General features: G+C 36.8%; 2 long non-coding RNA genes across 2 annotated transcripts in view; both read left to right on the top strand.

Moving 5' to 3' along the window:
* Positions 1-11,569, top strand: part of LOC141350212 (uncharacterized) — an 11,896-nt gene extending 327 nt beyond the window's left edge. Inside the window, exons 2-3 of the long non-coding RNA XR_012358207.1 lie at positions 10,852-10,953; positions 11,043-11,569. This is a non-coding gene — a long non-coding RNA (uncharacterized lncRNA). The remainder of the gene's footprint in view (positions 1-10,851; positions 10,954-11,042) is intronic.
* Positions 11,570-13,422: 1,853 nt separating this feature from the next.
* LOC129452340 (uncharacterized) lies at positions 13,423-52,851 on the top strand. Its single transcript, XR_008647086.2, has 5 exons — positions 13,423-13,869; positions 16,509-16,621; positions 18,200-18,257; positions 33,028-33,099; positions 51,709-52,851. It is a non-coding gene; the product is annotated as an uncharacterized lncRNA (long non-coding RNA).
* Positions 52,852-72,089: the final 19,238 nt, after the last annotated feature.

Below are 72,089 nucleotides of genomic sequence, written 5' to 3'. Positions count from 1 at the left end.
AACAGGTTAAATAATTACGTGCCAAATGAACTCCTGCGTCACGACACAAGATGGCGCCCGCAACGCTTTCGCCTCTAAATATTTTATCACCATTACTGACAAAAAGCCACTATTTGTACTGTTTAATGCTATTTTACGCATACAGTCATGCTAGTGAAATACTTAAAAAGCAAAGATACACATTGGGTAGCTTACCTGCTGTACAGGTACTGTGACATGTTTGCCATCTGCCGAGTGCCACCTTGCTGTGAAGACATGCAACACTGTAGAGATCAGACATCACATGCATCATTCATATGACATAAAACATGTCATGTATGTGATATTTAACTGGATTTATTCCCAGATGTGAACCTCAACACAGCATCTCTCCTCCCACCTCGAGCATATCTCTCTCGCTCCAAACACTTTCAACGCTCAGATCTGGAGGATATAAATGCACTGATGTCTTAAACACACTCCAGTCTTCCAAGGTCTGCTGATAAAAGCTCCTGTGGATGTATTTCTCCATTGATCTGTGTTTGACTGCAGGCTTTACAGGGAGAGCAGCTGTCTGCGAGTATCACCGGAGAGAAACCGCTCCTTAATGAATTCATCCTGTTAAATGGAGCCCAAAGTGCCTGTGGATAACTGTGATCTGTTTAGTGAAGACCTCTGTTTATAGCCTTTGCCTTTAACTACAGTATGTAGAGCCGGCCAATATGAGCTCAAGTCTTGTAAATCCATCAGCCAAACAGACACTGATGCCAAGTCAAATGTGTAATGTTGGGGATTGCCACCAATTTGCCGATTCAATTCTTGTTTCGATTCAATATCAATTATTATCAATATTTCATACAAATTAGTTAGTTTTGCAGAAACAGAATCTATATTACAATATAAATGCTGGTAGCGATATCACTGAAAAACACATTTGCATTAACAATAGACCCCTACAATTGTTTAATGACTTTTTACTTTTAACATTGTAACAAGAAATCATAAATATGATGTGCATAGAATGCAAACAAGGTGCACACTAGAACAATTCACATACTGAAAAAAAAACCACTATAAATTTGCAACAGCGAAATTTTAAATATAACATGTTAAAAACTGGCCCATAATGCCTTTGTTTGTACTTTAAATATATACATTTTTTTTTTGACTTTATGTTAGCAACACAAAGATGATGAGTTAAATTTCCAGGGAACACACATGGGTGGTTCTAACGAAAACTTGGTTTTAAAAATGTCAAGCATGAAAATTTAAAAATTGCTTAAATTTACTTTTTTTCCCACCAGACATTGAAAAACAAAGTCTGGAGTAAAGGGGAACATTAATTTAAAAACTTTTACTTATCATTTAACACTTTTTGTAACATGATTTAAAAAATTTGTCCTAAAAAATCTCAGAAAACATCAACATTGACATATTTTCAAAATGACATGACAAACCTGAAAGAACATAATTTGGAGATTCAGCACATGCATTTAAAATCAACGTATTATGCTTCTATTAATTAAATAAACATTTAATAAGCATCTGTTGCGGTAATGATAATCAAAATGTCGTGTAAGCATTCTGACAAGACAATATTTCAAATTAACTGAAAAAAAAAGATCTTACCTGGTAGCCATCTTGAAGTAACTGGTCCATGTGCTTGGTCACTCAAAATCAAACTTTATTAAAATTCTTTATGTGTGCTTAAACTGTTCTCAAAAAGTGTTGCGGAGGATGAGAACATCAGGCATGGACACATCATTTTCCTAATTTTTCTTCATTATTATTATACATGAATATTCAGTAAATATTTTTTCTGTCATCTAAAGTAGTCTAGCAAAACATCCATTTATTTTTTTCTTAATATTTTTGTGTTAATTTGATTAAATTACAACATAACGCATGTTCAAACACAGCTGGACACATTGCGGTAATGAGCATTTCAGCAGAAAATGAGATAAAATTTACAATTATAAATTCTTATGTTGAAATCACACATTGTGCAAGGTAGAACACAGTATTGTGTTAATTCTGATGCTTTTTAATGTTACTATATTACACATTTTAAAGCTAAAATCATTAGTGCCGTGGTGTTTCAATGGTTTCGTGACATATTGATAGAAATGTATAGATTGAAAGTATCTGCCATATGCATATTGAAATTTATTTATATTGCCGGCAGAATCATCCTTCCTCATTCACACAGCACTTTGGTCCCAGAAAATTTCTGTAAAATTGGCAGAAACAATGCCATAAGGGGTGTGCCATAGTGAGGACACGCGTGTCATCGCAACAAGAAGTTATGGTTCAGCTCTTTGTCCCAGGGTTTAAACATAGATAACCATTATGACGAGAAATGTTGGCAAACTGGACTGAAGCAGAGATCGGGGAGCTCGGCACTATCCACCCTGAAGCTGAGATCATTTACCAGCATGACAAAAATGGCACATCACGCGCTCCTTATGGTCTTGTTGTCATAAACAAAAATGCACACGCGGAGTTTCTCGAGAGCGAAATCACGGATAATTAGCAAACTTCAGGTGCTGTTGAAAAAACCTACCAAGTGCAGGACTTTAAATATGTCACGTGTCTTTACGGAATGTGTGAATTATTGTCAATGTAGCAAAAATCAAATAATCCCGGACAAGTCCTGGGTGCATTTTCCGTCTATTTTCCGTAATCTCTGTGTGAAAAGCAGTGGCGACCGTTGACTTCTCATCCAAAGGGTGCGAATTCAAAATATGTGTTCATAGTAGGGGCGGGTTAAACCAGTAGACATGATTAACCAGTAGAAATTTGTCAACCGGTAGAGATATTCATCTATATATCATCTCTATCGAGGTTACGCGCCCACGTCATGCTCCTCTTACTGCTCTTGACTAAATCACCTTTCTATGTTAAATAAAAAATATATACATACATACATACATAATTATTTATTATCATCCCTTTATTATACTGTTTATCTTCAATGAGCTTGATTTTTGTTAGTTTTTATCTTCTTTTTATGCTTGTATAAGGTTTTTGTGATGAAAATGTATATGATATTATAGATTTTAATAACAGAAAAACCTTATTAAAACATAAAAAAACTTTACAGTGATACATCGTTATTATCATGATATAAAATGAATCCTATCGTGATAGAAGATTTTGGTCATATCGCCCACCCCTAGAACAAATAAATAAATGACTAAGCTATTGCCCCCCTTATGTTATCGTGTATCAGCGATCTCACAGGCTGACGATAGGACAATCTCACTATGGGGCATAAAGCCCAACACTAGTCTTAACTTAGCGGCTCGATTATGCAACCAGCCACAGGTGAATACATCAAACACGCCAGCCTTTCAAAAACTTTAATGACTGAATTAAAAATCTCTACACAGCAGATACCGAAGATCATCTCTATAGTGCCTTCTCATCACCCTCTGTTTCTATGTGTGTGTGTGTATTTTAAAGGGGGGGCAAGTATTGTTTACACTAAAGTCTCTCGCTCCTGTAATCTTTGTATACTTCGCTGGAAGTTCACTACCTCTGGGGCTTCTGTGACATTAGCACTTGCATTAATGCCAAACACAGTCATTCGTACCTTTAGGCGCAGCTTGACCCCCTTCGAGGAACACTTCCTGTGACACATTCTGTTTATGTACCCTAACATCCAGGTGCATTTGAAGACACTAGAGCCCTTTGCACCACTGGCGGACGGTGACTTTTTCTTCTAGGGCGCACGATGCAAAGCTCGTCACAACATGTATTTAGCCCATAATGTGTGTGGCATTTCAAAATTTGTGTTCGACGTGTCATGTAAACTTATGTGCATCACACATCATGTCAACATACATGTCTGCTCCAGATGCTTCAAAGGGGTTTATGATAAAAAAGATGCTCAGATTTGCCAGATACTCGCTTAATCTCATGTGTAATCAGAGTTAAGTATTAAGTTAGTGTCTTGTGAGTATTTTGTGAACACGAGCTGCTCTTTTATCATAAACCCTTTCAAAGCATGTGCAGTAGACACGTATTTTGACATGATCCATCCATGCACATAGATTAACATGACGCACCAAACACATATTTTGGCATGACGAGCAACACACATGACACTCTGAACTAGGGGTAGGCGATATGACCAAAATCTTCTATCACGATAGGATTCATTTTATATCATGATAACGATATGTATCACGGTTTTAAACGTCTGCGTGCCTAACAACCTCTTTAGTGCAAGGAAATGTCAGACTCAGAGCCTCGCGTATTACAAGCTCAGGTGTGAGGAAGAGTCCGAGTCATGCGCATTACAAGTTCAGGTGCGAGAAGGAGTCCGTCCCGTGCGCATTACAAACCCACAAGCCCTCTCATGCGAGGAAAGCAATGCGCATGTTAATGTGAAACTATGTTGATGCTAATAACAATTTAAAATTATAATAAAGGCCAAACATGCCAACTATCGTCATAAGGGCTCGGTATCAGCCATATGACTATCGACAATCAGCGCATTCCTACATAAGACATTTTTTTAATAACTGGGTGATTCTCACGAAATCCAGATTTAGAAGGTGTCCAGCATCAGAATTTTTAAAAAGCCATTGAAGCCAATTTTTTTGCACATATAAGATTAAGGTCTGAACTTAACCATTATTTTAAGAGGATTTAAAAATATCTCCTGTAGAATTATTTACATTTTTAAGATGATCATTACCAAAATTATCATTACCACAACATGATATTAGATTACATATATGCATTAACAAACTCCTGTTTCGGTAATGAGAACTAAAAGTTGTCTAGGTACTATGACAAACAAAATTTTAACTCTAATTTGGAGAGAAAAAATAAGAACTGCTTACCATCTTGAGTGTCAATTATGTCCCTTCCAACAATTTTTGTTTTGAACATGTTAGTTCCTTGAGGGCTTAAATAATGATTGAAAATTGTTGGGGAGGATGAGAAAATTGGTCTTGGACACATTTATATTCCTTATTAAAAGTGGTTCTTTGCTCGTAATCATAGAAGAACCGTTTTTAGTGGCATATAGCACCAGTGAAGCACCTGTGTAGAACCACATAGTGCTTTTTGGAACCATATGTGGTGCTATATGGCCCCTATTTGGTTCTACACAGGTGCTTCACTGGTGCTTCACCAGTGCTATATGGCACTAAAAATGGTTCTTCTATGATTACGAGCAAAGAACAACTTTTGGTGCTATATAGCACAGTTTGTTTTTAGAGTGTTGTCTCTACATTAACCAATGATCACCAAATACCACATGTTTCTTTACTGTGAATGTTTATAGTATAACATGCATTGAAGCTTTTTATTATTTAGATTTTTTAATTATAAATATTTCCATGTCAAAGAACCCAAATCCAGTCATGGACACGTTGCGGTAATGAAGTTTTCCCGTTAAATATGGAAAAAACTACAAAATTGGTTTGTATGTTTCATTTAAATCATGTGCAAAATAGTACATGAAAAGATGTTTGTAACTGTATGCTTCTTATTTTGATAGCATTTTTTTATCAAAATGTTTCATGACACCTCATAAGTCTAATTTTGCGAGAATCCCCCAACTAGGCTGTGTCTGAAAATGCTCCCTATACCCTTAAATAGTGCATTATTTGAGGGGACAACCATTTTATAGTTACCATTGAGAATAAAAAGAATGAATTTAGGGAATGAAGTTTTCCACTCAGGTTTCAGACATCCCTACAAAATGGTGGATGCGCAATATACTGTAGCGCATTATATAGAAGATATGAAGCGTTTCAGACACACAACATATAAAATGTTTAAGAGCTGTATAAAGCCTATTCTGCCAATGAAACAATACAATTGCAATATGAAAATTGACTCCTTTCTTTCTTTCTTTCTTTCTTTCTTTCTTTAAAAGAACTGACAGAGACTGTTGTGGCGATGAGGTGTGTGTGTTTTATTTCTCTGTGTGTGTTTCTCGCTCTGATAGATTGTAGCTGAAGCTAATTGCAGTGTTACAGCGTGGACTCTCTGGTCTGTTTAACCCCAGGATTTCTGTCCTGTTTTTTTTTTTCGTTTCTTTTTTTCTTTCCGGAGGTCTCTGTGTTGGAAGGACCGAGAGTGTTCTGCTTTGTTAATTACGAGGATAACACATTCACTCACGAAATAATGGATGTGCTTTGCAATTTCAAGTTTTAATAATCAATTACTGCGAGCGATTCTCTGTGGAGTTGCAAAAGAGTCATTAAGTCTCAAAAGGCAAAAGAAAAAGAGCTCTATTTTTAAATATGCCTGAGGGGAATTGGCTCAGAGTCGTTCTGATGCTTTTTCCAGTGTAATTCTTATAGATAAAGGCTGGAAGAAAAACGATGATGATGTTTAGGACATACAGTGGCACAGGTTTAAAAAGTCTGTAGTCTTTTGAATATGTACAAGGTTGTTAAATAAAAAAAATAGCAAATTTAACTGCACGTTTTTGACGCATTGTGACAAAAACGGTCTAGTGCAGTGGTTTTCAAACTGGGGGCCGCGAGATGGTGCCAGGGGGGCCCCAGTTTTATGACATTTTATGAAATACATTAATTTATCAAGAATTCTGTGTAATTAAACCTCACTACTTTTTTGTATAATTTAATGTTTTTTTTATTAAAATGTTGAGTTTTAGAACTTTGGGGTGCCAGCGAAGGAATGCACCGTACACAAGGGGGGCCAAACCCTGAAAAAGTTTGGGAACCACTGGTCTAGAGTATTAAAAGGAGATTGTGACCACCTTCTCAACTGTGTTTAATTAAAATTAAGTTAATATTCAGTTATTCAAATCAGCAAGTACATAAAAAAATTTCAAAACTGTCTCCTTGGACTTCATTTGACTTCAAACCACATGGTGAAAATAACTCTGAAAGTTACTTACAATTTTATGCTACAAGCAGAGATGGAGATAGAGAGGCAACCATTACTGATTGCACCTTTAAAGTCAATATGAAATCGAGATCGAACATTTAAAAAAATACATTTTAGATAATTTGGTGCAAAACGACATCGATTCACAATCCGATTAAAATATTTGAAGTAGAACCAACACGTTCGATCACAACACATTCAAGGACCAATTGTTAGTCTGCGTGGTATAGATTTTCAGTCCCGCAAAAAAGATATGATGTTGTCCCACTCCTGCCCCCAAAATGTACAATTAATCACGCTCCCCACCTGCAAAATCCTGCAGGTAAAAGTATACATTCTGCTTTAGTCCACTCAAATTGTATTATGAAATGTTTTGTCCATTTGTTCCCTATTGAATAAAATATAAAAAATAAACAAAATGTTTTCTATTAGCTGCTTTGTCAATGAGTGGCTTTCGATAAAAGCATTTTCTAAATGAAAAATGTAATTTAAAGAAACCATGGCCAAAGATTAAATATAATTATTATTTATAGAGCTACAGAAGTGATTATTTCTTTGTTTTGGGTTGTTTGATTAACATTAGTGACACAGACTTACAGTAAGTAAAATCTCTTCTCCTGTTTTCTGATTCTAATCTATACATAAACTTAAGACATAAACAAATGTTGTTATTAGAAAAAGAATACTGTGGAGATAATTTTGTTTGTATGTGCCCTGTCAAGAACAGGAAGATTTTATGTTTGCTTGCTTTTTGAAACGCATCTCTCCGTGTGTGCACTATTGAGTGCACTTAATCGCGCACTGGCCCACACAGGGATACAGAAAGCTGCTCACTTTAGCACCTTTTGTGATTAAATTGTTTAAAATCACTTGAATGTTAAAAGAATAGTCTACTCATTTTCAATATTAAAATATGTTATTACCTTAAAGCGTAACTAAACCTCTGGTCAGAGCCTGACTCCACCCACTGGCAATATTTGAAAAATGCAAGAAAAGTGGGCAGATCCCAACGGAGATAGAGGGGACGAACTAAGATCGTACCAAGTGTGTGGTGAGATCGTAACAAGGGCGTGGTAAGTTTGAACCTGCTTACGTCACAAGTCATTTTTTGGACCCAACATCCAATAGGAAAATTCAACTGCAGTAGCCACCGTTCAACCTGAAGCACTCAGATGTTTTTACACCATATATTGTAGTATTAAAACACTTTATATCCAAATGTCAAAAAACTTACTAAAATCAATGAACAGCACTAATAAACAATCATTCTTACAGATCATTAACTAAAAAAAGTTGGATTAGGGTTTAGTTACTCTTTAACTAAGAATTGTTGATACATCCCTCTATCATCTGTGTGCGTGCACGTAAGCGCTGGAGCGCGCTGCGACGCTTCGATAGCATTTAGCTTAGCCCCATTCATTCAATGCTACCATTTAGAGATAAAGTTAGAAGTGACCAAACACATCAACGTTTTTCCTATTTAAGACGAGTAGTTATACGAGCAAGTTTGGTGGTACAAAATAAAATGTAGCGCTTTTCTAAGCGGATTTAAAAGAGGAACTATATTTTATGGCGTAATAGCACTTTTGTGAGTACTTCGACTCGGCGCAGTAACACCCTCCCTCTCCCATTATGAGAGTGAGAAGGGGAGCGGACTTTTCAGGCGAGTCCAAGTGCTCCCAAAAGTGCTGTTGCGCCACAAAATGTAGTTCCTCTTTTAAACCCGCTCAGAAAAGCGCCACGTTCCACTCTGCACCACCAAACTTGCCCGCACAACCACTCGTCTAAATAGGAAAAACGCTGATGTGCTTGGTCACTTCCAACCTCATCTCCAAATGGTACAATTGAATGTATGGGGCTAAGCTAAATGCTATCGAAGCGTCGCAGCGCGCTCCAGCGCTTATGTGCACGCACACAGATGATAGAGGGATGTATCAACAATTCTTAGTTAAGGTAATAACATAGTTTAATATTGAAAATGAGTAGACTATTCCTTTAACATTTGCAAGCTTTTGAAACAAACTTCCCTATTTAAATTTGTGTATTAGTCCGCAAATCGCATGCAATCCGTCCCACCACTGGACACAGCGCTTTTCAGATCGATGAGGATCTGTTTTCTGTTTTCAGGAAGACAGGATATCTGGAGCTACAAAATTTACTGTATGTGTAAAATAATGTGTTTTTTGAACCATAAACCACGCAAACACATTGTATTATACCAAATATACAAAATAACGTTGTTTTTAGCAAGGAAATAGGTGCTCTTTAAAGCTCCTTTCTACTCTTTTTGTTTCTTGTGAGTGCACGTGTCATGCAGCTTTACTCCTGGGTCATAAAGTTCTCCTAACTTCTCACAACATACGCAGACAGATGACTTGTTGATTTGCCCTTATATGAAAATTTGATTTACTCACTTGTGTTTTATCTGAACTAGATGAACATTTATCCCACAACCCCAAATGTGCCATGATTAATGCTATTTATTTGATGTTTATGCGAACAAAAGTACATTTAAATGTAAAATCAATTTTAAATTTGGTTTGCATCAGTAGGGGTGAGCGGGGCACAAACTAACGCAGGGTTAATTGTAACATGGCTACTTTACATATTTATACAGGGCAGAGCAATCTGTGCTTTTGGTCTTTTTCTTTTACTGTCAGAAGATCTGTGAATTTGTGGAAAGATTTGATGTGTTTTGTTAAGATATTATACATCTTAAGTTGTGTGTGTAAGTCACCAAATCCAACCTTATATTATTTTGATCACTGTCTTGTTACCTAAAACAGCATTTTGAAACATGTCAGTAACTCCTAGTAATTTTTACACAGCGGGGTTAGTTGTCACACAGTTTTACAATAAAGCCTCAGATATATACAATGATAATGAAATGAAAACAATGTCAATACTATTCATCAAAATGATAACTGTTAATACAATATCAGGAGAAATAACTCACAATTATGATTTTTTGTCTTTCAAAAAAAAAAAAACTATTTATATGCATCGCTGCATAATTTAAAGATGGTTACATGAAGGATGATGGATGGATGAATGTGTAGATCTCTATCTATTATAGGCAGATATACTGTATAAACAATTTCCACCTTTAGTATATAGACAGAATTTGATTGAATTATTTTTGTTCAAACTGAATTTTCTAGCTTGTGTTACAACAAATCCTCTGTTTGTTACAATGAACCCCACCTATGGGGTAACGTTTACACTCCTGTCACTTTAGGTGTAATTGTATGATAATGGTAGGACCCACAAACAAACTTTAAGTGTGAAGCCAAAGTCAAAAACCTTTAGGTTGTGCCCCGCTCTCGCCTACTTTTTTACTCTTCTAGAAATTGTTCACAAAACCATGATAATCTTGATAATCGTGGTGATTTTGGTCACTGAAACTGCGATGTAAAATGTTCAAATCATTTCATCTCTATACTATAAAGTATGGAAGTACTGTAGATGAATTTGGACAAGGAGAGGGCCTTGGCAGATTGGCCTTTTCCTTTATTTGTTTTGCCTTTGTATCTTACACCAGTGGTTTTCAAACTGAGGGGCCACGAGATGGTGCCAGGGGGGGCTCAGTTTTATGACATTTTATGAAATACATTAATTTATCATGAATTCTGTGTAATTAAACCTAAAAAATAAGGCTACTAACCAAAAGCACTACTTTTTTGTATAATTTAATGTTTTTTTATTAAAATGTTGAGTTTTAGAAGTTTTCTTTGGGGGCCACGAAGGAATGCACGGTACACAAGGGGTGCCGATGCTGAAAAAGTTTGGGAACCAAGTTAGTCTTACACTAAACCAAATGTGTGTCATTTTTATTAGTTTGGACCAGGTCTATGCCTTAAAGAGTTTATAATCTCAAGAGACCGACCTGTTAAAATCATGCTTTTAGTAATTGTGTTCTCTGAACTCAACGCATTAATTCAACACGCAAGCTTTATTTTTACAACTCACGAATTCACTGCTTTGCACCCGTAGGGCAGAACTCACCACCTGAACCGCTGTACCTCCGTCATGACCCCAGCAGCACGCGGTGGGCGGTAAAAGAAGAGAGAGGTTTTTCGGTCAATAATATTACTGGTCAGTATTCAATGTCTGTGCATTTTCATTATTGGATAAAACTGACAGCTTTCAGCTGTGCTGATCTTGAATCGAGTCTCTTCTTTCAGTCTGTCCGGCCCATAGATGCTGCGTCTGAGACAGAGACTTGCAGTGATGAGAAAGATTTCTCTTTACTCTTCGAAAGATTGCAGACAGTTTTTTAGAGTTTCAAAAGAGTTTTAGTGAAAGCATAAAGTGCATTGAACAAGCAGGCATGAAGCAGAGATGGGCAGCTGTACAAGCCATCAAAAGCAGAAACGCAAAAAGAAATGAAACAGCAGGATGAGGAGGGTGTGGAAGGCAAAAACATATTTGTACAGAAAATAATAAAAAGAGTCTCTTAAGAACAAACATAAAGATTTCTGACAGCGGCGCACTGCGCCAAAGAACCAAAATACAAACATGCTTTTAGATTCGATCTTCTGACACGGCTGACAAATGAAGCGGTCTGTCTCGCGTTAGCGTTTCATCATCAGATCATAGACTGATAATAAAATGATTTCTTAATGTGACACATCAGCCACACAGACTGAAGAAATGCTTGGCATATGTTTTGTTAGCACAAAAACACAAAGATCTTGGTTCCTTCGAATGAGCTTGCGTGTGTAGTTAAGAGGGTGATAGAGATACTTTCAAATAATAAGATGTGCTATTTGGCAAATATAATAATATGTCGACAGTTTAACTTGCCAGATGCTAGTCCTCCAAACGATGCTTTGTCGTGTCAGTATTTGACCTGAAAGAGAAGATTAAGCATAGAGAAAGTATTTATGCAAATGTCTGCTACAGCGCCTGCTGGACATTCAAAACGCACCTGCATTGAACAATGCAGGGTTTCCCAAACTGAGATCTGTAATAATAACAATAACCATATAAAATACTACTGATAAAACTTTAAAGCAAATGAAAAATAAATGTTTTTGAACATGCAAATGTGCTAATACATGATTGAAATATCTTTCCCTGCCAGCGTTTTTAAAAAAGTTGGACGAGGATCAATATTGGGCCAGCATTCACTTGCTGGCGTGAACTAAAGGAGGAGGGGTTCCTTACCGATGCCGACTTGGCCGTCATGCTTTTGGACTATATTGCTTGCATATATTAAGTTCTGTCTGGCCCCCAAACACTATTTTTTATTTAACGTGAATTTTACGGGAGGCTACTTGGAGAGTGGAGAGAGTGACTCATGTCATGTGACTCTGTGGCGCTGTTATAGCGTCACGGACCTACGACACAGGTGATCCGGGTTCGATTTCCAGTTAAGGCAATTTTTATATAAACTTTAACCAAGCGACCACCGTTACAGTGCATTCACATGGGGCGTAAGCATTAATGCCTCGCATTCACTTTGAATGCGGCATGTGTTGACGAACTGAATTGTGGATCCGTTGGCGCCGCGTCAGTGCCATTGCTCGCGGCAGAAGTTGAACATTTCTCAACTTTTCAAGCGCCAACACGTGCGTCAGCCAATCAGATTGCCTTATGCAAATAACCTAGGCAGAGCAAGCCAATTACATTTATGGAAGGCCGGAGCATAGGTTGGGGCCACTGTAATTGGCTGTTGGCCATGCTTCAGACATACCTTTCGCCCCGTGTGAATGTACCGTTACAACTGGCTTGTAAACATGAGCTACGCAATCTTTTGGGGTTTGAAAAAAATAAAACCCATGAAATTATATTCATATGACATGCTGGAAGGTGTGACCTAAAGAGTTGTCTTCTTTTTCCTTGCGACAGTGCAGCCGCGCTTGTGGCCTTTAGGGGCACTAGACCTTAAAAATACATGTCTAGCACCCCCTAGTGGCCAAAACGTTCTGCGGTGTACCTTTAAATATATAAACATACAATATATCAAATTAAAAAACGTCTGTTTTTTAAAAAAAAAGTTTTCATCCTATCTTGGGTAGGTTTCTTTACAAATAAAAATTTTGTACAAAAAGCTGAGATAATTGACTTTTGTTAGAGATCAGATTCAGAGCAATTGTCAAAACATACACAGAGTTTTTACTGTTTTTGGATCAGTGGATGCGTCAGTGGTTTATAAGTTGGGTAAGCGCACCACCTAGTGGGTAATAGCGGAAATATGGATTGCCGTGAAAACTCGTCATTGGTAAGGATGCGTTTTCTCTTAATTGATGAGATAACTCTTTAATGGCAGGAAATAGTTAAAATGTCAGGGGGTAATTTAAGTTAAATAAATTGTCAGTGTGGTTCAGCTGACAAAAAAGTTTGAAATCCCCTGGTGTAATGAATTGTGTTCATGCCAATATTTTGTCTTGCAAAGATGTAGAAAATTAAGTTTGTGTAAATTTAAAACATTTCTATTAACTTACTTGCGTAAAGTTTGTTTCAGGCCTAATATGCAGCTGAAAAAAACTGTCTCTGCAGCATTTCGTTTACATAGAAAACTAAACTTACCTTAAAGTTTACCACTAACTATGCTGTTGCCTGCGAGCGCTGATGTTTCCTGCAGGAATTGTTAATGTAGTCGAAATTGTTATTGAAAGAAAGAAAAACAAAATGCAGAAACATGGTGGGCTGACAGACTCACGGATGAGGTCTTTAACTTCACAGACTGCCCACACACACCCCACATGTGTTTAGGAAGCATTCGTTTGGCTTGTATCTCTCTATGATTTACATTGCGAGCAGCGGACGGGGTGCTGCAGAAGAGACCGCAGTGAGGAAATGGTCCATTTCTCCTGATGTTTGGGAATGGAAACAGAGGAGCATATGTTGGGATTTGAAGAGTCAATCCATGAATAACCTAAAGCAATCTTTCTTCTCTGTCTTTCTCTCTTTCTGGGCAGCCTAGAAGAGCAGCAGAGCCGTGCGGGGAGATCTGACTTCCCTAAAGTATCGGGCTATAGTCAAAAATATTTACACTGCCAGGAGGTATTGTGTGAAATATTCGCAAAAATTCAATATTGTGCTGACCTCTTACTGCCTCTCTACTATCTCTGTTTCTCTGGATTTCGCTGTCTCTTACAGTAACTGATCGCTTTATGAGCCGTCTTAGATTATAGATGGATGGATTTCACATGAATATGTTTTGTTTCTTTAATTATCACGCAGGGCTTGTGAGGAAGGGCTCACCATGTCTTGTGTTTATTGATCATAGTTGCGGCTTGCAAGCATAAATGTTGCTGTTGTAAATTTTAAAGTTCATCAGGGTATCAGATGAGGTTTTGTGGGAATTTGCGAGACTGACTTGACATGTTTGTGGTAGAAAATGCCTTAAAATGATGAATCAGAAGTGTGTTTTACTTATTTATATAGCACTTTTCACAATTGTTCATTTTTATATGAATTTTGTTTGCAAATTGTTTACAAATTCACAGGTGTCATAGATATTACAGCTTAATAATTTCATACTATTGAAAACAAAATTATTATTATTATTATATTATGATATATTTTTCTGATAAACACATTAATGTTGCTATAATAAAAATATTGTACTATTTCGGGCCAGTAAAAAATATCATATTATAAAGTGAAAATTAATGAGGCTACTGTTTGATAAGAAAAGGAAAATAATTACATATTACCCTGATAGATGAGAATAAAAGTATTATTCATAGTATTAGTTCATAGTATTAGTTATTTGATTCAGAAACATCAGTTCAGCATTACTGAAAGTCAAATAAAAGACTGAAAAATTCTTATGTGCAATAAAATAAAATTTAATATAAAAGATGTAACAGATGCTGGTGTGTTAATGTTAAAGTTAAAATTTTAATATATATTAACAGTTTTACATGCAGTGAAAGTTTTGCTAATTTATAGAAAATACTGACTGAGAAGTACAAACAGACAATTATGGTCATAACTTGGTCTTTTCTTTACTGTTTTCACTGTTAATAGCCATTTTCCCCAAACAAGATTTTTTATTTATTAGGGCTGCATGACGATTAATCGCAACGAATTGTTTGCAGAATAAACTTTTCTGTTTACATCATATAGGCTATGTGTGTGTATTGTGTATAATAATTCTGTATACAGTATAAATAAATAAAAATATTTACATGTGTATATACATTTTTATATTTATATTTTATTTATATCTATAATTATATATTTTTCTTAAAATCATACATGTGTGTGTGTTTATTTATACATAATTAATATGCACACATATATGATGTAAACAAAAACTTTTATTCTGCAAACAATTTGTCACGATTAATCGCTTTGCAGCTCTATTATTTATTATTCTTTTTTAATAAAGGTCAAGGTCAAGGGTTCGAACCCAGGAAACATACGTACTGATAATGTAAAGCTTGTAATGCACTGTAAATCACTTTGGATAGAAGCGACTTCCAAATGCGTAAATGTAAAAGAGACTCTGATATATATATATATATATATATATATATATATATATATATATATATATATATATATATATATATATATATATATATATATATATATATATATATATAGCAAATTATACATTTTTTATGCCATATACTTTAAAAAAAAGTTTTACAGTGTTTTTTTTAACTGAAATTACAGGATTACTGTAAGCTGTTAGCCAGTAACTTATTGTAGATTTAAGTCTATGCTATTTACTGGCAACAAATTAACATTAAACATTCACTTAATCTTTACAGAATAAAACTAAAATAACAGCCTCATGCAAAGCATTCTGGGAAAAAACTGAAAAAGGTTGATGAGGATGCTTTCCATGCATGAGGATTTTTTTTATATGGATTTTACTTCATATGGACTTTATTCTGTAAAGACAAAGACTTGTTCATGTTTAATGTTCATTAATGTACTGTTGCCAGTAAATAACATAAATTTTAATCTACAGTAAGTTACTGGCAAACAGCTGCATAATTACAGCAAATGTTTACAGTGTAAATCATTAGGATATTAAGCAAAGATTATGTTACATGAAGAAATTTTTTATAAACAGTCTGCCACAAGATTTAAGACAGGTACAAACTATTACCCTTTTTAAATCCAATCTCAAAACTTATTTTTATAGTCTTGCTTTTAATTCAGTTTGAGAGCTGTTCTTTTTATGTTTCTTGTGTTCTAAGAGGACTGTACTGTTATTTTATTATTGAGTTTAATGTTGTGTGTTTTATTTTTTAAATTTTACTTATTGTTTATTTTATAATATATATATATTTTTTTAATTGTTTGGCTTTGTCTGCAGCACTTTGTGAGACACTTGCTGTTTTTAAAAAGTGCTAAATAAATAAACATTGATTTGATTTGATATATTTCCTACCATAAATATATAAAAAATGTATTTATCATTAGTAATATATGTATGTGTTGCTACGGACTTAATTTGGACAACTTTAAAGGTGATCTTAATATTTAGATTTTTTTTGCACCCTCAGATTCCAGTTTTTTAAATAGTTGTATCTCTAACAAACCATACATCCATAAAACCATACATCAATGCAAAACTTATTTATAGCTTTTAGGTATCCTAATTTCAGAAAATTGACCTTTATCATGGTTTTTGTGCTCCAGGGTCACATATTCTTTATTTTTTTATCTTATATTAGTTTCTGAGGCTGATGTCTGTGGTGTTTCTCCATACAACAAGAGTTCATGGTGAACACAGCTGTCAAGCTCTAGACTGGACGTATTACATATAATATATACAATACATATAAAGGTGAGATTAAAATAGTGCAAGTTCATGCAATAGTTTTGTGTGAGGAGCACCTCCTTAACATCTCATTCTTCAATTTCTTTTGAAACTCAACAACCCTGCTTTTCTTCATTGTATGGGCAGAGAGCCCTCAGTACATGCAGTAAATCTTCCACAGAAATAAAGTCGTACAGATTTTAAGATACATATTTCTTATGAACTCGGTTGGTTTTATTACAGATGGCCACTAGAGGGCAGGACATATCCAGACAGAAGCTCTTACAAGTGCTCATTAGAAACAAACTGGATTGGCATATTTCAACTTTTAACACATTTACATTGAAGTTAAGACTCGTAGTGTCTCACATAATCATTTGCAAAAATCAATCAATATAACTTTAGTGTTTAGTAAGGATTATGGAAAACTAATGTTAAATATAAATGATTTACTGCGTATTTGGCACATTTCTCAGTAACAGTCCATTGTGTGTGTGTGTTTATGAAAATATATACATATTAATGTAAATATGCAGTTCTGTTAGGTGCAGGGTTGTGTTTAAGATGTGTACTGTGTACACAATGTGTAGCTAGTTATTTAAACAATACAAGTGAATGGGATGTCCTCATTTAGATCTGTGTGTGTGTGTGTGTGTGTGTGTGTGTGTGTGTGTGTGTGTGTGTGTGTGTGTGTGTGTGTGTGTGTGTGTGTGTGTGTGTGTGTGTGTGTGTGTGTGTGTGTGTGTGTGTGTGTGTGTGTGTGCGCGGCACCACAGATTGTCAGGGAGGAACAGATGTTAGGATCAGAGACACTAAGACAGTTCACACGCACACACACACACACACACACATACATTTGACAAATACACCAGAAATGTTTAAAGTAAAATCAGTTCTGGGTAAACAATTTATCCTTTTATAAGCTATGCATTTAATACATATGTGTGCTCCATGTGCTGTGCTACTGCAGGGCTTTACCAGCTGAGCTACAATATAATTTTTATTATTTGAAGGTAAATAATAAAATATGTCCTCACGGCTGCGTGACAACCGCACGATCACAGCCAGTCTGAACATATTTGATATTTGCAGTAATGGCTGAGGCTGTTTACTTCCTTAATACATGTTATTTATTGTAATGTATATGTTTTATTGATGGATGATAATTCTTGGAAAGCATTGTCTTTATTATCTTTTCACATGAAATTTGTCTTGTTTTTACAAAAAAGATTTTCTCAATCTATTGTGAAATTATATCAGCATATTAAATGGCTTGTTAGTGTTTAAAGTTGACTTCAATTATAGTTATTGAGTAATTTGGTCACCAATGAGATTTCATTGTTGGCAGAGCTACTCATCACTACACCACAAAATGTTGTGTTGTGGCCAGTGAGGACAAAACACAAATTACACTATGCGATAATGTGTAACAGTGTATGAGATCATTTTATTTGAATAAGTTACAGTAGAAAATAAAACCAAAAATGACCTGGCCATGTATCTTCTATACTTAAAGTGCATCTATACTTTAAAATGTAATCTCATTCTGTGATATTAATACTATAACATTTTCATAATCTTGTTCATTTATTTTTCCCTTTTCAGGCAAACATCAGACCATCAATCTCTGGAAACATCTTACAATTTCAGCTTTTTATTGCAGGTAAACCCTTTATACGTACGTCTTTCTCTTTGGATATAGAGCCGAGGCATCGTCTTTCTTTGCCACTTGCATTAGCTTTTATCACAGCTCTTGTTATTATTCTGCATTTTACTGGAATGTCTTCAAAACATGACAAGTGCCTGAACAACAAGACTAATGTATTCGGTGGCAGGGGAGGAAAGCGGAGGGATTGTGAAGTGTGCGGTGAAGTGAAACATGAAAGGCTCCAGACAGGATGTGACACGGTGTCGTTCAGCTCGTCGCAGATAAAAAGCTTCTTCTCTTCCCGAACCCCCCGCAGCACGGATCCAGCCGAAAGCCGGCCCGCAAAAATCCTCCTCGCTATTAAACCGTTTGTTTTCCAACATCCTTGCACGAGCAAACCCAAAAAGGTGACAGCTGATCTACATGTGTAAAACTGCTGTTAGTGTTACTGAGAGCTGCTTTGAGTCTCTATGTCTTCTCTGTCTCACGGACGCTGTTGTGTCTCGTGTCAGTGTCCTTCACCGGTTGATTTATGGTCCTGCACTCTGATTTGTCAGTGCACAACAGAAGACCGTTGTCATCATCGGCAGACTTTAATTCTTACGCTGTCTGCTAACCAGGCGCAACATGATCGTTCAGCATCAAGTCATTTAAGGAAAAATGCTGAATGTGTGTACATTTAAAATTTCTTGGGTTAATTTAACCCATCATCTGGGTTGTCCCTTTTTGACCAAAAGTTCATTGCAGGGGTGCCACTAAGTGAAGTTAGGCCCATGCACTTTTGGGGCCCCCAGTGGTCATTTTTATTAGTAATAGTAATAGTACAGGGTTCCCACACCTTAGTTAACTTCAAATTCAATGACCTTTAAGGACTTTCCAGATCCAATAGCCTAGAACTAAATGTGGGGACACATTTCAAGTGAGAGCAAGGTTACATCGTGTTACCTTTAAAGATACATTGTTACAGTTCCCTTTCGAGGGAACTCGCGCTGCATCACTGCTGTGACACTTTGGGGACGCCTCCAGGGGTAAGTGCGTCTAAATGTGTATATCAAATTCAACCAATGGTGAGGCTTAACGACAAAGACGGTGACGTGGTAGCCAGGAAGTATATCGCTATCTGAAATATTTCCAAAGACGGCGTTACAGGGACGCAGGAAGTATGACAAGAGAGACGCAGCGTCTCGTTCCCTTCTCAGGGAACAACAAGGAATCTTTTTTTTCCAGAAAACTTTTTGCATAAAATAGATTCAAGCTATTTCAATGACCTGTATCTATGTATGTATATTTTCAAAAACTTCCCAGGGCCTTGAATTTTTTTCCCTAGATTCACAAACTTTCAAGGATTTCAAGGACCTGTGGGAACCCTGTAGTAGTAATGTAATCGAAATTATAAATGTATTTTTAAAAGAGATCTATATTTTTTTTGTGGAGCTTCCTTAATGTTACAAACCGCTACCTAATAGTTAATTCAATATTCAATTATCACTACTGAAAATGAAAATAATGTAATTTTGATTTTGTAGCCACCTGCCAGCTTTCTCTGTTAGCAAACTATGCTAGCTGACTTTTTGCTAACTATCACCGTGTATGCTAGCGGACTCATACACATGCAAGCGTCGCTCTCACTCGCTCTTCCCAAGGGAGTTTCCCCAACTCTTCACCCAGATGAAGAAGGTGCTAATCAGTATGTCACTGAGAGCCTGCGTGTGAAAACCAGACACAGAAAAGTCTCAAATGTAATTGTGAGATAAAGAGCATCACAGTTTGATTTCAAACATTTATTTCACTGCTTTCAATTGCTGACATGAACTTACTCAGTCAAGTTTATATTTTTACAAAATGTTCTTTACATTATGTAGGATGACTTTATTTAGAAAACAGTAAACCACAAATAAATAATTCATCTGGGTTTTCACAAAATTATCAAGTGTATAAAGATTTTATAAAGGTTTTTGGGTAAAGGTTCATACACACCATATCATGTATGTTTGATTACTGTACTGTATTTTTCTATTAAATTTACATTTGGTTCGAAATGAGTGCAGTAGGGTGCCTAAATTCACATCCTTAGGGCCTAAAATTGCTAGTGGCGCCCCTGGTTCTTTGTAATGAAAAAGTTTCTTTAGATTAGAAAAAGGTATGAAAAAAATTTATCTTTGACTGAAAGGTTCTGAAAGGTTCTGAAAGGTTCTTTGGGGAACCAAGATCAAAAAACGTACGAGAAGGACTGCACATCCAAAAAAACCCAAAACGTTAGGGTACAGGTGCTGGGCAACAAATAATCAATAAAAAAACAACAGAAGAAGACCGCACACTGATAATCTGCTCCAATATAATGATTTAATGGTGCAACGTTTCGACCATCAGGTCTTCGTCAGGCACAATATTGTATTCAAGGGAACTCGCGTTGTGTTGCTGTGGTTATGCTATTGGAACGCCCCCCGGGTGTGTGTTTGCATCTGACTGTGTATTTCAAATTCAACTAATGGTAGGGAGTACCGTCACCAACTGGGTGACATGGGAGCCAGGAACCATAAAAGGGAGACTCAGCGTCCCGTTCCCTTTTCAGGGAACAAAGGTTACTTGCGTAACCCGAGACGTTTTTCTATGGCATTGCTGTAAAGAACCATTTATACTCTTAAAGGGATAGTTAGGCCAAAAATGACATTAATCCCCTGATTTACTCACCCCGAAGCTGTCCGAGATGTATTCAGGAGAGAGTATCAGCGTAGTGTACGCACTTTTTCTTAGTGACGTATGACAAATTTAGAGGGCGGGGGCACAGGGCAGCAGCAGAGAAACCTCCGTAAACTGCGTAAGCTCTCATCTTGAATGCGGACGCAACTAAAATGGGTCGCACACAGGAAGCGCAGCTCAGCGCCGCGCCGTTCTAAAAACCTCGAACACATGGTGGCGCATGTCCGCGCCGGCCAGCTACGACTCAGGAAGTTGCTCAAATCCCTGTCGCGCCACAGAGCGCCACTCACATAGCTTAACATTAAATAACATCATATTTTTCCCAAATCGTTAACGATTAACATTGGCTGCTAATGTATATTTTGCATTTTAAAGTAGACGCTATCTGACAAAATTTTTAATGTGCATTTCCGGTTTACGATACCTCCGAGTTGTTCTAGACGCGATGCGACGTGACGCTGAGCTGCGCCGCTGGTGTGCGACCCCCCTTAAGATGCCTGCGTTACTGGAAACTTGTTATTTTCGTTTATAAAGTTTTAAATGTGGATATTTCTACAACAAAATCGGCGCGGATTACCCTCAGAAGGCCTTTGTTCATCATCATGGAGCCGTTTGGATTTATTTTGTGAAGGATAGATGCACATTTTTTGGACTTGAAGGACGTCTGAAAAATGATGGACATATGCATCTCGGACCGCTTCGGGGTGAGTAAATCATGGGTTTAATATCATTTTTGGCCGAACTATCCCTTTAACAAAGGTCCTTAATAGGTTCTTCACAGTGATGTCATAGAAGAACCATTTTTGGTTCCTCAAAGAACCTTTCAGTCAAAGGTTCTTAAAGGAACCATTTCTTTCTTACCTTTTTCAAGTGGTGAAAAAATGGCTGCTATTTAGCCAGAAATGGTTCTTCTATGCCATCATGAAGCACCTTTATTTTTAGGACTATATAATAGTTCATCCAGTTCATCCATGCTGGTCTTGCGGGTGCAAAGTGTATCAAATACAGCTTTACACAGATTTTAGAGTTGCCGTCTTCAGTTTCTGTGGGTGCTGTGGTGGGCAGTCTGGCCAAAGTGAAATCTCAATGTATTAAACTTGAATGTTTATGTGGATGCCTGGTATTTAGGTTGAAGTGCTATCAAACAAATTGTTAAATGCTTGAGGACATTGGTAAGCTTTTAAGACTAGTTGATTAGACAACAGAGCAGGCTAGACTCATTCATTGCTGTGTTGGTACGATTTTGTTTAATGCTTAAATAAATCTTTTAAATGGTCTCTTAAAATGAAGTTGAGGCAGGAGAAAACATTTGACACACTTCAGCTTTAATTGTGTGTCTTTGTCATCATACATTCAATGCTGCACTAAGTTACCTTTGTTCATAGCACATTCCCTCGGACGTTTGTTTCTAAAGAGCTTCTTCTTTCAATCGAGGGCTTACAGGAAGACTAAAGCCATTCGTGGCCATGTCTCTGGAGCTTTCTGTGTCCGACTCCTCTCATAGCGGCCCTTGTTACAGGAAGTGTTAATTGAATTAGAGTTCACTGCGTTCCTCCAGACGCTCCTAGGAGGGAAAACACAAAGTGTCGGTTCATGTGTATCTATGTTAACACTTAATTCCATTAAAGATCTCGACTGCGCCAGTCGTGTCGCAGCAGACGGGCAGCTCGGTCTTTGTAAGCATTCTCCGGACGTTATTCGAACGTCGGTACCATTCGAAAAGATTACACTCTGACCTTGGTACATATCGTCCTATTGATACATCTATGGAAAGTCCAGGGTTGCTTTTGCGTTCTGCGTGGAAGGAGAAAAGTCGGCGAGGATATAGACGAGATTTGTTGATATCGTCTTGGTTATGGACACAGTTAGAGCGGCCCTGACCCGCAGTTGCCCGCTTCTTTTAGACTACACTGAGAGTGACTGAGGCTCACAATAGCCTAAGCGGACATCACAATAGACGGTTGGCCCGAGGACGCTAATGCATTCATCTGCAGAAAGCATCTGTACCTTCGTAGCTTTTATTTCATAATGGCCGGATTGTGTAATTCTGAAAGATTCCCTTTGAAAGACACTCTTTATTAAGAAAACAGGAAGTTGATAGCTAATGGAAGAGTGGAAGATTTTTTTATTAATACAGCTTGTGTCTTTTCAGGGATAAGAAAAACCTGTTATTGTTTTGTTTACCAGCAGGATTCCCTTACAGATAGAAGCTCTCAGCGTGTCGCAAGCTGCCGGCCATTAGCCGGAGTCACTTTTAAAAGACCTAATCGTGTAATATTGTAAAGTGAAAAATTCAGCATAAAAATTCATGACAGAAAACAGCTCCACACTTACAGTTGCTCCACAGATTTTAAGCGGATTGTGTTTTTATATTTATTCAGTCCCTCCAGAAAAACGCAATTATGCGATCACATGATTCAATGCATAATAAGCCAAATTCCGCATATTTATGCGGAGGCCAAATTTTTTCAAATACGCCACAATTTCACCACATAAATTGCAGATTTGCGTGCACAAAATATGCGGGGCTTGCATGATTTCATAATCCCGCATTTTCGTGGCAAAAAGTCACAAATATCTCAGCAGTTTTTACATGGTCCCACAGTTTTTGCAAGTTCCCGCAGATTTCCGTGCACAAAATATGTGGGGCTTGCATGATTTCATAATCCCGCATTTTCGTGGCAAAAAGTCACAAATATCTCAGCAGTTTTTGCATTGTCCCACAGTTTTTGCAAGTTTCCGCAGATTTCCGTGCACAAAATATGTGGGGCTTGCATGATTTCATAATCCCGCATTTTCGTGGCAAAAAGTCACAAATATCTCAGCAGTTTTTACATGGTCCCACAGTTTTTGCAAGTTCCCGCAGATTTCCGTGCACAAAATATGTGGGGCTTGCATGATTTCATAATCCCGCATTTTCGTGGCAAAAAGTCACAAATATCTCAGCAGTTTTTACATGGTCCCACAGTTTTTGCAAGTTCCCGCAGATTTCCGTGCACAAAATATGTGGGGCTTGCATGATTTCATAATCCCGCATTTTCGTGGCAAAAAGTCACAAATATCTTAGCAGTTTTTGCATTGTCCCACAGTTTTTGCAAGTTTCCGCAGATTTCCGTGCACAAAATATGCAGGGCTTGCATGATTTCATAATCCTCACATTTTCATGGCAAAAAGTCACATATATCTTAGAAGAAAGTTGAAAAATTCTAGTCATTTGAGACATTCACGCGGAAATTCGCGTCATGGGAGGGGCTTCTGCGTCTCCGCTGAGATTCTGCTCACTTCCTGTAATCACGTCACTACTTTAGCAAGGTCCTGATTGGTTAACGCACCGTGGGAATTGGCAGAAGGTCAGATTTTTCAACTCACGCGTTTCCCGCAGCAAAGCTCAATTCGCACGGAACGCGGCATCCTCGCTATTCACGCCGTGCCTACAGCGCCGCAGGATGCCTAATTGCGTCTTTGGAATGACTTAACATGTGAATCACTCGCGCTTGCCGCCTCTACCTCGTCTGGTGTGAACCCTGCATGACAAGCAGTCTGATCACACGGTGCTTTGATGTCTTATAACAATCGTTCTGTGCAAGTGCTGCATACAATTGAACACGCTTATCGACATGCGTCTTGATATAATGGGTATGGTTTTCTAACAAAGTTAGCATCCGGAGCGGAAAAGACAGAAAAAGTGCATGCCTGCATGATCATATCACCGTATTTTTTACTGCTATGCGGAACACAAATTACAGCTTGCTGAGTAACACTGGTATAAACAGTTCTCCGGCAAATGTGGAAAAGCTGGAATATCAGGTCGCATTAAATTCAAAAAGTCATAGATTTGTATAACATGTATTTTTTTATAAAATATTTTCATGGTTAGATATTGCTTTACTGCAGCATTTTTGAAAGTGTGGGGCGGGCCCCACTGGTGGGGAATAGGAACATTCCATTGGGGCGTGACAAATGGAAGAAAATGTTGGTAATTTTTGTGATCTCTATTAATTCCTCTATTTATTGACCATAAACTCAAAATGACACATTTAAATATAAACCTATCTTAAAACAACATCAGACTTTGAAGAAAATTTTAAACTTAAAGCCTAGTTGATTACCATTTTGTGGGGGCGATTGGGGACAGGTGGGGCTCATAACCCTTCCCTACCTACAAAGTGGGGAATGGCAGAAAAAGTTTGAGAAACACTGCTTTAGTGCTCCTGTATAGCTCAGTGATAGAGCATTGCATTAGTGGCACAAAAGATCATGGGTTCGAACCCAGGGAACACATACTGATAAAAAATCAAGCCTGCCACACAAGCTTTGAAGAGTGAAGCCAAAACGTCTCGATCGCCCCCCAGTGACTGCTCCCAGTATAGGTCATAAACCCCGCCTCCCCCATGTTATTCAATGGGACTTGAGACCAACTAAACAATTTAATTACACTTCAATGATCTTTTTTCCGTTTCTGTCATTTACTGTAGTTTTATCACGCTTATGTTAATATAAGTGTTTGTTTTTAGTTAGTTAATTAATGCTATAAAAACGGTGGTGTCACGTCATGATTGACAGCTGTGATATGCGTATTCTGCGAGGGCGGGGCCTTAATTCTGTGGCTTTACTTCCTGCTCACTACTGCGCAGGACTGGTCCCGAAATCGCTACTGAGCAGACTCAAGACACAACGGCTGCGTTTGCAGAGCGTACTGTGCAGCTTACCAACCGTACAAAAATTTCACATTACTTTAATTTACATACATTTATGAGCAAAACCTCTTCACGTTTTTGACGTCAGTGTAGTTTATATAACTGTAATTTGTTTAATACACATTGTTTTCATCCTGTTCTGATGCGTGTACAATTATAGACATTAAAAGCCTATGGCACATTATCAAATCTGTTTCTCTGAAGTTTATGATAAAAGAAATGGGTTCACCCAAAATGCAGGATTGTTTAAACCCATTTTGGGTCAAATGTAAACATTTTCTAGGTTAATTTAAAGAATAACCCAGCATTTTTTAGAGTGTACAATTGGAAATCTTGGTGAAACGTTTATTATTTACAACTCAAACAGTCATGCAGAAGTCATGAAAATGTATTGCTCAAACGTGACCTGCATGCATTTTGTAAACAGTGAAGCAAGCCTCCGTTAAACCCCAATTTCATTCTTTACCAGAAAGATAGGCTATATGCCATGTTTTAGTGCCTATACCAGTTGGAAAAGGCTTTATATGATCATTTTTGGTTACGGATGAATTGCACCGGCACAATATCTATTACTCTCACACTACTGGAACAGTGAGTGATCTATGGGATTGCATGCGAGGGGTTGCATGGCATTCGCATTTAACATGTGACGCTCAGTAAGGAGTTTTGTTAAGTCATCAGATATTGAACTAGACGAGATGAAAATGCACCCTCATCAATATCAGCATCCAACGCTTCTTTCTCCAGACTGATAACCTTTGACCCTGTGAACGTTCACTCAATCGGTAGGCGACTCTGCATCTTGGTGGCTCAGAGAGAGAGAGAGAGAGAGAGAGAGAGAGAGAGAGAGAGAGAGAGAGAGTATTGTGTTGTGTTGTGTTGTGTTTGTATGTGAGCTAATGTGTGCATGTAGTAAATTCACTTGACAATTGAACTTTCCTACATTTTATACTGATATGCATATAGCAAACAACTTCATGCAGTTGTTTGATTTGTCACGTTACTACCAAGAAAACATTCAGTATTGAGTTGTGTATCAGCTTTGTGTGAGAAACATTTTCAATAGGCTTTATGCCCAGCTGCACTACTTCCTGAACTTCAATTCAAATTCAATTCAATATTATTTATATAGCAATTTTCACAATAGTTAATTGTTTCAAAGCAGCTTTACATTAATAGATGTATGAAAAGCATAGAAAAACGAGCATAGTAATAATGTAACGTATACAGTAAAGTAAGTTAAGCCAAAGGTGGCGGACCCTCCAGGGAAATGAAAAAAATTTCAGCCAGCCCCTTGTTTCCTGTCTGCCATTATTGGACAAACTGATTAATCCAGGTGTGCCTGATCTCAGTAGTCACAACAACAATAATTACACACACCTGGTTTAATCAGTTTGTCCAATAATGGCAGACAGGAAACAAGGAGCTGACAAGTTCAGGAAGTAGTGCAGCTGGGCATAAAGCCTTGAAACTCGCCTGAAAAGTCCGCTCCCCTTCTCACTCTCATAATGGGAGAGGGAGGGTGTTACTGCGCCGAGTCCAAGTACTCCCAAAAGTGCTATTACGCCATAAAATATAGTTCCTCTTTTAAATCCGCTTAGAAAAGCGCTACGTTTCATTTTGTACCACCAAACTTGCTCGTATAACTACTCGTCTTAAATAGGAAAAACGTTGATGTGTTTGGTCACTTCTAACTTTATCTCTAAATGGTACCATTGAATGAATGGGGCTAAGCTAAATGCTATCGAAACGTCGCAGCGCGCTCCAGCGCTTACGTGCACACACACAGATGATAGAGGGATGTATCAACTCTTCTTAGTTAAAGAGCCAGTAAGATGACAATTTTAAGCATCCTATCACTATTTATAAGTCCCGGACAACAGGTTTAAATGCATGCAAGGTCAAAAAACACTGTAACTTTCTCAAAATATAAATTTAAAATTACCCCATTTCTCAGAGATCCCCAAACGATTCGTGTGAAGCCATTCAACGACTCAGCCTGCCTAAACCCCACCTTTCAGTAGCCTACTCTGCTCTGATTGGTCAACTGACAGAGTGTCTTTGCACACAATGCACAGATCACAGATCAGTCATACAGACCACAGATCGGTGGCACAGACCAACAACAGTGCAACATGTATTGGCCTCGTGCTAACATGATTTACTGAGAAGACATTGTCAACATCAATACACATCATTCATCATTAATCCAAGCAATAAATACGACGATTGAAACTAACATTTTACACTCATTTAAGCATTTATCTAAACTAACCGGGTCATAGCAAAACCGTAAATAAGCATGCATTAGCCGTTTGCTAACGTGACTTTCTGACAGTAAATTAACATTTTAAACACACAACATCATTCATCATTAACCCAAACAATACAAACGACGATTGAAACTAACAATTTTACACTCATTTAAGCATTTATCTAAACTAACCGGGTCATAGCAAAACTGCTTGCTATCGTGGCTCTGACAGTATATAAGTTAGAGTTTAAACAACGATATCATTCATCATTAATCCAAGCAATAAAACGACTATAGACATTTTACACTCACTTAAGCAAGTATGTAGCTATAATCATACTTACAGGTTGTGGTTAGGAGACGCATGTTGTTCCAAATAAAGTGGGTACTGAACCATCTTTCATTGCCAAACGTCTAAACCCCTCCGTTAAAAATTTATTTTAACCACTGATTCTTCACAGCCAGACACGTTTAGAATATCCCTCCTTGAAAAAGTCTCCTTTGGTAATGAAAACAAAAAATGCTGAAAACAGCGTGAGCTGATGTTTACACTGACTCACACACTTACTAGCTGTGGGCGGGTCATAGTTTTCGTTTCTCCCGCAGGCAAGGCTGTAGGCGGAGATTAGTATCTCATGTGACGTGGATAAGTTCGTGTGACGTGGATAATATCAGGAAGAAGACTCACTCCCTATAACGACTCGTTTCAGCGATTCAGAGTCGACTCCCTGCTTTAGAAGCCAATAACTTTATTAATTGTGCACTTTTTGGTTCAACTACTTTACACGTTGTTTACATTGATGGACAGCTACACGACACACTGCAATAAAGGTTAGTTTCGATTTTGGATCTGTGTGGCTCTTTAAGGTAATAACATATTTTAATATTGAAAAAAAGTAGACTATTCCTTTAACCGTTCAATGTAAGTAAAGAGAAGAAGTTTTAAGCTTACAAAGAAAAGTCAGATCACTGGCAGAGCTCATTTAACACCAATGAGGACATATTTATGAATAAAGACATTGATTTTGATTAGTAAAACACTTAAAACCCTACTTACAGTCCCTTTAAGTGAAACTTGCATCTCATTAGCGACTGTATTAAAAAGAATCCTCTATTTTTGAGGCATGTTTACTTTTATGGGTAAATTTGTGATCAACTTAATTCCTTGTTTTAAATGATTTGTGTGTAAAAAATATTTTCTGTGGTGATCAAACTCCTGCCATAAATATTGTTAAAAAAGCTTGTTATCCCACATATACACACCCAAATGTTTCTAACGTATAGTCTTTATCTTTGTAGTTGGTCGTCATTGTAATCATACTGCAGTATTCAGGCTGTGATGGGTGAAATGTTTGTGTGGCTTTTATCTTTATTCTCACAGTGTCATGCGTCTGTGTGAGTTTTGCCAGGTTTCCTTTTATATCCATTAACACATATACAGAGTCAGTCTAAACATTATTACCTGCAGGAATGTGCCCTGGTCAGCGTATGAAAACATCTTACATCAACAGTGAGGATTTGTGTTAAAAGCACACTGATTCAGTCCTTTAGATGAGTTTTCCCAATGCGTCTATAGTGAAGAGGATTTCTATGTTCAACCTGTTTGAATTCAAGGCCACAGAGTTTATCTGAAGTTAAATTACTAATGAAATATTTCACATTTTCTATATTCCAGTGCTAGTTTACCTTGTTGTTGCACTTGTGTCTGGTTTTAAAAATCTGTTTATGAAAAAATGTTTATTAAAGCCAATCTTATTAACATTTTTCACTTCAGTAAATGACTGTACATTTGTCAGAATGACTTTCAAGTAAATAAAAAATTTGCTATTCAAACACGCAAGGACGTTACGTATTTTTATGAGGAAGATATCATTCACACATCAGTACCAAAATACTGCTAAAGAGTTAAGAAAATGCAGATATTTTCATTTGGTAAATAGAAAATATCTCAAAATTTTACTTTGTGTAAACAGACGCTGCCTTATTAAAATGGTTTTGTTCACAAACAAGCTCATTTTTAACCAGTAATTTACCAGTAAAGACTGTATGTGTGAAAGCGGTTATTGTACGTGTTGATGAAACTGTCATGCGAAGAAGACTTATTTTTGTTGTTAACAACATTTCTGCTATTTGGCTATTAAACATAATTTAATAAATCCCCAGAGCATTCGGTAATAATGAAACAGATGTGATAGTGTGCAGGGTCAACCTTTGAGAAACACTGGCTTACTGTATTGTGATTTTTATAAAGAAATGTAAAATTAATGTCTTTTATCATATTGCTTTAGCAGTAAAGGCACGTTGATTGTAATGGTGATCAATAAATAATGCTTTCCTAATAAATTTACTGTATGCAATCAATAAATGTATTATTCTAAGAACCTCAACAAAAGATAGTAAGATTGTAAAAAATTATACATCTTAACAATTTTACATGCATGAAATGTTTTAGAAACGGTCCATATTTATGCACTGTGGATATAAAGGCATAACCCGCCATATAATCGTTATCATAAAATGACACCCTGTAAGAAATCGAGCAATAAGAAACTAACTTTAAACCTTTTATTTTTGTTTGTCTTTTCTGAGGTTGTTGTAAAATTACAGGTTTTAACAGATTATTAACTCTTTCCCCACCAGCATTTTAAAAAAATGATTATGATTTTCACAAACGTTTCAGAAAATTATCTTTATATAAAGAAAGTAAAAGTAAATTCTAAATTTAACACAACATCCGATATCAGCCCTGTTATTTTGTCATCTTTTCTCCCTTTTTTAATTAAACTAATCTGTTTTGTATAATAAATCTTTGAAAATCAAATTAATGTTATTATAATACTATGTAAAAGTTTGTAACAGAAAATAGTGGTTTTCATCTTGTCACTTTCTTGGTATAAAAAAACACCTTTTCACCGAAGTTAGTCAAAATGGATTTATTGTGTTTTGGAACCAAACTCTTCAAATATATACAGTAAATACAATATATCAAATAAAAAACAGACCCTCTACTTTCAAACAAAACCCCTGTTTCATCCTATCTTCATTTGTTCTCTTTTTACAAATCTTAAATTTGTGAAGGTTTCTTTAAAAATAAAAAATAAACATTTGCATGTATTGCATTTTTGTGAACAACTTTTGATAGAGATCAGATTCAGAGCAATTATCAAAGCATACACAGAGTCTTTACTGTTTGGCCTGAGTGGATGTTTCTGAGTTTTATAAGTTGGGTAAGAGTGCCACCTGGTGGATAATAGTGGAAATACGAATTGCCAGAAACACTCGTCATTGGAAGGGAAGTGTTTTCTCTTAATTAACGAGTTAACTCATCAATGGCAGGGAAAGAGTTAACAGGCTCTGTTCCATGTGAGGGACACCTAAGTTTACTTTAATATTTTGCAGGTAATTTTTTATCTATATATACGGTTTCAGCAGTAACAACATAAACACGCGGCTTTCGTGGTCATCATGTAACTTCCGGTAAACTCTGCGAAAAATAAATAACAACAAAGTCATTTTAAAGTAGTTTATTTATATAACAAGCAAAAAACAACACGTAGATTACATAGGAACCCAAAACATTTGTTATTTTCGACGAGGTATTTGTTTAAGAATTCAGTTTGATCAACTAGTCAGACCATTAAACAAACAGAGTTCGGACCAGACGCTTATCCCGTCACCACACGTGCACACGATGAAACGGTCTATAACAACAAACTATATATCATTGGAAATATCTAAGATGTTTCAAAACCTTTTAGCAGTAATAATAATGCAGTGACAGTAATTTATTAATTTGTGACAAGAGTATGCAGCAAACTGATGACATCTAGTGGCCGTTGTTAGTAAAACCACAAAAATATGATCATTTTATGTATAAAGTTAATACTTTATTGCTTTATGTACTTATATATATATATATATATATATATATATATAAATTGGGTGGGGCAAAATGTATTTTGCCTATTTCAGAATAAGTGGTAAATCTGACCCCTCATAAATATGAACTTCAATTTGACTTCAGTAGTATTAGTGCTGTGTCAGAACATATAAAGTGTGAAATACACAGCAAAACAACAAAAGCTGAGAGAGAAAGAGAGAGAGAAACAGGTAGGTGGAGGAAAGGAGAAAGGGAAAGAAGTGTGGAGAGAGAGAGGATATAGATAGATGTAGAGAGAGAGAGCGAGAGATGGTGTGAGAGAGAGATGGAGAGGTGACAGAGAAGCGGAGTGGTTGCGGAGGAGGGGGGCAGCTGCCGGCTGGGATTAGATACCTGAATCCAATCTCGAGGAGCAGAGGGTTCCAGCAGCGCTAAAGTGTTTTCAGGAAAATTTCTCATGTTCCCCCGCCAGCTGATTACTTCCAGATTTTAGTTCTGCTTCAGTGAAGATGAGCAGCACAGACACTTTTTGTCAGCCGTGGTTAAGATACAGTTCGACACCGGTGAGATGTGCTGTATAATCACAGCTAAACTAGGAAAAGTGTGGGAGAGCCACCAGCCAATCATCGTATGAAAAAAGACGTGACATTAAATCATAAAACGGCAGACTATACATTTAGACATGCGGGACTGTGGGCTTTGATGTGAAATTGGGTTATAGGTGATGTGTGTCACTTTTACAATGATCAAAATTATTCCTACCTTGCCAGTTTGGTGTGCAACTTTAAGTTCACAGTTATTAAAACATTTCTCTGTTTGTTTGAGCAACAGTGTGAGTTTTGGGAGGATACTCCACTTTGTCAGCCAATGGCAGATGGATGATACCTCAAATCGTGCAACTCGGAGGTCCTTCATCCTGGTTGCAGGGGCGTTGCTAGAATGTTGAGTTTGGTCAATGTAGGAGTCGAATACAAAAATCTAGGGTTTCAGAAAACGCAAGCTTCAATCTTTAATACTTGTCATTTGATATCGTGAGTGTAACAGCAATTAATCATACAAATGTCCCCGTATCAAAACAGCATCTTGCTCAGCATTGCTTTGAGTGTCATGAGGGAGTTAAATCAAAGACAACGGGTGACTTCTATTTCTGATGTGACAGGACTAACAAACGCTCGCTCTCTTTTCTAAACAAATGTCAGTTCTGCTCTTTTTACTTCGTCTCATTAACCTCTGCTTGTTCATCCGAATGCACAGACTTCTCACAGCACCCTCCTCATCTCCTGGCAGACTCCACGGCCCTCCTGGGACCCTGTGAAGAACCGAGAGGTTGGTTATTCATACACCCTTAAGCTCTGCGAATTTATCAGCCAAGAGATTTTTACTTGTACCCAGACTCATTCACTTCCTCTCTTTGTTTTCATTTCGACATTTTTGCGTTATTTAATTACATTGTCTCTTCTAAATATGTTTTAAAATTTTTACAAGCCTTACAGTACAGTAGATTATTCAGGTCATTTTATGTCCTTACTTTATAATGAATTTATTAATAATAACAATATGATATGGAATACAATAGAAATCAAACATTTCCATTTTTTTTCAGTAGGAACTGAATAAAAATCAGTTAAGATAAGATTTTTTGGAGTGATTTAAGTTAACAGTTTTCTGAAATCTCATGCCATTTATTGAACTGCTGTACTAACATACACACATAAAGAAAACAATCCACTTATTGTTTAAACAATTTTTTACTGCATTTGGATGAAATGGTGAAATCAAAAGGCTGAAAAATATAAAAAAAATATATATTTTTGTTATATCACTCAGGCCTACTGTAAGCATAGGAAGACTGTTCTAGCATGTTCTGGTGTGTTGTTCAGTCCATCTCTGCTGTAGAGATGTGCAATCTCAATAATTCAGCAGTGGAATTGATACACTGTGTAAACACGGCAGAAGACAAGCTGAGCATCACATCATCATCACATCCTTCAACACACCTTCATCCCAACATAACCTGACTCTACATCTCCACCTTCACTTCTGTATACAACGTTATCACTACAAAAAATATGTGTTATTACAGCGAATGGAAATAAGTGTTCAGATGCAAAATCCTCTAACTGGATGCAAGTGCTTCTTTCTACAAAACATATTAACTCATTACACACCAGCCTTTTTTTTTTAAATATTAGAGAATTAGGAATTTTGTTAGAGATCAGATACAGAAAGAAGATCAAAACATACACAGAGTTTAAAATGAATTAAAATCATTTAGATTTTTTTTTAAAAATTGGGTAAGAGCGCCATCTATTGGATAGTAACGGAATTACAGATTACTGTAAAAACTCATCAGGAAAGCCTCATTGGCAGGGGAATGTTTTCTCTTAATTGACGAGACAACTTGTCAATGGCGGGAAAGAATTAAACAGTTGCAAAATTAGTGCAGCAACTAAGGATTATTTTCATAATTGATTAACTCATTCACCGCCATTGACGAGTTATCTCGTCAATTATGAGTTAATATTTAACTAATAAATATGCCTTTCTGGACGAATTTCAGAGTGAAAGTGTAATACCGCTTTTATCCACTTGATGGCGCCAAACCGAATTTATCAAAAACGGAAGTTAAAAAGATTTAATGATTTATTTTAACTGCCTTTATGTTTGATAGTCATTCTGAGTCTGATCTCTAACATAAATTCCTTTACAAAAACGCATTTTTTTAAAGCTTTTTGCTCAAAATGTTAGCCTGACTACGTCAGACTTCGTACTACCGCTAAATTTCATTACGCTACTCAGTCTGAGATACCTCCCATTCAAACCGTTTTCCCCCGGTCTCAAAACGACCGTCCAATCAACGAACAGAGGGCGGGCTGAGAGCCGTGACGTAGACGCTAAACGCCGAGTCACGGTTGTAGTTTGTTGCGGACATGGAGACACAGAAAGCTATTTGCTCTGTTGTGGAGAACCGGCACTTGCCAACTAAACCCCGAACAAGAAAAGTGTTTGTTAAACATTTGAATGGAGATTATGTTGTTGCCCTACTCCCGACAAGTTTTTGGAAAAGTTTAATTTATCAACTTTACCGATCGTCAGCGAGAAACTGTGTGCAGCACAGCTTGACGTGCACAACGATCGAGAAATCATGGAAGGGAATTATATTGTTCACAGTTAATGGTGGAGGACGCGTGGGCAAGCATTCTTTGGTGACATTCCTGATTAACCATAAAATATTGTAGGAAGATTTAATTTACATATGGTTATGGTTGTCTTGTGGAAGAGTTTGAGAGGAGAGAGGGGCTTTTCTCCCATTAGACGTGAGTGGAAACACACCGTAAGGATAATGTTCAACTAGCTCTGGCCCGATTTACTTTACATAATCTGCAAAAGTCGTTCATAGCCATGTTAACTCTGGTATTTCACTCGATGGGTTTGTTTTCACATCATACGTGTATTTTACAGCAGAGATTCGATCGATGCGGCTGATCCGGCGCATAAAGCACATCATATCTAAATGTTATGTGTGATTGGCTTACGTTATGACCAATGATTTTAAACTTCAGACAAGCCCCTCCCACGAGAAGGAAAACGATTGTCAATTGTGCCCAGCCAGACTCTGTCTATGAAGCGAAGCAAAATAGCAGAGGATGGTATTACCAGGCTACAAAATGTTGTATTTTTGAAGAGAAATATCCATATTTCAGTGGTTAAATTAAGTGGAAAAAGTAAATATATAATGAAACGTTTTTTCCCCATTTTGTTTGTTTGTTTGTTTGTTTATTGTTTGTTTGAAAGCAGAGGGTGTGTTCTTTAATTTGATATAATTTGTATGTTTATATATTTATAGATGATAATTTTTCCTGCAAGGAATTTTGTGAAACTTTTGTTAAAATCACAAAAATGCAGGTGGGCAACTTTTCTCAAAAAGGCTGGCGGTGAATGAGTTAATCGGGCAATTATTATTATTTTTGATTAATCAACTAATCAGATAAAACAATAAATATTAACTCAATTAGATTTTTTAATTATAACTAAATAAGGAACTAAATTAGGTTATTCACGTGTAGAAGTGTACTTTTAAAAGTGCAAAATCCACACCCTATAAAGTTTTACTAATATAATCTTTTTGATTTTGATATTTTAAGCCTAAAAAAAAACTTTCAATAGTAAAAAATCTTTAAATGTCAAAACATTCTTCAGGAATGTGCCGGTGAGGAAATTTTGCCACAGATTAATAAACTCATTTTAATCTTTAACTTTAGACCTTGATGACAATTAACATTTTTCGTTATTAACTAAATAAATAAGACACTGTGAAATGAAACAACCACCCATAAAGAAACGGTGCCTGGCTAATTTTAAGCGCACAGTTTGTGCTGTCCAACAGTGGTGCGGGAGCACGTGACATCACAGACCAACTAATCGACAATGAAATTCGTTGACAACGAAAGCAGTTGGGCGTGTTACAGAGTATTTCTGTGCCGAATGCACTTCACCAGGGTTTCGGAAAGTTTTTTTCGATTACGGATCCAGCCAACCCAGTCTCACCCCATGGCGTCAATATTTGACGACACTTGACCATGCGTCAATATGTTGACGCTGAGGGTATACCTTTCGCGTCATTTTTTGACGAACTGGGGACTGCAATACTATTAAGTCCGTTGCATTCTCTTTCCTATTTTCTTACCATTTTCTACCATTTTCGTGTCGGTTTAGGGTTAGATTTACATAATGACATCCCTACCCAAACCTTTCCCTAACCCCAATGCCAGGCGACAACTGTTTAATTTCGCGTACCTAGTAGTGTTGAAGTCCCCAGTTCGTCAAAAAATGACGCGAAAGGTATACCCTCCGCGTCAACATATTGACGCATGGTCAAGTGTCGTCAAATATTGACGCCATGGGTGTGAGACCGTGTTAATCCAGCTGACGTTTCAGGGGTTTCTATAAGCATCACTTATTTTTATGGGCACTTCCCCCGGAAAACCCCGCATGCCCGTCAATCAGTGGGAGACACTAGAACTTACAAACATTACATCACGTGACGTGACAGCTTTGTTTAATTTCATAACTCAACAATGGCACGAAAGAAGAAGTGTGTTTTTGGATGTAAGGAGAAAAAAGCCAGCCTTATGAAAACAATGGATATAGTTTATTATCCGGGGTAGCAGCTGAGATTTGCATGTGTGTTTGAAAAGTCCCAACCAGATCATGAGTTGCACGCGGTAAGTAAGACTTCTGTCTTATGTTGAAAATAGGCACCTACATATTATATAAATGACACAAACATGTAGTGAATTATAAGTTAAACCGTGTTATAGTGTTGCATGACTTGTACTCTCTCCTCCCGCAGCTCGTAACTCCTCTTTCTTCATTTTTTCGTACGTTATCGGAAAGAATCGGTAAAGCTAATCTTTCTTTTATAAATCTAATTAAACTAAAGACTCTTCGGAGATATAAAGGATGTAATACTACTCTATAGGTACTCCAGATTAACATCAGAAATGCAGAAACAGCGTGTGTTATGTAAGCTTTAACCTGATAAGGAACACTGTGCCGTACACCCCCTCTCTTGCACGTGAGGCTGCATTACGTCATTGTAACTTTGAAGCATTACATCTTCAAAATATACGGTCATGCGGCACATCGTTGTAAAGCTTAGACTTTCGGGATTCCATTAAGCGCACACAAAAAGCTTAAGATGATTTTTAGCAGTCATAAAATTGTAATCTAGTTGTTAGTTACCTGAACCGGGCGGCGCCGATTTAGGATATTTACTTACCTTCAAAATCTTCCCTTTATCCGCTTCAGTGAAATTGTCCAAAACAAATTGTTCATAAATCCCCAAAAGTCCAAGGAAATGGAATATCCAAGCCTTTTAATCCAAAAAGAATGTTCATCTCACAATCTTGACGTTTCTGACCGAATTACGATATAAATAGTGTATACAATTAGTTAACTAACGGACATTCATTCGAATTGCACTTTTCATTCACGCTTTATAACGAATATATTCGGATGTCACAATTATTGTGCAACGTCTGAGGAACAAATACGCCCCCTTGTGGATTTTCAGCCGTTCCATAAGAGGCTACGAAAAGCTTGTGAAAATCCCAAAATCATCGTCTGCTATGATAATGAACTTATCAAGCAGTTACTATAGAAACAATACAGCAATGGGGGGGGGGGGGGGTGCAGTCATTACAATTAACCTTCATCCTATTGTCTCTTCTTTTTTAATATATTTGACTATGTAACCCATATAGGATTATCAAGGTAGCTTGAAAAAGAAATATCGCTTGGGGACACTTTTAATTTCTAATGATTTTACAGGACAAATTTAAAATGACTTGAACAGGTACAATTACTTGAGGCACACTTTTGAAAAGGCACACACACAGTATTTGAATAAAAGAGGCAATTCAGGCCGACTGCTGCTTTAAAAATTACTCTCATTTAAACAGTCTGTTTGCATTCATGCAAAATACACCAGAAGTTTTTTTTTTATTGTGGACATTAAATGTGCCATCATAGAGGATGTTTTCTTCACTGTTTATTCAATTTCTTGTGCGAGGGAAGCGATTAACGGCTCTCTGAATGACATTTACTGTACACGCTGCGATCTGTTTCTCACACTGTGTTTGTGTTAACTCTTCAATAGAAGCAGTTTATTTGAAGGGCATATGCTAAAAATTAACACTTAAATTTCAAAGGCTAGAGAGATTTTTCTAGCATTTTTCTTAAACAAAACATACATGTATGTGACTCTTGAAGCACTTTTTACTAATGTAGCAGTTAAATTCGCCAAGGACTTGTGATTTCTTTTGATTTATATGAAACTAAAGAGGAATGGTTGTGTCTGAATTACATTTTTTATACACTAACAGAAGACATGGTCAAAAAATGATCCCTAGCTGTCACTGGAGCTGTCCCCAAGTACAAACTTGCATGTAAAGAGCCTGGTCTCAATGTTAATACGTTGTAATAATATGTAGCCTAACTTTCAAAAATACAAAACTTTTTGTACATTTAAACAGATGCTGAAGTGTACAATGTAAATGTATTTGCAAAATTTAATCATAGCATTATTACGTTTGTACAACTTTCAAAACCTAAAACATAAAGATTGCTGTACAAATTTCCTTTAACCTTTTTTTATCGATAATGTTATCACCCTAACCCTACCCCAATCCTTACCCTAAACCCAAACCCTTTTTAACTGATGGGCTGTTAAAATTTTGACGAGGTGCACGTTAAACTACGCAGAGACTACGTATAACTAGTCTCACAAGGTTTCGTGATATAGTCACGTAATTTTTTGATTTTTTTTTCGTGATATTATCATGAATTTACGCGTTTTTTTGTGATCGTATAACGAATTCCTGTTTTCGTGTGATTATCACGTATTTGCTTTTTCCTATTTTTAAACCATTTTTTGTTATATTATTTTACTTTTTTAAATTCTTTTTTTGTGATATTGCAATAATTTCCGCGTTGTTCCGTAATCGTAAGACGAATTCCTGTTTTCGTGTGATTATCACGTATTGGTTACTCACTGTTTTGTCATATTTTCTTACCATTGTCGCTTCGGTTTAGGGTTAGATTTGGTGCTTGCATTAGAATGTCACTTTATACATTGGTTCATACTATTTTTTCGGATTTATATTTTATGTCACCTGGCGTTAGGGTTAGAGTTGGTTTGGGTAGAGATGTCATTTTATGTAAATCTAACCCTAAACCGAAGCGACAATGGTAAGAAAATAGGACAAAACAGTTGAGTAACCAATACGTGATAATCACACGAAAACAGGAATTTGTGATACGATCACGGAAAAACACGGAAATTATTGCGATATCACGAAAAAAGAATAAAAAAATAAGTGATATAACAAAATTTCGTGAGACTAGGCTGCATATAACCTACGGTGTAGACCTTATGCACCACTTTAAATTGGACTTAAATAAAAAATTATCGCAATGTTAACTGAACGATAGTGCTCTGTTAAACCTTGCTGTAGATTTCTGGGTAAATAACTGTAAAATTGGCAGTATTTAGCTTTAACATCGCTGAAAGGTATTTTACTGTGATATGAGGTGCAGTTATGCTGCACTACTAATAAACTACAGTAAATTACTCTTTGCACCCATTAAGGGAAATAACTGTAACATTATCTGGTAAATTACTGTCCTCTACATTCCCCATGATGCACTACGTCACAATTTATTGAAAACTGTTTACATCTTCAGTCAGAAAACAAGGATTAATGCATTAACACACACATACGCACACATACATGTGCATGCATACAAACAATTCATCCACAGGTGTAGGTGTCACCAATTTGCCTTGATAAACTTTGTTTGTTTGTTTGTTTGTTTACTCTGGAGCGTGCTGTGTTTAACAATATAATAGTAGATTTGTGTGTTTAAAAGCTGAAAATGGATCACACAACTATGAGTAAGTAAACTGTTAAAATATTTCTGAGTGTCTTTAAAACACATTAAGTTAAGATTCCAAATAGCTTCCTGGTTAGCAAGTTTTTAGCATCTCCTATAAACGTTAACCCTTGTGCATTGTTCAAATTCACTGCCCTTTCATGTTGTTTGTGGCCAAAAAATGCCACTAAATGAAACTGTTGTAAAAAAATAAATAAATCTGTTAATCAACCTCAGTACTTATCAAAATGACCAAATATTTACAAAATTCCATGATTGTAACTCTTTAATTGCCACGTTCATCATAAGTGATGTTACTTATTTGGGAAAAAACACAAAATGACTTATTTTAAATATAAAAAGTGATTTTGGACAGTCTTGGCATGTCAAAGATTAGAAAAAACATTGGCTTTGATGAATTTTTAGTTTTTGTGCAGAATCAGATTTTATTTTTATTTTTTTGCCCCATTGACTTCCATTATAGCAACATTTTTTGATTGCAAAGCCATGACACCTTATTATCATGCATTTTCGATTGTTGGTGTTTTTTTCTTTTGCAAAGAGGTAAAATTTGTAATTTTTACTGTTGATCACCATGTGGCACCATTAACCCTTTAGTAGGCCTGTGCTAAAAACAGAGCTTAATTTCTGGTTTCTACTTTGAGTTATATGGAGCATTTTTTGTTAATGCTTGAATTGTAAGTATATAAGAAGGTCATTTAAATTATGTTGAATTACTGCATGTTTGAAATAACCTGAGGGTCACAGTGACAGATCTTTTTTTTTAGGGTGGGATTTGACATGATTTTGTTAAGTGTCTTAAAATAATTTGTCTATTTGTATTTATCTATTGTCAGGATCCTGCCAAGGAGTCTTGTTTTGTATTTATATCTAGTCATGATGGCAGAGTTCTGGCAGTCATGTGGAGGTTCATGGCCTTGTTTCATGTGCCTCCGGTGTCTTGTCTCTTGTCCCCGCCCCCTCGTTCTCCTGCTTATTAGTAATCATTGGTTTTCTCCCGTCACCTGTTCCCCCTTGTTATCTTGATTGGTTTTTTTCTATATAATGTCATTGTGTTCTTAGTTCTGCAGGTTCATTTTGTTTTGTTCTCGTTTTCATGTGGTTATCTAGCCGAGTTATCTTGTCAAGTTTAGTGTTATCTGTCTACTTATGGTGTTTCATGTCGTGTATCCCCTCGTGGGTTTTGTTTTATGTTAGTAAATAAAGTGTTTTCTGTTTTCCCCGACTTCGAATGCGATTGGATTCATCCGTCCTCTGATCCTGACATCTATTGCCACAGTAATAAAGTGTATTTGTCTAAATATTTTGGGATTCTTTCTCCCTTTTTAATAAAGTAACATAAAAAAAGAATCTTTCAAAAGTTAGAGTACCACAATGAGTACGGCATTTTATATACTGTATATACAGTATTATACCTGAAGCATGTGGTACTGTACAGTAATTAACTGAAATCACTGCTGTCAGTTATTAACTGTAATTCCTAATCTACAGTATAAAACTGGCAACATTGTTGCCAGTAAGACACCGTAATGATACAGAGACAGTGAATTACTGGCAACAATGTTGCCAGTTATTCACTGTATTGTCATAGACACAGTACTATACTGGCAACACTGTTCCAGTAAGTCACCGTTACAGATGCTGTACAGTAACTAGCTGGCAACAGTGTTGCCAGTAATTTACTCCTAAAAAGCCTGGTAAGGTTTAACAGTGTGGGTATAAAAGTGACCAATTGATAAGTTTGTGGGTAGCATTTTATTTTACAGTACGCATACTTACCTTGTACATATGGTAAATAAGTTGTACTTACCTAAAAGTAAGTACCACACATTTGTCGGTATCTACATGGTAATTAATTGGTATCATTACTATACTTACCAGTGGTACATACTCTTGGTGGTTATTATGTAACTCTACGTAAGTACTGGGGAATAACAGAGACATACTTAGTGTGTATTCTGTAATTAATGAGAAACAATACTTACAAATAAATGTACAATAAAAGTATTTAGTATTTACAGGCAAGTTAGGGTAAATTACAGATATTTATAGTGTACATATATGATAAATAATATCAAACACTACTGTACTTACAAATTGTATATTTTCAACATAGGTTTGAAAGATTTGTTAAAATGTAAATAATTAATATTAGTCCACGTTGAAATTATGGGGTGGTTTCCCGACAGGGATTATCTTAAGCCAGGACTAGGCCTTATCTTAATTATGAAATATAACTAGTTTTAACAAACATGCCTTACTTAAAACCTCACCTGTGTGCATTTTGAGGTTTGAGGCAAAAGAAAGGGCACTGATGTATTTTAAGATATGCCAGTGCAAGTTGTTTTCAGTTTGAACAGCTCTTACATTTATTTTAGTCTAGGACTAGTCTAATCCCTGAAAATCACATTGAAAGCGTTTATAGTAGTACCTCAAAAGATACATATTGGTACCAAATGTATACATGTTTGTACCTAAATGGTAGATTTTAAGACCGTTTTAAAAGGTACTGCCCAAGTGACAGCTCAGGACCATTTTTGATCAGTTTTTCCTGAAAGTGTATTCTGGTTTTGGTAAGTAAAAAAAGTTTCCAATCTTTAAACATGCCACTCGTTTGAGAGTGGTATTGCCAAAAGCAATTCTTTGTGATAATAAAAATTCAAACTTTTAAAGTATTTTTTAAATTTTAAATGTATATTTTAAATTTTTAAATCCTCAGGGAAATTGTGCAAATTATAATCACCCCTGTGGTAAATGTCTAAAAAGTGTTTAAATCGAAAAAGTTAGAAAAGTCTAAATACCGTTTAGACCCAAAAATAATAGTAAAAATAAGTAAAAAATTATTTGTGGGAGATAATAAAGTCTCTTTTGAATAATCACCAATATAAATGTTTAGTTCATTTCCACTTTGATTATTTTAGCTGTGAAGGTCACACAGGTTTTACCCTTCAGCCATGTTAAAATGACACAAATCCCCTGGCACTGTGTCTGCCACATTTAACTTCTGCCAACCTACACCAGTCGCCCGTCCAAGCAGATAAACGCAAGACGACAGGCCAGTAAATCTCCAAACACTGCCCGCGTCTTCAACCTCGCCCATTAACACACTTTAGTCTTACAGTCCATCTCACATCCATCCTCTTTAAATGAAATCAATGTACACAAGCAGTTTAGTCTAAAGACACTGTGTTTTGGGGAGACTCTATATCTGTTAAACTATTAAAAACTGTCAAATTAATTAAATTAACTACAACATTTATTCCATAAAGCTTGAACTTTAATTTCTGTAGTCATACAAAGCTGTTGTGAGGCATAAGACGACCAGCAATACAAACAGAACCTGCATGGGGACACCATCATTTATTTACTCATTTACTTTCCAAATAATTTATTTATATACAAATCATCTGAAACCATTTGAAGGTTAAAACGCAATAAAACCAGAATTAATTTAAGGTGCCATCACATCCGACAGGCTTTAAACAAAGCCCGTCCATCCATCCAGGTTTGTTTACGTACGTTATACAGATGAGTAGATTGGTAAATAAGTTCCATATGCTTACAGATTATTGTGAACTCAGTACAGCGTGTGAGAGTTAATTACACAGGCTGTTAATAAGAGTCTATATGCATAATCACATAAATCTGTAATTAACTAAACAGCGTCTCATTACATGCACATGGTTAGTATGTAAATAGTGCTGTTTTTTTTTTGTTAGAGATCATCAACTCATCTCTTTATGAAGTATTGCAGTGATGTTTGCGCCCATAAACTTCTGTTGTTTTATGTTTTTATTGGCACAGTATGATCCAATTTGTTATTCAAGTATACATATTAAATCATAATATAAAGCTATAATAACTATAAACTGTATGTGACCCAGTCTGTGAAAACCCTTCACTATTTTCTATTTAAATTCATCCTACAACATTCTGTAAAAATAAAACCTTGATATCTTAAATATACTGATGTCAAAGATTGAAATCAATGTAAAATCAAACTTTGAAGCTCTTAATCTCATCATTAGATTCTAAGACTTCACAATTCAAAGCTTACATAACACACGCTGTTTCTGCATTTCTGATGTTAATCTGGAGTAGCTATAGAGTAGTATTACATCCTTTATATCTCCGAAGAGTCTTTAGTTTATTCATATTTATAAAAGACAGATCAACTTTACCGAATCTTTCTGATAAAGTACGAATAAATGTAGGAGGAGTTACTACCGCGGGAGGAGCGAGTACGAGTCATGCAATACTTTATTCAACACTGTTTAACTTATGATTCACTACATGTTCGTCTCATTTATATAATATGCACGCGCCTATTTCCAACATAACACAGAAGTCTTACTTACCGTATGCAACTCATGACCCGGTTGGGACTTTTCAATGAAATCCAGCGCATCAAACACACACGCAAAACTCCACTGCTACCCCGGATAATAAACTATATCCATTGTTTCCATAAGGCTGGATTTCTTCTCCTTACATCCAAAAACACACTTCTTCTTTCATGCCATTGTTGAGTTTTGAAATTTAACAAAGCTGTCGCGTGATGTGATGTGTGTAAGTTCTAGCGTCTCCCGTTGATTGACAGGTGGGCGGGGTTTTGCCCATATAAAGAAGTGATACGTATAGAAACCCCTGAAACGTCAGCTGGACCTGTAATAAAAAAACCTTGCCAAAACTTGTACGAACCCTGGCGAAGTGCATTCGGCACCGAAATACTCTGTAACATGCCCAACTGCTTTTTTGACACTTTGCCTACGTTTAGCATGAGGAAACAACTCTATAACTGTGTTAATAAGTCAGAATGCTTGAAATACCATTGAACCACCCCTTTAAGGATTTTACAGAGGGTCAAATATGGATTAAATTATATTATTACATAAAGCAAGTACATATAATGGATACTGTACAGCAGTACCGGGTCGTGGACAAGTTGCCATTAGGTCGCAAGAACGTCCTGAAAAAATGTGTATAATAGCTACGTAATAGCTTAATCAGGTGTTTTGTCCTTTAAGAGCCAACTTCAAATAACATCCATCATTTCCACTTTTGTACTGGGCCGCTCTCTCTCTCTCTACCAGCGTATCGGCGATCACATTCCTGTCATTAGAGATTAAGCAAACAGTACTTCTAAAACACAATTGATCAAAGAATTGCAGAGGTATGACTTCATGAATCATTTGCAAATGTACCTTGCAAATCATGTCAATAGACATTCAACTCTGTGACATTGCAAATGACTTAAAAGAAATCGCAGGATTATGGAAAACAATTACAGAATTATCCAGCGATCGTGGCACCATGATCAAATCTTGAAATCTTGAAAAAAAAAATCTTGAAAATCTTGAAAGGAACCTTAACATTTAGTCCTGTGTCAATCATCATTAAAAGCATGGTAAACAGGAGTCTCTGTGCCCAGCCGTAATTCATCTTCATCTCACAGCTCATTTTGTTTCTTCTGTTCTGTTACTTGAACTTGGGGCTTGAGCTTGACCTAACGTTCAAACTGCCTTTGAGAACAACAAGCCAAGTTCATTTACCGTTACAATGAAACAATGAAAGTAAAACAATCCACCAAAATATGGTTTTACACGTCTACTAAAATTAATGTGTTATTAATTTTCCTAATGCGTGGTTCTTTGATCTTTACTTCTGTTTTAAACGTTATAGAATTTTCAGCACTTTGTTGAAAAGGCAACTCTGCGACCCTCACCACCAAAGCTGATAAAAAAGGTTGCTGTACAGGATAAAGACAAAAGACAGTCAGAGATTTTGCGTGATTGTTAAAAAAACATATCTGTTCTGGGTGGTTATTTGGTTACAAAAAAGCAGTGTTCAATTATGTACCCTAATTATGATCCCCGGTCTCACCCCACATTACACTTAACTCAAACCCTGAACAATTTTACCCATCAAATTAGTGTGAAATAATGAACCCAGTCTCATGAAATGCGTATAAAGAGTACGCAGTGTGAAAAGTCGTGCAATACATATGCCAAATCCCAATTTTGTGAGCATATGATACACCAGTCCTTCCCGTTTACTTAGTACTGTGCATCTTTTTGTATCATTTTATGTATTGGTTTCCAAATTTTTTGTTTTTTTTTACCATTGTTGCTTGGGTTTGGGGTTAGAACAACTTTTTGTTACATTACATAAGATGACTTCCTAACCCAAACCCCAACTACTAAAAATAGACAAAAACATGGAGAAACCTATATATTAAATGAAACCCTAAAGCAAATCCCAAATCTAACCTCAAACCTAATAAAAAATGGTTCGAAAAAATGTAAAAGGATCGGCGTATCGTATGCATGTAGAATTGAATTTTTTTGCGTATGTATTTCACGACTTTTACACTGCGTGCTATTTATACACATTTATATGAGACTGGGTTGAAAATTATAGTTTGAGAAGAACTTTTTAAAAGCCCCTTACCCAATTGAAAATCTAACAATCTGTCAATTTCTCCAGAAAACAGCAACAGATGCATTTCAGAGTGAGTGTACATTTATTTCAGACAGAAATCTTTTGGATTAATTAATTGGGACAAATAATGGACAGTATCACTCTGTGGCAGCGCAGCACAAGAATTTTAATTTATTTTCATGTAGTATTTTAAATTTGATAAAAACCAGGGGACACACCTAATGTATATTTTTGTGCTTTATAGGGGCTCAATTAATGCTTATAGGAGGTCCGGGATAGAGATCTTCACGGGCCCACTTAGATCCGAAAACCCAAATCCGACCCGTGACCCAATCGGGTTCGGGTCTAAAAGTTTCACGTGTGCCCCGGACACGGGTCGGGTATAATATTAGCGGCATCGGGTCTTGGGTAATTTAAAATTAATGTGTTTTTGCCGAAGGGACCCGAAAACCCAAACTCTCTCACGTGTGTGCGTCAATGTCCTATTCAAACCCCTCTTCTGTTTGCCAAGAGTGCTTGCGACATTGTGTGGCTGGCGAGAGGTTAATTTTTGGTGGAGACAGACATGTCAGTCAATGTACATTTTAGCGATTACCTGGGTGTCGTCTTCAAACAAATGGAGCAGCTCACCAAATTGTTTGCGAGACCAGCGGGTTTCTCTCTGTTTGACTGCTGTGTGCAGGGTCCAGTCGGGTTAAAAAAAATGGCACTGGTTCGGATCGGACTCGGGTCTTATTTTCTTGGGTTTGTCTCGGGTCAGGTCTTTCTTTAAATTTTTTTTTTATACATGTCGTGTACGGGTATAAAGTGATTTGGGTCATTTCGGGTCGGGTACATAGGGTTCTCTGGACCCGAGAAGACCTCTAGTCCGGGACCACCCCAGCCCCCCCATTCAAACACTGCAAGACAGACAGACATTCACTCTAGAAATTTTCCTGACTTCCCATGGGATTGTAAGATTTTATTCATATCTGTGATTTTCCATGCCTGGAAAAAGATCACAGTGTTATAATCTCCAGGTTTTTCCATGACCGTGGGAACCCCGTATAAATATATAAATATATAAAGTGAGATGTGCAGAGCGGGTCTCTAATGAAAGCACTTTTACCCAGCGCTACGGAAATCTCTGATGGAACTAATGATGACATTTTGGGCCACTGCAGCCAGGGGTTCTGTGGGAATTCGACAGAAATGTTCATTAAAAGGTCTAATAATTAAGATATTGATTAATTAGTCCAGCATTGATTTACAGTCACAGTGTATCAAGTCAAGGGTTTCTAATTACCTTGCCATTATGCCACAGGCCAACCCGAACATTTTTTTGTCACTTGTAATGAAAAAGAACATTTCATCTGGTGCCGTTTGGATTTTTGACCTGTAAAATTTTAATAGGGACTACAGTGGGAGCAGGACATGGATTGGCGGATAAGTCAGAGCGAGGCTAATATCCCTGAGTCTGGTTAAGTGGCTGTACACCCGGAGTGTGCTGAAGCTCTCCTCTAGAGGTTTCACTTTAAATACTGACTCCTATTCTTCATATAAAAAAAACACAGGGGCTGAATGAACGAGGCCCGCGGCCAACAAGAACGCACTGCCACTTCTCGGAGCGCTTAATAGCGCATTTTCATCGCATTCTTGAAAACCTGAAAAGCCCCCCAAAAAATGTAATAGTACAACAAAATTCTCCAAAGTATAATTGGGATGGTAATAATATAGAATTATGACTCTACTTTCATACAAGCACGCACTTTTTCTGGATGACATTCGGCACTCGGTTAATGAAAAGGCGTTGAACAGGAATTGGATCATATTTTCCACTCCATAGCGTCAGAAAATGGTGCTTCAGACACTTGTGAGTGCAGTCAGGAATCCCAATTTGCCTGCTGGAAATTGGAAACGGTGGAACAGCGAGGCGTGATGTTGTTAAAGTGAGTTCTCTCTCAGCGGCCCGCTGGCTGGACGGTGACTGCCGAGCGCATGTTCACTTTAAGAGGGCCTGTAGCGTAGAGGTTTGGATCCGATCGCGGTGAGGTTTAAATGATGCTTTTCTTTTGTCAAATACAGAAAGGAGAGAAACCTGTGTGTCCTTTATACGTGCTTGTGGCTTTCCTCAATGACTATGGTGGACTGATGTGGCAACTCAAAAATGTAAAATGCTAAAGATTAAGAAACATCCAGCTACATTTGAGGAGGTTATTTTACAAATGTACGTCAACAAATATAGAACGAATAAAACATGCTGATTGACAGACGGTCTGGCTGACAGACAGACAGACTGGCTGACAGACAAAATGAAACACAGAAAAAAAGGCAGACTGACTGACAAATTGAAAGACAGACAGACAGACAGACAGACAGACACAACAAAAGACAGAAAAACAGGCAGATAGACAGACAAAATGAAAGACAGAAAAACTGGCAGACTGACAGACAGAAAAACTAAAAGACAGACAGACGGACAGACTTTCAGAGATGAAATGAAAGACATGCAGACAGACTGGCTGACAGAAAAAATGAAAGACAGAGAAACAGGCAAACTGACTGACAGACAGACAGGCAGGCAGACAGACGAAATGACAGACAGAAAAGCAGGCAGACTGACAGACAAAATAAAACACAGAAAAAAAGGCAAACTGACAGACAGAAAAACTAAAAGACAGACAGTCTGACAGACAAACTTACTGTCATAAAAAAATTAAAGACAGAAAAACAGGTAGACTGACTAAAAAACAGAAAGACAAACAGGCTTACAAGCAGACTTACTGACAAACAAAATGAAAGACAGAAAAACAGGCAGACTGACAGACAGAATGACTGACAGACAGACAAACATGCTTACAGACAAAAAACTGAAAGACAGACAAACTGACTGACTGACAAACTGACAGACAAACAGGCTTACAGACAGACTCACTGACGGACAAAATGAAAGACAGAAAAACAGGCAGACTGACAGACAAACATGCTTACAGACATAAAAACAGACAGACAGACGGATTGACAGACAAAACGAAATATAGAAAGACAGACACAGACAGAAAAAATGGCTTACCAACAAAAAACAGGCAGACTGACTGACCGACAGACTTACTGTCATACAAAAGAAAAGACAGACAGACAGACAAACTGACTGACAGACAAAATGATAGTCACAAAAACAGGCAGATTGACGAACAAACTGAAAGCCAGACAGACATAACTTACTGACAAAATGACAGACAGACAAGAAACAAACAAACAGACTGACTGAAAGACAAAAAAAGAAAGATGACAGAGACAGAAATAAAGGCTTACAGACAAAACCAGGCAGACTGACTAACAGACCAACTTATTATTATACAAAAGGAAAGACAGAAAAACAGTCAGACAGACAGACAAACTGACTGACTGACAAAATGAAAGTAACAAAAACAGGCAGATTGACGAACAAACTGACAAACAGACAGACAGAAAGACAGACATAACTTACTGACAAAATGACAGACAGATAGACAAACTGACCTACAGACAAGAAACAAACCGACTGACTGACAGACAAGAAACAAACAGACTGACTGACAGACAAGAAACAAACAGACTGACTGACAGACAAGAAACAATCAGACTGACTGACAGACAAAAAATAGAAAGACTGACTGACAGACAAGAAACAAACAGACTGACTGACAGACAAAAAATAGAAAGACAGACAGAGACAGAAAAAAAGGCTTACAGACAAAACCAGGCAGACTGACTGACAGACAAACTTACTGTTATACAAAAGGAAAGACAGAAAAACAGTCAGACAGACACACAAACCGACAGACAGACAGAAAGACAGACATAACTTACTGACAAAATGACAGACAGATAGACAAACTGACCTACAGACAAGAAACAAACCGACTGACAGACAAGAAACAAACAGACTGACTGACAGACAAAAAATAGAAAGACAGACAGAGACAGAAAAAAAGGCTTACAGACAAAACCAGGCAGACTGACTGACAGACAAACTTACTGTTATACAAAAGGAAAGACAGAAAAACAGTCAGACAGTCAACAGACAGACAAACTGACTGACTGACAAAATAAAAGTCACAAAAACAGGCAGATTGACAAACAAACAGAAAGACAGACAGACTGACAAAATGACAGACATGCTTACGTGTATATACAATATTCAGAGTAAACACAAATGTATCAATTATGACAAGCACATGTGAAGCCAAAGCCCCCAAAATAAAACTGCACAGAAACATAATTTATTAGTCTTCCTTATACCGTCCAGATGATAGACCAGGTTCAAAAGACGTCTCATATACAGAAGACTCTTTCTGTTTCTCAAACAAAATTAGAAACAAATTATAATAAATCGTCTAATGAGAAACGAGAGGTCTTCTTTTCTGTTCTAATGAGACGAGGGAGGGAACACACCTCTGTGATTTAACTCTATCTGCACCTCTGTCTGTCCAGACCTTTGTTTGCACTTTATATTTGCATTTCAAAGAGAGCCCAAGGGAACCTGCCTTGCATATTTACATGCGATTAGCAACTTTAAATGAATATGTCAAAATCTGTAAGGTGTTGAACGCTGACTTTGACGTGCGAACCCTATGCCACACACACACACACACACACACACAAAGACGATACAAAAAGAAAAATTGAACTTCTTTGGTCCACATTAACTGTGTAGTCCATCAAATACGATCAAATCATTTTTATAAGCATGCAGGTAAATGAATTTTGCAGTGCAATCGATAAATTAAACTATGTGCATATGAATAAAGCAGCCGGTTATATTTTGATTAATTAGATGAAGTTGTAAAAGTGCTGGTTTGGGCATTTTGAACAGCTTAATGGTGGAGACCATAACTGACGGTTCAAGGTCGGGAAGCACATGCTCAGAATCATATAATAATGTCATCTACTGCAGCACGTGGTGTTTTTTTTGCCATTTTAAAACCAAAAACAGTTCTGCACCGATGCATTTTGCAAACATGAATTTAAAATATTAGAAAAATAATAGCTCATTCTTTTTTGCTTCATTTACAGAATCAAAAGCATAAAGACAGTTTGAGACAAAGAGTAACCAGGCAAGCACATAATTATGGCTGCCGCAACTCGGCCATGCAGAACCGCTGGAAAAAACACAGACGAAAGTTCAAAATGTTACGGTAAGTGTGACCGGAGTGTGCAGTGCGGAAAGCAAAGGGGAAGAAAAAAGCAAATCCCGAATTTCTGCTCGGTCGAACTTTGTGCGGGCTGGAGAAGTGCAGCGTATAAAATATGAACTAACTATGTGATTATTAATTGGGCCCCATTTTGATTTCTGTATTCTGGGCTGCATATTGTTCGGCGGCTCTCCACGGGGTCCGTCTGAGCGTGCGCGTGTCGAGGGGCTCGGAGCTGCGCGCCTCAGCCATTTAGAGAGCGGAGCGGCGCGCACGCACCGGAATACCAATGAGAGAGGTTAAAAAGGCACGGCTCCTCTCGGAGACGGCTCTCCTTCTTCCGCGCACCTCCGCCGGGTCTCCACGGACTAATTTTCAAAACCACCTCTTAATGTGGGCTTGTGTCAATCACCTGAACAGACAGCTTTATCCCCAGATATAGAATAGTCTCTACATTAGAGCTAGGCGCGCCGGCTACTACACAATGGGGCCTCGGTTTCTGAAATAAAGACGATGGGGAAGAAAAGGCACTTTAATGCCAATTGGGTATAAAATAATGCCTTATTCATGTTCAGGCACACATTTACATTATAATGATAAAGGCTGATATCAAAATGTGTCCGAAAGTCGTGTCGATAAAGGAGTCAAGTACATAAGGCTTTTAATTTCTGCGTTTGGTTACACTGACTGCACGCACACATATACATATACATAACACTAAGATGAACATTTCTAAGCAAGGAATCATTTCTTTATCCCCCCTTAGTAAACTTTCATCTGTTCACGCTGGACGAATGCTTTCTGACTGTGCCACTTCTGAATCAAACTTCAAAAGAAACGGCTGGAGATAAAAATAATAACACTGGGAACTCATTTGGCCCTGAAAGCTGTCTGTTGTAGTCATTTCACTTCAGACTTTATTTCAATAGACCGGACGAAGACAGGAAATCTCTCAATCAAACGCTGCTTGAAGTAAATGTTAATCGCTGTATCTTATATTTTAAGAGGTCGTATTTAAAGAGAGTCATTACAGCTGAAACGATCCTTTATGTTATTCACCCAGGAAACTGACAGATTGTTTTTTTATCTAGTTGGTATTAAAGAGCTCTTACTACATTATTAACAACATTATTTTGTTCGCATGGTTTGTGGTTCAAAAAGCACATTATTATTCACATACCGTTCATTATTGTTGCTCCTCTATGCCCCGCCTCCCTGAAACGCACTGATTTTGTACAAAGCTCATCGTTCTGAAAAGCGCAGTGCCCTCCGATTGGCCAGCTAATCTGTACGTTGTGATAAGGGCTTTCACAATGATTAAATATTCGTCTCATCGCGATTGTTTGACCTCATCGAGATGATTTCAGATCACCGCAATGATTGCACATCTCTCTTAAAAACACAAGGGGAGCTGCAGCGCCTGTATAAGCAGACCGTATCAAATTACTGTAAAATATGTGTTATGTGTATTAATATTTACTTCCAGGTGAACCTTGCAAAAGGTTTAATTTAAATAATCAAAACAATCTGTGAAAATAATTTCATAAACAAACAAAAAATGTATGAGAATTAAATGTCAAAGCAATAAAACAGACAATTAATCGTCATAATCGCCACAATTTATTAAACAATTAACCGTTAACCAATTAAATTTCATAATTGTGACAGCCCTAGTTGTGATTGGCCTGAGTACCTCTGACATCAGCCAGAAATGTGACGCTCCTTACCCCATTTGGAAGATTACTCCCAATGTAATGCTAACAGGAGTTAATTTCGTCTTTACTACCTATCAATATGAGCCAAATCTGATCCAGAAATGCAGATGACCAAGCTGATCGATCAACTTTACCAGCGCGGCTTAAGCAGGAGGTAGATTGGTAGGGTAAGTATTCTAAAACATTAAAACCATGTCTGCATTTGTGATCGTAGAAACCACAAACAACAAAACTTGTTTAAGTCATGGTTTAGTCAGTAGTAAATTCTTTAAATATGAAAACATAGACTACTTACAGGCTGTGAGTCAGAAGAGGGAGGAGTTATGATAATGACTGTTGTGTCCACGTCAACAGGACTAGGAAGTAAATTGTTGCCTACAATTCGTGAGTTTGTTGTAGTCCAAGAACATACATTTAAGTTGGAGACGATAACTCGCACCATCTTTACTTTGCATATCGTTAACATGTACTAATACACACTTACACAACAAAGGAAATTTAAAATCATGAATCGGATAATAGGCGCTCTTTAAGATATAAAAAATTATGTTTAATGCAAATAGTACAATGCAGCTAAAATCATTCGAGGTTCACGTATCTTCCGCTGTCAATGTTAAAGGCTGAAGGACCAAGCAAGCCGGCTTCATGGTACTTTGGCTCAAATTCATCGGTCACTTGGCACAAGTTAGCCAAACATGGAGATGCCAACATGAACAGGTTGTGACATGACCTCACCCTGAAAAACCCTGAATACACAGTAAACAAAAATATAACCCAGACTGCACTCAATACAAGTTCACTTACAACAGAGATAAACATCACAATAAGACCTCAATTGTTTCTTCTTATTCAGTTTTACTGTAGAGCAAATGATTTGATATACAGTCATTTGACTTTAATGATTTTCTATTCATTTAGTATGATAAACAATTCTTTTATTGGGCTGGGTCACTACTTCACTGCAAAAATTGACTTTCTTACACTGAAAAAAAATGATTAATTGAATTTAATAATTTTTTTTTTAAGGTAAGTGGTTGCAATCAATTTATTTAAGCTACATTTAAACCAAAGTTTTATATTTTATTTTACTTTACTAATCTTTTTTGTTTAAATGTAGCTTAAATAAATTCATTGCAACCACTTACCTAAATTTATTAAATTCAATGAATCATTTTTTTTTCAGTGTAGCTAGTATTTTTGTCTTGTTTTAAGCACAAATATCTAAACATTCTCAAGTCAAGATGCATTTTCTTGATGAGCAAAATAACCTAAAAAAATCAGTCTAGTTTTAAGACAAAAAATATCAAATTTAGGTGAATGTGTGGATTAAACAAGCACAGAAATCTGCTAAGCAAACATAATCTTAAACTTGTTTCTTAAACACTTAATTCAAGAAAAAAATGCTTACCCAATATTATATATTTGCTTATTATATATTTTTTATATATATTTTATTATAGATATTTTTGGTCTAAAAACTAGACTTTTTTTCTTGAGTCGTTTGGCTCATCAAGATAAAGAATCTTTATTTAAGAATTTTTAGATATTTTTACTTAAAACAAGACAAAAATACTAAAAAAATTTTGACTTTAACATCATTTTTTGCAATGTAGTATTTTTCTCTTGTTTTCAGTAGAAATATTTGAAAAATTTTATGAGCAAAATGACCTAAGAAAAAAAATAGTTTTTAGACAAAAATATACAATTTAAATCAATTTGTGCTTAAAACAAGCAAAAATATCTACCAATGGGATATGAAAAGAATCTGTAAATAAGTTTACTTTTTTCTTACATTTAATTCGAAAAAATATTCTCACCCCATTGGCAGATTTTTTGCTTGTTTTAAGTACAAATAAAGTATATTTTTGTCTAAAAACTAAAAATGTTCTTATGTCATTTTGCTCATAAAGAAAATGCTGTACATCTTGATTTTAGTGTTTTTAAATATTTTTACCGAAAACAAGACAAAAATACTAAGTAAGAAAGTCATTTTTGCAATGTTGATATTAAATCTGGGCTCGAAAACAAAGAATTTTAAAATATATTTGCAATCGACAGTATCCTGCATTTTCTTTCTGCAGAATAATACATATTCAGCGAATCTGTAACTGTCACAGAAATTTCTGTCTTTGTTTTGGACAGCTCTCTTTCCCCCCCTGTATTATGACAAAATCTCTCAAGCTTGTCAAAACTGTTTATGAATGTGTTGTCGGTGGGCTTTAAAGTCTTGGCGAGGATCAGTCGGCCATGACAGGGCCCTGCACATCAACATGCCAGTGTATAAGAACATACAGGAGTACATGAAAGCACCGCAAACACACACACACACACATTTGTAGAGGACTTATGAAAAGAAAGGTCCAAGGACAAGTATATTTCATAAAAATCACAGATGAGTATTTCGATTCACCCTAGTGTTAATGAAAATCGCATTACGATGTCCACCAAATGCACACGTGCACATGCAAAAAAGCGTGCGTGCGTCAGATAGAAATGATTGTCCTTGTGTGCCGTGCATTGCATAGAAAAATTTTAATTTAATTAAAATGCAATTCAATAGCGATTCAACATTTCCAGAACCAAAATCAGAGTCAATTCCCATTGGGGTATTTAATTAATACAACGTCCAACCAGACAGATTCTGACAAACTCAAGGTCTGTTCCTTTACAGGTACCAATGAGAACTATTGAAGAAATGATTCTGGTCAAGGACTGGAATATAGAAAGTTAATAAAATCCATTAAGAGGAATGCGCGTGAGAATGTACGCATCGAATACAGAAACTATGTTAACCTGTCAAAGCGAAGGTTTTAAATAAACTTAATGAAGAGGAATGATATGTTAAAACATGACGATTGCCAGCTTGTGTGGAAAAGAAGAATGAATGACTTGACATGTTTGCAAAGTTGAACAAATGCTTCTTTCAAGTGAACCTACAGTAGATAACTTTTATTACTGCGTGTCACACATTCATTCAGAAACCAAATATAGAAGTAGTCAAAAAAATGGATGACCTGACAAAGGGGTTTCTTTCAAAAAAGTTTTGACATTTGTCAAAAGTTAGACAGATGCCTCCCAGCCTGTATAAAAAATGTGTCTGTGATGTCACCCATAGGAGCATTTTTGAAGCCTAAAGTGGGCAGTGCCGACGTCGCCATCTTGGCAGGACGTCACTCCCAGATAACCGAAAATGAGCAAAGAATCAGAATATGGTTGAGCTGAGGTGCCTGGTTGCTCAAACCACGGCCACCTAGCTCGACGGTAGTGACAGCAGCGGCAATTCACCTGTCAATCTAGTGACCACACCCTTAATTATGCAGAAATGTAAGGCTTAATATAATTTAAACGGATGAGTTACAAAAAAAAATCAACCTTTTACAGTTATAGCTATATAGACCAAAACACTTTTTGTATCAGGCTGTAAACATATTTAGTTATGTTGTAAAATTGGGGTGGGGTTTATGGGATTGACTTCCTTATGGAGCCTGTCACAAGTGGACAGCCGATGAATTCTGTGTTGGATTCACGAGAGAGACGGAAAGGTTGCCCATTGAATCCTCCCCAAAACACAACTCTGCTCAATTGTACGTGTAAATTCAGTATTTTAACTTCACCAGTGATTCTCTGGATCCCTCTTGAAATGTCTTTATATCTTAAAGTGAAAGTTGAACAGAGTGACTGCACGTCAGCACAAAACTCGAATCATTGATTCAAATACAATACTGCTGAGGTGGCTTTAGAGATCAGACACTGATGTGCCCTTCAGCAGATTCAGCACAGAGATCTGAAACCAAACAAATATACACACGGACAGGTGAGACGTACAGGAGACTTTCTCAACGCAGGCCAATCTGAACTCTAAGTGTCAAAGCCCAGTGGCGGGCAAAAGTAAAACAAATAGTCATTACATGAAAATAAAGATTGACGTCGGAGTCGATGGCACTTCCAGGGATCTGAGTTCATTTGCTGATCCCATATCCCTTTTTTCCACCCTATTTCCTGTCGTGTCTGTAAATATCAAAAAAAAAGGCAAAATGCCCCAAAAAATTATAGAATGACATTATATTATCTGTAGCCTATAGACGGTTTCAGCAGTAACAACATAAACGAGCGCCTTTCGGTGAAAACACATAACTTCCGGTAAACTCCACTAAGAATAAAAAACTTTCGTGTGCGGGAGAAAGTTTCACGCGAGCATGCGAAACTAAACGTAGTAGTTTCACGTGTGCATGCGAAACTTTTGCTTTCACCGTGCGCACGCGATAGTTTAAATTTTTTTTTACTCCAATGTCACCTTAGGGGCTCTGTAATTTTGTGTGTAAAACAAGCAAAAAAATCTGCCAATGGGGTAAGCAAATTTTTCTTGAAATTTTCTTGAATTTAGTGCTTAAGAAAAATGTTCAAGATTTTTTCCTTATCCCATTGGCAGTTTTTTTGCTTGTTTTATGCACAAAATTACAGGGCCTGTAAGGTGACATTGGTTTAAAAAATTTTATAAAAATTGTATATTTTTGGTCTAAAAACTAGATTTATTTTCTTGGGTCATTTTGCTCAGAAAAAGCATCTTAATTTAAGAATTTTGAAATATTTTTACTGAAAACAAGACAAAAATACTAAGAATTTTTTTTCTTGAAATTTTTTTTGGCAGTGTGTTGCCATTTTACGTAACTTAAGCTGCCAACCTACAACAAGCTATCTGACTTAAAACACACCTGACATGCCAACTTGAATTGATATGTGATTCCATGACACATCTTTTCTTCCGACGTCTCTTTAGGAGCGTAAACTTGTATTATACAGTACAACTCCAGGAATTCTGACACACACAGTTTGTTTGGATGCCCCGTTTCTATTGGCCACGTGGGTAATCGTCACAGAGTGCAGCACAAAAGTTAAACTATTTTGAACTTTGATGCACAAACTGCGCTCACGCTTTGGTCGACACAACATACAATCCTCATGCGGCGCAAGCCATTGAAATGAATGGTTTTCATAGCGCAGCGCACACCATGTCCGGTGTGAAAGCGTCATAAGCCTTTAGACACAGCCATAGATCAAAAATGGTGCATGCCATATGTAAGGCGATCATTGGTTCTCGCAAGTCTTGAGTCATGTACACCTACAGTAGGATGGCATTAAGATGAGTAAATGATTTCTTAATTATTATTTTTCGGTGAAAAACTTTTTTACTGACACAGACACCTGAAGGTAACTTTATCGCCCCCTTGAGTACAGGCTGAAATCTGTTATCACCTGATCAATGCAAGAACCTACAGCAATATATATGTTCATATATATGTTCAGCAGGACTTCAGGTTTTTGATGTCTGTATAATTGCATGTTTCTCTTCTAATGTTGAAATTCTAGACTCTGCGGCCCACAATGAAGCCTGAACCAATCCCAACATTCACTGCATCTGATGAGTTAATTCTCTTTACATCCCGCAAATAAACACATATTGTTCCATACAGTACGTAACGCTCGCCCCCTCTGCTTACCCAAACGTGATATAAGATATAATTCATCTCCCTCACTTATGACCATCATCGTTCTTTCACCTGTAACTTGCCTTTTATTTTCTCAGTCCGAACCAGAAAGAGAAACAACATCAGCCCACATACTGAGTTTGTGCTCTTTCCCCGTTACACACAGAGATGACACGCGACACGAGAAGTGATGAGAAAACTGTGGGGAGGCTTCCAGTAGATTGATCCTTCCATCTCCTCATTCTTTTCTAGTTAGTCTTTTATTGAGTACAAAGGTAGGGGCGCGATGCAGCGAGGGGACGGCTCTGGCCTGTTTAATCCTGGGGGCATTAAGGGAAGGTGATCACTTCTAAGGGCCTACAAGGAAATCAGCACTATGGCGGAGCAGATAAGCTGCTTTAAAACACGGACGAAGAGAGCTTAACATCGCTTCTGACAGAGGAAGAAGAGTGACAAAAACAATAAAGAGAATCACATAATTCATAAGGAATGTAATGATCAAGGTTCTGAATTAAACAAACATTTTGGCTCAAAAAAGTGGTTTGACATTTTTGGTAGTTGAAAAAAGTGCATACAGATTTGATTAAAAAAACGTTTTAAACACATAATTTCTATAATTTTACAAAAAAATATCTGGACACCCTTTAATCGATAATACAGTTGTCTAGAATAAATGTATATTTCTTTTTCTGTAAACAGTGCAAATTTTTTTCTTGCTTAGCATTTTTGTCATGTTTCAGGTACGAATAAAAAAATTTAATTAAATCAAGTCTAGGAAATATACAATTTAAGTAAAAAAAAAATCTGCCCACTGCAAAAAATAATTTTCAAGAAAAAAAGTCTTAGTATTTTTGTCTTGTTTTCAGTAAAAATATATAAAAAATTCTTAAATTAAGATGCTTTTTCTTGATGAGCAAAATGACCCAAGAAAATAAGTCTAGTTTTTACACCAAAAATATAAAATTTAAGTGATTTTGTGCATAAAACAAGCAAAAAAAAAAAAAAAAAATGCTAATGGGGTAAGCAAATTTTTCTTGAATTTAGTGTTTAAGAGAAATGTTCAAGATTTTTTTGCTTACCCCATTGGCAGATGTTTTTGCTTTTTATATGCACAAAATCACTTAAATTTGATATTTATTTTTAATTTAAAAACAAGACTTATTTTCTTAGGTTATTTTGCTCATCAAGAAAATGCATCTTAATTTAAGAATTTTGTGATATTTGTACTGAAAACAAGACAGAAATACTAAAAAGTCATTTTTCTTGCAGTGTAGCTTTTTTCTTAAACCTCACCACATTTAGTTTTTTAGATTCTTGCTATTAAAAAGGATAACTTTTTCAAAACCAAATATTATGCAAATAAAATAAGTTTCAGGGCTATTTATGTCTTTTTCCCAGACAACAAGAGCAAAATATTTATTTACATTTACACATTTTGCCAGACACTTTCATCAAAAGCAACTTAAACTGACCTAAAGGATTATTAGGAACACCATACTAATACTGTTTTTGACCCCCTTTCGCCTTCAGAACTCCCTTAATTCTACATTGCATTGATTCAACAAGGTGCTGAAAGCATTCTTTAGAAATGTTGGCCCATATTGATAAGACAGCATCTTGGAGTTGATGGAGATTTGTGGGATGCACATCCAGGGCACAAAGCTCCCGTTCCCCCACATCCCAAAGATGCTCTATTGGGTTGAGATCTGGTGACTGTGGGGGCCATTTTAGTATAGTGAACTCATTGTCATGTTCAAGAAACCAATTTGAAATGATTCCAGCTTTGTGACATGGTGCATTATCCTGCTGGAAGTAGCCATCAGAGGATGAGTACATGGTGGTCATAAAGAAATGGACATGGTCAGAAACAATGCTCAGGTAGGCCGTGGCATTTAAATGATGCCCAATTGACACTAAGGGGCCTAAAGTGTGCCAAGAAAACATCCTCCACACCCTTACACCACCACCACTAGCCTGCACAGTGGTAACAAGGCATGATGGATCCATGTTCTCATTCTGTTTACGCCAAATTCTGACTCTACCATCTGAATGTCTTAACAGAAATCAAAACTCATCAGACCAGGCAACATTTTTCTAGTCTTCAACTAAAGTCCTGCATAATTAAGGGCGTGGCCACTTGAGTGACAGTTGAACAGCCACTGCTGTCAATAGAGTCGAGCTAGGTGGGCATGGTTTCAGCATCAGCCACGTCAGCATAACTCACGCCTCTTTACCCATTTTCGGATATCCGCGAGTGATGCGCGGTGATTGCACCGCCTACTATTGGCTTCAGAAACGATCTTCAGGAACCTATGGGTGACGTCACAGTCATTACGTGCATATTTTTTACAGTCTATGGTTCAAACCCATGACCTTTTGTGCTGTTAATGCAATGTTTTACCGCTGAGCCATACAGTATATACATTACTAGACCTGATTGTCAAAAAAATAATAATTTGATCCCAGCATTTGGGTTTTTGTTAAATGAAACTACATTTGGTAAATGAGGCCTGATCAGTGTTTCGTCTCATTGATGCTCCGATAAAGCACAAAATAAGAAAAAACAAAGAAAAGTCCTTGACATGACAACTAACTATTTCACCACTGTGGTATTTTATCTACTGTGCGCTCAGTGGATTTCAGGGATGTAGATATACAGATTAAACATCGCACTGGGAGTCTAATAGCGATGCTTTAACTTTCAGCATTCTTCTGCTCTGTATCCCTCCACCCCCCGGCCATGTCAGACAGACAGCGGTGTCGATTACCCAGTGTCCTCTGGGAAAGAGACGAGGACATGCAGTAAGCTCTCACACTATACGGCTTAAAATCCATTGCAGCCAGATGAGTTTATTCAAGGCTAAACCAAATGCATTTTCAAATGTAATTCTCACCTTTCGCTAGACCTGAAACAACACAGAAACAGACCTTGCAGGACTACTGTTATACACTGAGAAAACATCCACACACGTTTCGATTTGTTATGTTTAGGGTCCAAAACTATCACTTGCAAAAAAGCAAAGATGCATAAAATTTAGATCTGGACCACTAGAAAAGGTCTAGTAAAAAACATCACCAAAGGTTTAACAAGAATGCAGCCATTATTTCTGTCTTTTCTAAATAATAATAATAATAGTAATAGTAATAATAATAATAATAATAATAATAATAATATCACCACTGATCTACTGACCGTCCTTCAACGAGATGCCCAGCCGATGCCTGACCAGTGACCACCAGCGGAACCAGTTTAATTCGCTTACCCGTTCTCATACCCCGATAGTATTTATATATGTATCTCTCTGAGGAGTTTTTCTCCTCCTAGGAGTTTTCCCCCTGGACTAGCCAGGAGGGTTTTTCTCCTAGGAGGATTTTTCATCCCCTGGAGAGTCCACCACCTTTGGCTTAACTTAATACTTTACTTGTATATGTTACATTATTACTACGCTCGCTTTTCTATGCTTTTCCTACATCTATTAATGTAAAGCTGCTTTAAAACAATTAACAATTGTGAAAACGCTATATGAATTGAATTAATAATAATAATAATAATAATAATAATAATAAATACATATAATAATAATAATAATAATAATAAGTATTATAATAATAACAACAACAATAATACTACTAATAATGATAATATTGATTTTATTATTATTATTATTAGTAGTAGTAGTATAATTATTATTGTTGTTGTTGTTGTTGCTTTTTGCCTTGTTTTAATGAAACATAACATTTATAAGATGATTTATCTTAAATGAATAATATTTTTACCTATTTGCCTAAAATCACCTTTGTACTGTATAAAATATGTTAATATCTGCTTCTCAAGAAAATATGCCAGGTTTATGACTAAAGAACCACTCATCAGGATTACATTTTGTAGGGTAAACCTTGATGAACGCTTTGATATTAATTTTCTTGAACGACATGATCACAAACATGAGTCGTTACTTTCAAACGAGTGCATGCGATGCACAGAGCGTCCGTCGCATTAACCTGCTCACCTGCGTACATGCGCAACACTCTTAGATTCGGAAGATGCATCCCACACAGCAAATCTCTCACATAATGATGCTTTTTCCTCATGAAAGCCGTAACTTTGCAGCATCCATTACAGAGGAAATGAGCGCTATTTAGTGCTAAACTCTCTTAAATAGCCCCATGTGAGTTGTGTGTATAAACACAGCGCAGAACGACTGCGATATAACGCCCACTGTATGTTTGAGAGGATGAAATATGGAATTAAATGAGGGATATATATACATGATTTCAGTGGAGTGGGAGACCAAGAAGTGAACTCGTCCGGGGTCGAAAGGTCGGAAGCTGGCGTCACATTTAGAAGTGATAAGCGGCACGTGGAACGCGTCGGTGGGCTCGGAGAGTCTTCGGCGAGGCCGCAGCGAGAGCTGGCTGTCCGAACGCATTTCCAAGCTTGGGAGAGAGAGAGAGAGACTTTAAAATTAATGAAGGAGGAACTCTGACTTTTAGTCAATGTAAAATTTTCATTAATGTTATTATTCCATTGTCTGTGTGGTGCTGAATTTCTATCACTTCACGCCCTGTGCGCTGAATTTTTATGTTCTGAATCTTGAAATCACTGCAGGGGTGGGAAGGTGAAACCAAAGATGAAAAACTTTCTTATATAGGGGTCTATGAACATACACATCATATGGAGATGGGTTTGGCAGTGATTCTGAGAATAAAGCATGGATGTTTTGTGTATGTCTGAGCAACAAATATTATTCACACTATAAACACACACGGTCACCACATCGTCTGACCGCATACAATGTCAATTCAATGTCTGATGAATACTAGAGGTCTTCACGGGTCCAATTAGATCCGAAAACCTGAGGTCCGACCAGAGACCCGAGTGGGTTCGGGTCTAAAAGTTTCACATGTGCCTCAGACACAGGTCAGGTATAATATTAGTGGCATTGAGTCTCAAGTAATTTAAAATAGGGGTGTGCGAAATGACGACATTTTATTGTGAACGATTAAAATATCTCCACGATCCTTCTCCAGCACGCCAAACTGGTTGCGAGGCCACTGGGTTTTTTCTGTCAGGCTGCATACACGTTGGTGTCATTTCGGGTCGTGTACATTTCTTTGGACACGGCCAGACCTCTAATGCATACTGCACACAAAACTCTGTCTCAGAATGGAGAGATTTAATCCGATCCACCCCGGCGTAAAACCTCAGATCTGTTGTTAACTGTCCAACTAGAATAAATGTTTATTGAGGTGTGGGGTTGGTATAATAGGCGATTTTGAAAGCGATCCGATCACTGTGGGATCCAATTTTAGAAAAGTAATCCGGTTTGTTTTGACGCCCTTTGTAGCAAGTAAACTATATGATGTCAATGATTCTGAGTAATTTCTGTTTCCACAAGACCTAAAACATACATTACACAACCATGCACATACATTAAAAACTTAACATCTTAAATTAGATGTCTTCTACATGCAATGAAGACTATATTTTATTCCAAATGGCGTTTTGCACCCTTGAAAGGCACTTCGGAAAGGGGACCCACATGCAGTCTCTCAAGGTAAAGAGGAAATTACACGTTTTTCATTGCTCCATTGGCAAGTGTATTTTAATCAGCCACACTACGAGACACAATTGTGCTAAATAAAGGAGGCTTAAAAGGTTCCTCCCAAGAACTATTTTAGTTCCACAAAGAACCTTTCAGTCAAAGGTTTATTAAAGGTGCCATTTTTTCCTGTGATTTCAAAGCTTCGATTGTGTTTACCATGCGCAATATAACGTATTTTTCACACAATTTAACCGCTGTCTTCACTGTCCTAAAAACGGGCTGATGTCTTCCTTGTTCTATAAGGTCCATCCTTCAGAAATACGTAATGGGATTTGACTCCAGGATGAAATAACTGCATCTTGAAAAATGTAATGAATCTCTTTGTCTTCTTTGTGGAAGTGCAACAGGTCACACCCTTTTTTGGTGTATTCCTGTAGGCGGAAAAATTCTGAATATGGTCATCATACCTGTAGAGCAGTGCTTCTTAAAAATGGGGGGCGGCCCACCTTGGGGGACGCAAGATGGTGCCAGGGAGTCCCACTTTTATGCCATTTTAGAAAATACACTAAGGAGGCGTAAAGTGAAGGCGTGAAGTGATGCAAGCCAAAAAGTTTGAGAACCCCTGCTCTAAAGTTACACATTAACAGCTCTGATCTTCAAAAAGAGAAAAGGGCATTGGGATGATCACTTGTGAGGCTAAGTTTAAAAGAATGCGTTTACATTTTTGAATGCATTACTTTTGCTACAGTTACGCCTGTCATTTAGAGTACCCTAGAGTTCTTGACATTTGTAAATAAAGAATTTTGTAAATGCTGCAAATCCTGTTTCAGTTTGAAAACTCTGGGGTTGTGATGCAGTGTAGACGGACCTAACCAAAGTCTTATGATAAAGAGCACCTATTGTTCGATTCACGTTTTTAGATTTCCTTTGGTGTGTAAGTGTGTATTAATACGTGTTAACGATATGCAAAACGTACAAACCCCAAAGTAAACAATGACGCGAGTTATCGTCTCCAATTTAAATCTCTTTTCTTGGACTACAACAAACACATGGATTGTAGGCAACAGTTTACTTCCTGGGATTGATGAGGTAGACAAGAGCGACATTATCATAATTCCTCCCGCTTCAGACTCACAGCCTGTAAGTTAACTCCTGTTAGCATTGCATTGTGAGTGAATCTTTCAAACATGGTAAGGAGCGTCACATTTCCGTCTGATGTCAGAGGTATTCAAACCAATCACAACATACAGATTAATCTGTGTATTCAGGAAGAGAGTGAAATCTGGAGCTACAAAAATGTGTAAAATAATGTGTATGTTTTAACCATAAACCACGCATTGTATTATACAGGGTTCCCACACCTTAGTTAACTTCAAATTTAAGGACCTTTCAAGGACTTTCCAGGTCCAATATCCTCAAATTCAAGGACTAAATGTGGGGACACATTTTAAGTGAGAGCAAGGTTACATCATGTTACCTTTTAAGATACATTGTTATAGTTCCCTTTCGAGGGAACTTGCGCTGCGTCACTGCGGTGACACTTTGGGGACGCCTCCAGGGGTAAGTGTGTCTGAATGTGTATATCAAATTCAAGCAATGGTGAGGCTTAACGACAAAGACAGGGTGACGCGGGAGCCAGGAAGTATATCGCTATCTGAAATATTGTCAAAGACGGCGTTACAGGGACGCAGGAAGTATGGCAAAGGAGACACAGCGTCTCGTTCCCTTCTTATTATACCAAATACACCAAATAAAGTTGTTAAGCAATGAAATAGGTGCACTTTAACAAAGGCGTGAGTGCCCAAATTGGCTCCCTTATTGGGTGTTCTGGATAATTATGTATCCCTTCCTGATTCGTCAAGCCCCTATCATATGACAATTACATTAATGAAAGATGACAATGACCAGGACGTGAGTGTGTATGGACATCTTTTTTGAAATGTCAGTATAGACGAGGATCGATTGTGATGAATTTCATTATCATTCTAAAAAAAACACCATACACTTAATGACATCCATTTTAGTTCAAAATCAGTACAGATTATGCAACCTGCCTGCAAGGTACGTCTGAGATCAGTCTCGTTTCTTACAGCACTAAATGAACAAGAAATCTTCAGACAAGTCCACTAAAAACCAAAGAGCTCCACAGTAGTATTGAATCGATTCTCTGTGGCGTTTAGGGTGGGACTGAAGAGGCCGAGCACTCGGGGACAAAATGTCTCTCATTGTCAATAGCTCTGAAACGCTCTTCTGGTCTCAAGTAGCGCCGCACTTCACACAGAACATTCTGGAATAACAACTCTCTTCAGATATGAGGAAAACTGTGTGTACGCCTCAAAAGTTTTATAATCAAGTGCGAGAATGACACAAGAGCAATTCTATCAGGAAAACACCGTCAGTTCGAGAGGTAAAAAAAATGCTTCAAATGTAAATTGACAGAAAGGTACGCTTGGAAATTAAATCTAAGTTCAGTCTCGAGTTGGATTTACATTCAGAGGATGATTTTTTAATTTTCAATTAATTGGTCCACAATTTTAAGTAAACAATACATTTTATAGTAAAAAATAATAGTATCACAAATCCCCTCCATTTATCTGTCTTCATTTTACATTCGCCATTTATTGTAGCCATTTTGCAGATGTTTTTATCCAAAACGACTTACTGTACTAATGATCAACATCACAAGGAATTTAAGTATGCACTTTTCATGTTTCAATCAATTACCCCCCCCCCCCAACAATCTTGTGAATGAATTACGTGTTTGCATGAGTAAAATGGGTTTTACGTTGACATTAAAGAATTTACGATTGCCCTGTTGCAAAACAGCTGCATGTGTAGAAGTAAACAATCATAAACAGATGTACGCGAACAAAAGCAAAATGCTCTGAAATGCACCAGGCAATTACATTAACATTTATGCATTTGGGAGATGCTTTTATCCGTAGTGACTTTTAAGCTATACATTTTATGTGTGTGTTTGTGTTTTCTATGCCAGGCCTATGCAATTACATACAAGCCCATAAGCAATACAAACACATCTATTTAAAAAAGGCCATGTTCAGAACTATATTCAACCAATTATTTACTATATATTATGTATTGCGTGGACAGTTAAGAATAAAAAATAATAAATAAATACAGTACTTGTTCAAACCTGTTGAAAAGATTCACACTACTAAGATGTTAACTAGACACTATTCTAATGTCATACATGCCGTCTTTCATTCGATGTACGTTTAAAATTTGAAATGTACTGTTTTTATTTCTAACAGTGCATGTTTTTAATAAACTGTTTTGGGTAGGACTGTATTAGCGGCTTAAAATGCTATATTGTTACTATGTTACAAAAAATGTCCTACACACTTCTGTCTATTACGTTGCATAATATAAAAATAATACATTATATATTTTTAAATTTTTTGGTAGAAAATAGTACGGAGCCCCCCAGGGAACACTGAAAAAAATTATTCATTGAATTTAATAAATTTTTTTAAGGTAAGTGGTTGCAATCAATTTATTTAAGCTACATTTAAACAAAACAGATTAGTAAAGTAAAATAAAATATAAAACTTTTTGTTTTAATGTAGCTTAAATAAATTGATTGCAACCACTTACCTTAAAAAAATTTATTAAATTCAATGAATATTTTTTTCAGTGAACATGGAGAAAAAATAAAGTTTAGTTTCGCGTGCACATGTGAGACTATCGCGTGCGCACGTGAAACTATCGCATGCGCACATAAAACTATCACGAGCGTACCTAAAACTATCGTGTGCACATGTGAAAGTGAAAGTTCATGTGCACACGCGAAAGTTTCACGTGCGCACACAAAACTAAACTTAAAAAAAAAAATCTGCACATGAAGGTTTCGTGTGAGCACATGAAACGAAACTTTTCGCTTTTTTTACTCCAATGTCAATTGGCGGGTAAGGGTATTATTGATGAAATGGTTAAAGGGAAATTATACAGCAAACTTTATGGTATGAAAGATTTATAAATGTTTTACGTGTTGTAGCTGTGCAAATGTAATAATGCTAGGATTAAATGTTGCAAATATGTCTACACTTCAGCATCTATTTAAACTACAAAAAATATGTTTTGTGTTTTTAAAAGTTACGTATTAACAGTCATAACAGGCTTACTCTTTCTATTCAATGAGAAAACATTTCTAGCACCAGTTTAGCATTAAAAATGATCTATTGCATCAGATTGAATGGCACAGCGGTGTACAATGAAAAAGTCATTTCGTACATTGTCACCTTCCTCCTCCAAAAGTGCTAATAAAAAAATCTTACTAGCATGCAGGACAATGCTTAAGATCTCTGAATAAAAGAGCTCATGTATCCAGCAAGAAGTCTCAAAGTGCACGATTTCTTTCATACTAACGGTTTGTAAGCTCTGTGACCCTTAAGAAATCATCGTCCTACCAGCAGCCCTGCTTCCTCTTTAATCTCAGGGATCAAAGTTTGGTCAATAAAAATCATCTTAGCGTTTCTCTTAAGAGGAAAGAGCATTTGCTTTCGCACTAATTAGGAAACATCATATTTCTTCGTAAGTGTAAGCTCATTTAAATCCAAATAAGCTTTTCAGATTCTCGTCGGGGGATTTTGTAAACGCACCATTGTGCTATCGATAATGAGCCTTGTTGCCGAACGTACAACTTTGGAGTTTTATGTGAATCCATAGCAACTTTTAATTTTCTAATTTAGAAAATCTTTAAAGAAATGAAAAGCTAAAAAACCCAGCTGGGATTTAAGTTATAACAGGTGTGTCAATGTCCTGCGGTTTTCTTCAGATTATGCTCATTAATTTAAATCTCAGCACAAAACAACACAAAATAGAGAAAAGCTTAAGCAAATAAATCAGATAACATCTGTATGCATATACAGGCTCAAGAGATAAAACCCCAGTGAATTTTAACCACATATTCATTTCAAGTAAATGAAAATATCACTTCTAATGCTTCATATATTTAATTTAAGTTATTTTTCCTGATTTTTGGAAGAATCTTTACAACAAATTAAAGTGACCACATCTATTAAGATACAAAATAGAGATGAAACCCAACCTGTCTTGTTTCTGGTTTTGTTTCTTTCTTCAGAAAGTCTCTTCTTGTCATACAATTCGTAAACACTTTTTCTTTTGCGACTCTCAGACATTTTGAAAAACTACAGTGAGAACGCGAGCTTCAATGAATGGCTTAATTGAAACCGTAGCCCCCCACACATATACACCTCAAAGTGTGCATGCGCAGTAAGTGAACCTAGGGATGAGCATGTACGACGGCCTTACGTAAACATATCATCAGAATGATTGACAACTGGAATGACCAATAGTCTTGATGATCCACCCGGAAAAAAAAATCTTCTGCTATACCCAAGAGGGCAGGGTTTCATATTTTATTGAAGCTTCCCCGGGCATGGTTTACGAATTCCCAGAGCTGTTGATTGGGCGCTACGAATGTCTATCAAATGCGTCTGTATGTAGCTCATAGCCAATCGTTTCAGTTATAGAAGATGACGTATGTAGAGCGACATAAATTCAAATGTAAACAACTTTTATCGGTACGTGTGCACACAGCTGAAAGGTATGCAACTAAATGGGTAGCTATATTTTGATATTGAAAAGCAACACATTAAACCCCATTCACACAGACCTTTGGTCACAGAAAATACCCGTAAAATTGCCAGACAAGCGTCTTTGTGAACACAAACTTGTCCCGTTAATCTTCTGGGATCGTTGCCGGAAAGAGGACCTAGTCAGATACACGGATAACCCTCTATGTGAACAAGAAGCCGAAAGAATGCCGTAATGGGCGTGTCGTAGTGAGGACACGCGCGTCATCACAACAAAAGTTATGGTTCAGCTCTTTAAAACGAGAGATAACATGCATATAAACATTCACCACGAGAAATGTTGCAAACTATATTGATGCAGTTATCAGGAAATGATAAATGAGACGCATAAACAATGACGCACGTGCCGTAGTGAGGACGCGCGTGTCATGGCCAGTGTTGGGTAAGTTACTTAAAAAAAGTAATCCACTACAAATTACTAATTACTACTTTAAAATTGTAATTTGATTACATTACTGATTACTATATGCAAAAAGTAATCTAATTACTAATTACTTTACTTTTAAGTTACTTTGACAACATCAAATGTAAAAAAACTACAAAGTGAAAACGTCAGAAACAAGGACGGATGAACCCAAACGCAGGCGATGACGGGGGTGAACAGAAAACACTTTATTATAACACAGACAAAACAAGAGCCCACGTGGGGGCAGAACAAACACGGAATACTGACAGATGACTTAAACTAGACTTGACTATGATTCTAACACTAGACAGAATCACACAGTAACAGTACAAAATGAACAAGCACAGGACTAAGAACACAGGTTCAAGCTCACCACGCCTTTGTTACGATCTCACGACACACTTGGTACGATTTTAGTTCGTCCCCTCTATCTCCGTTGGGATCTGCCCACTTTTCTTGCATTTTTCAAATATTGCCAGTGGGTGGAGTCAGGCTCTGACCAGGGGTTAATTACGCTTTAAAGCTATTTTGGTGTGATTTGCACTCTCCTAAAATTGCTGGTCATAATGATGCAGAAATATTTGTAGCTTTTATAATAAGTTACACATGTTTAACATTTCTCATTAAACATTCTACATTTATTAACATCTATCTATCTATCTATCTATCTATCTATCTATCTATCTATCTATCTATCTATCTATCTATCTATCTATCTATCTATCTATCTATCTATCTATCTATCTATCTATCTATCTATCTATCTATGCACATTCATTCGCGGTCTCGGAGACAGAAACTAGAGCATTCGCGAGGGCTTTTTGGTCAAGTTTAAGAATGTTAATATTCATGTTAGTTCGTTAAATATAACAATCAAAAGTTGTTTTGGTAATTGTTTAAATAAACATATGATTAATTAATGCAAGTGCACGCATTGAGCTCATGATTAAATAACATAGTTAAATAATGTTAACAAAGAAAACCTTATTGTACATTAGTAATTTAAAAACACACCTGTACAATCGCTTCTGGCAGACCAGATATCATCGCGCAAAGCCCACTTTTTTGGACATGTATTGTCTGTATTCCACTTGAATGATCAACCACCGCTCACACAGCATCCATTTGCTTGCGTCTCCGACGAGTGATTATGCGCATGCTCGTTAACAGACTCTGCGAGCATGCTCGTTAACAGACGTTGCTGAGCAACGGCAAAACGTCATTTTAGAATACATTTTAATTAATTTGTCAACAGTTAATTTGTAACGCTAGTAACGTAATTTTGTTGTCATTGGTAACTGTAATCAAATTACATACATTTAAAATGTAAAGCGTTACGTTACTGCGTTATCAGGAAAAGTAATTAGAGTACAGTAATGCGTTACATAGTAACTGGTCATGGCAACATGAAGTTGGTTCAACTCTTTAAAATGAGGGATTTACAACGACGAGAAATGTCAGCAAACTGGACTG

This window comes from Misgurnus anguillicaudatus, chromosome 17 (genome assembly GCF_027580225.2).
Source record: "Misgurnus anguillicaudatus chromosome 17, ASM2758022v2, whole genome shotgun sequence".
Taxonomy (NCBI): Eukaryota; Metazoa; Chordata; class Actinopteri; order Cypriniformes; family Cobitidae; genus Misgurnus; species Misgurnus anguillicaudatus.
This window is presented reverse-complemented; position numbering and strand designations above follow the sequence as displayed.